Here is a 60,000-nt window from a genome sequence, read left to right on the forward strand (position 1 = left end):
TTAACCTGTGTGTGGTGTTGGGATCTGTGGGACATGTTTTCAATGTTTACCAGAAGAAAAATGATCTATCCAGCATATAAACTACCTAGCTCAACAACAAGTAAATCTCAAGTCTTCACACTCAAGTCCTGATTCAAGTCCTAAGTCAGTACAGGCGAGTCTCAAGTCAAGTCAGTAGTCCTGATCTTTGAGTCCTAAACAAGTCAGTCTGTGTCCTTCAGCTAATTTAAGGCCAAAACACTGAATAAAGGTAACAGTGCTGAAGCCTTTTAATGACCGCACATCAGCAGCGCTTGGCTGGATATTAATACACACCCAAGAATTTTTACCCAACTAAAATACAAAAAATCCACGGTACACAGATAACCACACGCCTAAAAAGGATGGATCAAAGGGTTCTTTGCATCATGAAATGGTTCTTCAGATGAATGGAGAATGTTCTGTAGATGGTTCTATATAGAACCTTTTTGAAAAGGGTTCTATTGAGCACCCAAAAGTAATGTTCTATTGTTATGATATTAAACTTTAACAATAGGGGAACAGGTGCTCTGTAGAACCCTTTTCAAAAATGTTTGCCATCAATCTGAAGAACCATTTTATGATGCAAAGAACCCTTCGATAATGCAAAGGGTTATGAGTGTTCACAGTTCTTTTTAGAACCATTTTCTTTGCTAAAGAACTTGTGAAGAACCATTGAACTTATAAAATTTTGAAGAAATTTGAAGATGAATTTTGGGAACGTTGGGCACATAGGATTAAAACTGTGTAGCGTCTGCAGTCAGACTCCCTCCATGTTTCTTCCACAAATCCGAGTCATTGGTGTTAAAGTCAAAGTCAAGTCGCAGGTCTTTCTCGATTTTCTCAAGTCTAGTCTCGTGTCATTAAATTCATGACTCGAGTCAGACTCGAGTCCAAGTCATATGATTCAAGTCCACACCCCTGCCTAGCTTCCTAAAATGATTCAGAATCACTGATCATTTCTCTCTGTGTCTCTACAGGTAGTGCAGGTACGATCCAGACTTCCTCATGGATCACAGCGATTTTCCTCCTTTTTTTTTTACTTTTTACTTCATTCCACCTCTCTGTGGATCACCACCTTGACGTGGTAGAGAGGCTTGCGCAATCCTAAGAACCCACGAGTTGAACTTTCTGGTAGAGTCACGCATGACTGAAAGGTCGAGGGGAAGGATTCAGACTAAGAGTGATTCAGAAAGAGTTGAAAAGGATGAAACCACTGGACAAAACAGTTTAATGAAGGAAATATCCATCCATCCATTTTCTAAGCCGCTTCTCAGTCAGGGTCGCGGGGGGATGCTGGAGCCTGTGCCAGCAGTCTTCAGGCGAAAGGCAGGATAAATCCATGTATACATGTATATAAATTAGACCATATATGTAGATATAGATGTTTTAAATAATTAGGTAATGCAATGTAAATGCTTGATGTGTGTTTTAACATGATTTTTACAGGAATATAAGGAAATAAAGGAAAAGCCTCCATGTCTGCCCTCATGCTTTCTTTTTTGCTATGCTTTTCAGTCCATCATGGTCTCTGTTCATGTTCACTGCACTGTAGGCAGTTGTGTTCGTGCAGTTTAGACGGACATCCTCTCAAGATGGACACAGATATTGCAGTACAGCATAACTTCACTTTGACCAACCTGCCTGCAGATCCCTGAGAACTTATTCAGTCAAATCAAATCAAATCAACAGCTTTTAGATCCTATTTTTGGTACAACCTCTGTCGAGGTTCCAAGTGAGTGAAGCTGATATCAGAGGGTGAGAATCGTTAAACACACATCCTAAGGTTACCTACCAGGTTAATGTGTCCTCTTGTGTTGCCTTTGAGCAGCTAGAATGGTTTTGTCATCTTAAGTCTTAAACTCGTTTTTATAGCAGTCTTCTTTTGCCTTTATTGTATTGTTCTGCACTGGTGTTCCTGTGTTGGTCCGGGAGGAAATGTTCTTTCGTTTCACTGTGTACTTGTACTGAGCTACAATAACAATAGTAGTGGGTAGTTTTATTTATATTTAGGGTGGTTCTAGTTATTTATATATAAAGGGTAGTTATATTTATCATTTTTCTAGGAGAGACATTACTCAGAGTCCACTAAAAGCTCCACAAACATACTCCTTTATCCAGCTAAATGTCAGTCAGGGATATATTCTGATTTTAATTAGTACTGTAGTCAACTCGCCACTGGCTGTGGGAAGCTCTCACGAGGAGCTGCTGTGCGTCTGAAGTGTATGTGTTTAATGTACTTTGTGCTGTTGGGCTGTAGGGTAGTTACTGTGGGTCTGTCTACACCCCTGAGCAGAGATTATATGGCCAGAAGTGACCTGGCGCTGCTGTCTCAGGCATTTCAACAGAGCCGCCCATTCAATAAAAGAGCTTTAGCCTTTAGAAGTAACTCTTAGGCCCTAAGCCATTTCACCCCTTACCCCTACCACTTAGCCCTCAGCCCTCCATTTGCTCATTCATGTCTAAGGGTAGGGTGTCCTGATTCTTGTTGTGATAGAGGGGTAGGTAGAAGTGTTGGGACTGCAAGATCCTCCAAGAGGTTTTTCAGTGACTCCAAACAGAGTATTATAAGAAAATAAGAAAAACTGGCCAGATGGAGCACAAGAGACCAGAGAAACCCACAAATGTGAGAATTTTCTCTGTTAAATAATAATGATAATCATTGTTTAATCTTAGTTTAATGTCATTTCAGTCTATTTTGGCCTTTTCTTCATAACAAGCATAAAAAACCGCTAGTAGCAGGCTAACGTCTCGGTACTTATCTAGCTATGGTGTCTTCTTGTGAGAATGAGGTGTTATAAAATATTCCAGTATTGGTAACAAAATGGCCCTTGTGTTTCTCTTGATTTTATCTGTGACTTTTAACTTGGCAGTGTGTTATTTAAATTATGCAAACTTTGGTGCACATGAAAATGTTCCCATGAAAACATTCCCAGGCAAATTCTGGAGTTGCCCTGAAACCACAAGTGTCTTAATTTCATCCAGGGCCTCTTAACGTTAGCTGCTCTGTTGAGTAGGAAGTGATGAGGGCAGATTAAACTCTAAAATATGTGCTGTCCACTGTGGGTGGAAATGCCATCTATGATGTATTTCCAGTACACTGTGGGTCGAGAAATGTTAAATTACCATACAGACACATCACAGCCTGCAGTACGTGAGAGTTCTCAGACTTGTTTACTTCATATGAAAGAGGAACTAGTCTGAAAACATTCTGTTCTCAGAAGAGTTACATCACGAGTACAGGGGTGGGACTTTGTCTGTGTTCTGTTTTGTATTTATTTAAAGTTTTAGGGTTTTTTGGTATGTATTTATTGTACAGTATCATCTGTGTTTATTGTATTGTTATACCGGTGTAGCTGTGTTGGTCCTGGAGGAAATGTTCTTTCGTTTCACTGTGTAATTGTACTGAGCTGCAATAATAGTAGTAGGGGGTAGTTCTATTTATATTTAGAGTGGTTCTAGTTATTTATATTTAAAGGGTAGTTATATTTATCATATTTCTAGGAGAGACATTACTCAGAGTCCACTAAAAGCTCCACAAACATACTCCTTTATCCAGCTAAATGAATGTCAGTCATGGATATACACTGCTAATAAAATAAAATAAAATAAAGGGACACTTAAATAACACAATATAACTCCAAGTAAATCAAACATCTGTGAAATCAAACTGTCCACTTAGGAAGCAACACTGACAATCAATTTCACAGCTGTTGTGCAAATGGAACAGACAACAGGTGGAAATCATTGGCAATTAGCAAGACACACTCAGTGAAGGAGTGGTTCTGCAGGTGGGACCACAGACCACTTCTCAGTACCTTTCTGCTTTCTGGCTGATGTTTTGGTCACTTTTGAATGTTGGTGGTCTTTCACACTCGTGGTAGCAGGAGACGGACTCTACAACCCACACAAGTGGCTCAGGTAGTGCAGCTCATCCAGGATGGCACATCAATGCGAGCTGTGGCAAGAAGGTTTGCTGTGTCTGTCAGCGTAGTGTCCAGAGGCTGGAGACGCTACCAGGAGACAGGCCAGTACACCAGGAGCCGTGGAGGAGGCCGTAGGAGGGCAACAACCCAGCAGCAGGACCGCTACCTCCGCCTTTGTGCAAGGAGGAACAGGAGGAGCTGCCAGAGCCCTGCAGAATGACCTCCAGCAGCCCACAAATGTGCATGTGTCTGCACAAACGGTTAGAAACCGACTCCATGAGGATGGTATGAGGGCCCGACGTCCACAGATGGGGGTTGTGCTCACAGCCCAACACCGTGCAGGACGCTTGGCATTTGCCAGAGAACACCAGGATTGGCAAATTCGCCACTGGCGCCCTGTGATCTTCACAGATGAAAGCAGGTTCACACTGAGCACATGTGACAGACGTGACAGAGTCTGGAGACGCCGTGGAGAGCGATCCGCTGCCTGCAACATCCTTCAGCATGACCGGTTTGGCAGTGGGTCAGTAATGGTGTGGGGTGGCATTTCTTTGGAGGGCCGCACAGCCCTCCATGTGCTCACCAGAGGTAGCCTGACTGCCATTAGGTACCGAGATGAGATCCTCAGACCTCTTGTGAGACCATATGCTGGTGCGGTTGGCCCTGGGTTCCTCCTAATGCAGGACAATGCTAGACCTCATGTGGCTGGAGTGTGTCAGCAGTCCCTGCAAGATGAAGGCATTGAAGCTATGGACCGGCCCGCCCGTTCCCCAGACCCAGATTGAGCACATCTGGGACATCATGTCTCGCTCCATCCACCAACGCCACGTTGCACCACAGACTGTCCAGGAGTTGGCGGATGCTTTAGTCCAGGTCTGGGAGGAGATCCCTCAGGAGACCATCCGCCACCTCATGAGGAGCTGCCCAGGCGTTGTAGGGAGGTCATACAGGCACGTGGAGGCCACGTGGAGGTTACTGTGGGTCTGTCTACACCCCTGAGCAGAGATTATATGGCCAGAAGTGACCTGGCGCTGCTGTCTCAGGCATTTCAACAGAGCTGCCCTTTCAATAAAAGAGCTTTAGCCTTTAAAAGCAACTCTTAGGCCCTAAGCCATTTCACCCCTTACCCCTACCACTTAGCCCTCAGCCCTCCATTTGCTCATTCATGTCTAAGGTTAGGGTGTCCTGATTCTTGTTGTGATAGAGGGGTAGGGAGAAGTGTTGGGGCTGTATGACCCTCCAAACTGAGGTTTTTCAGTGACTCCAAACAGAGTGTTATAAGAAAAACTGGCAAGATGGAGCACAAGAGACCAGAGAAACCCACAAATGTGAGCATTTTCTCTGTTAAATAATAATGATAATTTTGGTTCCTTTCTTCATAACAAGCATTAAAAAAATCGCTAATAGCAGACTAATGTCTCGACAGCTAACTAGCTAACTTTCCCGTTCCACCTTAAATAGTCCAGCAGTTCTGAAGCCTGGAGTGGCAAAATGTAACTGCTGCTACATTTAAGGCGGAATGGGAAAATTCAAACAAGAATCTGGAAAAACATTTACATTTACGGCATTTTGCTGACGCTCTTATCCAGAGCGACTTACAATTTGATCATTTTACACAGGCAGGCCAAGGCGGTGTTAGGAGTCTTGCCCAAGGACTCTTATTGGTATAGTGTAGGGTGTTTTGCCCAGGTGGGGATTGAACCCCAGTCTACAGTGTAGAAGGCAGAGGTGTTACCCACTACACTGACCAACCACCTAAAAACATCTAACTTTAGCTTCGTATCACTGAAGAATTAGGGGTGGATTTCAATTTAAAAAAAAAAAAAAAAACTTCCGTAATCTGGAAAAAGTCTGTGAAATGTTTCTTTGGAAGGTCAGACCTTCAGTAATCTGGAAAAAGTCTGTGAAATGTTTCTTTGGAAGGTCAGACCTTCAGTAATCTGGAAAAAGTCTGTGAAATGTTTCTTTGGAAGGTCAGACCTTCAGTAATCTGGAAAAAGTCTGTGAAATGTTTCTTTGGAAGGTCAGACCTTCAGTAATCTGGAAAAAGTCTGTGAAATGTTTCTTTGGAAGGTCAGACCTTCAGTAATCTGGAAAAAGTCTGTGAAATGTTTCCTTGGAGTCAGATGGCCAGATGAAGCCCAGCAGGCTGCATTTCTCCAAAGCTATTTTGAAAATCTACAAACAGGACATTTTTTAAGCTGATAAAAGCATCACTTTCTCTCTGCATTTGATCAGGCTATGTATGCAGTTACGTATGCAGGGAGAATATCCGAGGTCCATCCAGGTCATTGCAACAAACTTGAAATCTAAACTTTTCACAGGAACAGTTTATCTCGGCGAGAGATTTGATCGTAGCATCAAGCCTGTTCTTCCAGGATTAGATCATGTTACTGCCACCTGATCTACACTGTTATTTGCAGCCAAAGGGATATAGAAAGATACAGCTAAGACAGAAGATACAGGGTGAAAAAGTCAAACTAAATTAACTTTTAGAGCTCAGTCAGGAACCAGTGCTGGAGCTCATTGTGTGTAACGGTAATCTTCAGTCCAGTGGGCAATGAAAAAGAGCTACTGTTCACTGATCAGTGAATCAGCAGGCCATATGCTGCCCTGGGTACTGATATCAGGGGCAGACTGTGGTCATTTCCCATGTTGTCAGTAGGATCTTATCTCATTGCTCTTGACCTGTTGGACCCCGATTATAACTTTACTCACTAAATTTACTCAACTTAAATGTATTAATCTGAGTTGCTTTTATTTGCTTTATTTACACCCCCAGTCAAATGATGTTTTCTTGATTGTTTGAGTGTAGTTAACACATCCTCTACTTAAATGACATTTTCTGTAGATTTTAGTGAACAGTTTCTATTTATTGGAGTTTAACATGTTTGAATATATACAATAATGACTGCACAGGCCAGTTTTTTGTTTCATTTTTTCAGTATGTTGAATTCATTGAATAAACACTAACTGTGCATTGACACATTTTCTGTAGAGGGTGTGTTAATATGTTAATGACAGTCTTCTTCTTATATCAAAAATATGGCCCTCTGGACTTTATCTGTGACTTTAAGCTTGGCAGTGTGTTATTTAAATTATGCAAACTTTGGTGCACATAAAAAATGTTCCCATGAAAATTCTGGAGTTCTTCATTTCATCAAGTGCCTGTTAATGTTAGCTGCTGAGTTGGAAGTGATGAGGGCAAATAAAACTCTACATGCGCTTTCCACTGTGGGATGTATTTCCAGTACACTGTGGGTGTACACACAACTTCAGAAGTGGAATGTCCCCTCTGTCTAGCACCCATTACAAAGCTTCATTCAAACTCTGATAATTCACGTCACCTTTCCCTGAGCATGCTGGCCAGTATTCAACCTCACTTACAAGATAACAACTTACAACTTAAACAGGTGTGGGCTTCCCAAGTGGTCCCCTGAGGTAACACCACTTCATAATAAGTTTACATACTGCTGTCCCATGACTTTTGGCATGTAGAATAACATTTAGTCTGAAGAATGGTACTAATGTGTTACATTCAATAAAGGAAAGATGCTAAACAACTTCAAAGGGGTCATTAGTCTGTCGTTTGTATAGCATTTATACCAACTAACTAGTGCAATGACTGATCTGGGTGTATAATTGGTAAGCTTTAAAGAATGTGAAGATTACCTGACATAGCCAAAAGAGTCAATTCTCCAGTCTCTGAGGTGAGAGTCCGAGTAGAGTCGAGTCTCGAGTGTCTGAAGTATGTGTCCGAGTTGAATCTCGAGTCTCTGTGGTATGAGTCGAGTTTCGAATGTCTGAGGCTAGAGTCCGAGTTGAGTCTTGAGTGTCTGAGATGAGAGTCCGAGCCAAGTTACTAGTGTCTAAGATAAGTCCAAGTTGATTCTCAAGTCTCTGATGTATGCGTCCGAGTTGAGTCTTGAATCTCTGTGTTATGAGTCGAGTCTCGAGTGTCTGAGGTTAGAGTCCGAGTTGAGTCTTAAGTCTCTGTGGTATGGAGTTGAGTCTCAAGTGTCTGAGGTGAGAGTCCGAGCCAAGTTACTAGTGTCTAAGGTAAGAGTCCAAGTTGATTCTTGAGTCTCTGAAGTATGCGTCCGAGTTGAGTCTCGAGTGTCTGAGGTGAGAGTCAGAGTCGAGTCATTTTTGATGAAGACAACTGAAATAATTTCTACAACCCACTAAACGTTATAAGATCTTTTAGTTATTTAATAATGGCTGATTCCACAATAACAGGGTGAACAGCAGACGTCTTAAGATGCACTTTCGTAGCTACTCTTGCAAAGCTGGACAAGCTTTCTAGAGCGGAGTTAAAAATCCTATTCAAACTAAAGAGAAACTGTAGCACAGTTTTTGTTTCAATATCTAAATTTAGAGTGTTATTAATGTCAAATTGTAGTCTGACATTAATAAGACTAAATTGTACATGTGTAAGGGTCTCAGTTGTAGGACAGGTCAGGTGTAGGTAATCGAGCTAAATCTAGCATGGTGGCTAAATCTATTGCCATAGCTTTTAATCCAGCTAATATCAATCAGCTACAACTCAACTTTTAGGTAGCAGTCCAATGTGAAATGATGTATTCTGATAAAATCTAATTTCTCAATAGGTTTAAAAGGACTTTTTTCCAGCTGTTTGTAAAGCCTGTCCAACCTACACACCAGCAGCAACGTATTTATAGGCATGAACATCTTAATATGCCATGGAACTTAAATTAAGACCGTCATACTCCCTCATATACACCCCCCCCACACAATCCTACCATCCAAAGTGCTGGATGCATTTGCAACCAACACTGATGTGTCAGCGCAAACAACATAAGCATTCTCCAAAGGTCCTTCAGCTTTTGGCCGGAGTCAGCCAGGATGGTGGTGTTGGGACATTCCAGGACTACATACTTAATTCAGAACAGATGAGCCAATCCATCACTGGTAAACCACTGAGACCTGTTTTCCTCACAACTCACGCAACCATCAGAAGACCTTTACATGATTCATTTCAAAGGAATTCTTAGTTTTCCACCAAGGTAGCAGACAGACACTGAAAGCCAACACCAAAAGCAAAAACGAGTTAAATATTCACACCTTGGTCCCGTCTCAATTTTATCGTTCGTGTAACATTAATAAGCAGAGTTTATGGTCAACGTTCTCCTCCAAAGAGCCATAGTGGTATTGCAACGTTCCTTGGAGAGCAGAATGAAAACGACATGGACGTCACTGCAAGAACTGCACACAGAGCCGTTCCGCCATTCCCAGAGACTCCATTACAATATTCTTTTCCTCGGATTTCGTCTTGCTCTCCTTTTCCTAGCTCACTCTTTAACTGATCTTCACTTCCACAGGTCTTTTGAAGGTTGGTTAGAAGTTGGGTTTGTGTTTCTTGACCTCCACCATGAGGTGATGCAGGTTGATGAGTTCGGAGCGGACAGCCAGGCTGCGGAACGTGGGCTGAGAGAGGACTTTATGGAAACCGTGGTAGTACTGGATTAGCTGGGTCAGCGCCCCCTAGTGGACAAAAGGAAACAGACAGAAAAGGTATTTTTTGTGCGCAAGTGTTCAGAGTAAGTGAAAACCAGCATGTCTTTTGCTCATCACAAAGATTTTACATTATATATAAATATATGAATATATATATATATATATGAATATTACTGTGATAATCCTAAAAATAATGAACCAGAAACATGGCAAGACCTTAAACGGCTTCAATAACTTTTAAAATTAAAAGTAAAGCCCACATTTGAAACACCGTCACTATTCACAGTACTGCTACGGATGATGAAACTGAAGTTGGGAAAATGATTCCTTTTATTCTTTTGGTTGTGTGTTTGGTTCTTTGGTGTGGCAGTTAAGGTTGAACTTTATTTTTGTACAGAGTCCTAAACCAAGCGAACATGGAAGCTAACACTACACGGGAACATTACTTTAAAAATCACCTGCACAGTTCAAAACAGAAATGAGGATGAGCGAGGAGGTAAAGGTTTTAGCACAGAACACTGATGGACAGATCCCGAAAACTGCAAAACTGCAAACAGTTTGACAATCAGTTTGACAAAATGTCCAAGTTACATGAATGAACATGAATGGTAGCAACATCAGCAACACTCATCACCTTAAAGCCCTGCATGTGCAACACTTCATAGTAAAGAAATATACACAGATGAGCCGAAACATTATCTCCACTCAGATCAAGTGATTAACGCTGATTATCTCATAACAGCAACACATATCAAGGTCTGGGAGGTATCAGACGGTAAGCGAACAGTGAGTTCTCACAGTTGACGTATTGGATGTGGGAGATATGGTCCTGAGTAATTTTGGTGAGCCGATCCAGACGACTGGATCAGGGCAGCAAAGCCTGTCCCGTCTGGTCTGAACCAACAAAAGGGCTTTTGTGGCCAGTCACAAACTCTTTTAATGATGGTTATTGGACACAGTGCATTACACCCTGCTGTGTATAGGGCTGCACAAGGGCAGAGTGCTACCATCAAAATGCATCTACAATGGGCATACAAATATCGGAACTGGACCATGGAGTGATGGAAGGTGGCCACCTGGTCCACTGAGTCCTCTTTTGTTTTACATTATGTGGACGGCAGGTACGTCTGCACTGATTAGCTGGTAAGTGATGGCACCGGGATGTACTGTGGGCAGAAGCAGGAGGAGGGAACGTGACATGGGAATGTTCTGCTGGGAAATGCTGGGTCCAGGCTGACCAGGAACACCTCTTTATGCCGATGGTGTTACCTGATGACAGTGGCCTCTTTCAGCAAGATAATGAGCCCTGCCACTCTGCTCATACTGTTAGGAACTGGTTTGAGAGACACGATGAAGAGGTTCAAGGCGCTGGCTTCCATTTCCCTCAGATTTCCAATCCACAGCGGTTCCACCTCACAATTTACAGGACTTAAAGGACCTGCTGCTAATGTCTGAAGGACCTGCTGTTTATGTCCAAATACCACAAGGCACCTTCAGGGGTCCTGTAGAGATGTTTTGGTGGTATGCGTACACCAACATCATGCATTTGGCTCATCTATGTATGTACATATACATGTCTCCTTTTATAGTGATACCAAGCAATCTCAGTTCATTTAACTTAACAGACCTTATAAGAAACAACAATGGTGATTATTGTTGTTACAAGTACCATTATTATTATTATTATTATTATTATTATTATTATTATTATTATACAGTTCTGCTGTCAGAAGTATGGAAATTATCATGATCTAAATTTAAAGTTCATATTGCCAACCTCTACAGTGTCATCAGGTAAATGAGTATCAAAAAATAAGAAAATTATCCTGAAGTGCAATATAATCAGGAGCCACTGCTTTAGAGGCCGAGAGGTCTTTCTGACAGAATGAAATAATATAGAGATACAGTGAGAAAGACAGACAGTACAAAACAAAATGGAAAGAAAATCACAAAGTGAAAGAAAAAGAATGAGCTGGAAATAAAAAGAAAATCATATAAGAGTTAACCTCTTTAACTCCTTAGAACCACCAGTGGTTTCACACTGCACTTCGTCATGTTCTTCATAATAGTCATATATCACAAGCTACATTCAGAAGCTGGGCATCGTATGAGCCTGTAACTCTTCTCTCCAATCAAATGGATGGTGGTCATTTTAAACCCTTATAATAAAAGAAACTGAACTCTGTTTTCTTCTGAAAGTCTACCAGTTTTTCCCCAAATCTGGGCTATAAACTATAAACAGATGGTGTCTCTTCAGTGATCTGCTCTGTAAACATTACTTGTATAAAATAACACAGAGTGTCTGAGATTTTTGGCTTTCAGCAGCAAATTGTAAGCATATAGTGAAACATGTTCTGTTCATTTGGGGGTAACTTTTACAATAAATAAATAAATTTATATTTATTTCATGCAGTTACTGAATAATTTCCTCTCCTTGGATCACCACCTTATCATGGTGGAGGGGTTTGTGTGCTTGAATGATCTTAGGAGCTATGTTGTCTGGAGCAAAAGCTCCTGGTAGGGTCTCCCAAGGCAAACTGGTCCTAGGTGACCGGTCAGACAAACTGTGATCCACAATTACCCTTATGAAAATAAGAAAGCAGGACTTGTGTACCCTGCCCGGATCAGGGTTACCGGGGCCCCACCCAGGTGCCAGGCCTGAGGGAGGGGCTCGCCAGCGAGCGTCTGGTGGCCGGGCATTTTCTCATGGTGCCCGGCCGGGCCCAGCCCGAAGGAGCTACATGAGTCCCCCCTCCCATCGACCCACCACCAATGGGAGGGGCAATAGTAGGGGTTTGGTGCATTGTGGATCGGGCAGTGTCCGAAGGCGTGGGCCTTGGCGTTCTGATCCTCGGTTGCTGAAACTGGCTTTTGGAACTTGGAACGTTACCTCACTGGCGGGGAAGGAGCCTGAGTTGGTGCGCGAGGTTGAGAGATACCGGCTAGATATAGTCGGGCTCACCTCAACACACAGCTTGGGCTCTGGGTCCAATCTCCTTGAGAGGGGCTGGACTTTATTCTTTTCTGGAGTTGCCCATGGTGAGAGGCGGCGGGCAGGTGTGGGCTTTCTCATAGCCCCTCGACTCGGCGCCTGTATGTTGGGGTTTTCCCCGGTGGACGAGAGGGTAGCTTCCCTACGCCTTCGGGTTGGGGAACGGGTCCTGACTGTTTGTGCTTATGCACCGAACAGCAGTTCAGAGTACCCAGCCATCTTAGAGTCCTTGGGAAGGGTGCTTGAAAGTGTTCCTCCTGGTGACTCTAGTGTCCTACTGGGGGCAATGACAGTGAGACCTGGAGGGGTGTGATTGGGAGGAATGGCCTCTCTGATCTGAACCCGAGTGGTGTTCAGTTTTTGGACTTTTGCAATCTCAAAAGTTTCCTCCACAGGGTGTCTGGACTCTCCCTTAGAGATAGGGAGAGAAATTCGGTCATCTGGGAGGGACTCGGAGTAGAGCTGCTGCTTCTCCACGTCGAGAGGAGCCAGCTGAGGTGGTTCGTGCATCTGGTTAGGATGCCTCCTGGACGCCTCCCTTGGGAGCGGTCACAGACCAGTCCACCTGGGAGGAGACCCTGGGGAAGACCCAGGACAAGCTGGCGTGACTATCGGAACCCCCCCCCGGGGAGCTAGTGGAAGTGGCTGGGGAAAGGGAGGTCTGGGCCTCATTGCTTAGGATAATGCCCCCACGACCCAAACCCCAGAGAAGTGGATGGATGGATGGATGGATGGATGGATGGATGGATGGATGGATGGATGGATGGATGATTTGCTTTACGATTTGGTCATGAAAATTCAGATAGACAAACCAAAATCTACCCTGGAGAATAAGAGTTTTCATTATTCATTAAGAGTACCTGTATGATGCTGGTGCCGTTTTTAAAGTTGGTGAAAGAGCGCATGACATCCTGACTCAGAGCTTCCACTGACTGCTTCCAAGTGCTGGAGAATCCCCTCACCAGCTGAGTGATCCGGACTGAGAGAGAGTCATAGAGAGGACAGAGGGAAACATACATACGTATTTTTATATATATATAAATACATATTTTATATTTATATATACATTGTATATATGTGTATATATGTATATATATGTATACATATATATACATTTATATATATATACATACATACACACACACACACACACACACACACACATATACACATTATATATATATATATATATATATATATATATATATATATATATATATATATATACACACACATAAAACAAACCTTTAAAATCTTTATATTTCCTAATAACACCAGAAAATCAATATTTACATCAAACCTGATCCAGGATGACAAATAGAAAAATCCCTTTCTATCTAAAACGTCAATATGTACTGATATCTGAAGGATGGTGGTTGCTGGTGACGTCCAGCTCTTTACTGGGGCTTTTTAATCACACTGCCATAAACATAACTGATGTCAAGCTGTTCAGTATCTCTAACAGACTCACTTCTGTGGTTTCTGACACTGTGTGACACTGTTATCTATAAATATGGACTAAAGTACAGACACAATTCGGGTTTTGAGACTCCTGCTGCCAATTTTTAGCTATTCAATGTGCTTTTAGCCATTTATATAAATAAAAGCTAAACTGGCACTATGAGGTTTTGTGAAACAAAAACTTGGTGTTTTCTTGGAAAATTCGACAGAAAAAAAGCCAAACAAACCTCAGACCTACTAAACAGGAATTTCAGCAAAATTTCTAGATCATTCAGTGGTTGAGATGTAAACAAAGTCACTGGGTTTGTCACAGTGGTTTGGTGTGAAACTGCTCAGATGTCTTTACAGTGGTGGGAACCAGGGGTCACCATGACTACAACACAGATTATTTTAACACATTTTATTTACCATCCAGACCCACCAGAGAACCGAAAAGAGTCTTCTGAGCGTATATGGAATGATAATGATGGGGAAAATAGTCATAAATCTGGAAAAAATACGTTTTCTTCAGGGACTATTTTGTCTCACAGCACCCTGCATGAACCGTGTTTTAACACACTGAAATTATTTTTATTTTAAGGCCAAAATCTTCTCAACACTATCATAAAACAGCATCTCAGTCATCAGGCAGTGAATTCATAACCATTTCATGTAGGAACTTTCTGTGAGGAGCTTTTTGAGGTGGACGTCTGGTTCCTATCACCACCACTGTGAACAGTTCTGAATTTGTAAGTTTCTGTAGAACAGAGCGTTTCACACTGAACCGCTCTGAACGGCTCGGATTACATCTTAACCATTTAATTACGCAGGGATTTTTAAAAACCTATAAAATTCTCCTTTCAGAGAGTAGCAGTAGAACCGTCTCCAGCTTCACCTCTTACCCTCATCGTTCCTAAGTTTGTCCAGCTGCCCCTTCTCCATCAGAGCCTCGCTGTCCTTCACAAACGTGATCATCCCTCCAAATGGGGGCGCCAGGATTTCTTCAATGAACTCCTGATACACACACACAAATTTTTAACACCACAAATTACATGTTAACGGAGAACACATTTAAAATATTGCATTTTTCCTGCTAATTGTAGTGAAGTAGGTCTATTTATGTGCTGAATTTCACATAGTATAAAACATAAAATATGCTTTGCACAGGCCACATTTTATGTTTTATGTTCCTCCAATATGGTAAAGTACGTAAATATACACCGATAGTGTCTTAATTGTGCAAAAGTGTGTTCTTTGAATAGGATGTGTTGACTTATTTATACTAAGAACACCAGCATGAGTCATTTGACCCAGGGACAGGTTTCAGGTGAACCCCAGTGAGTCAAGGGTGCAGGAAAGGGAAAAGCGGAAGGTGGTTTCAGGGCTTGTTTGTGAATTCTAGGTAAAATCTGCTATCATGAAAATTCTCAGCTGATGTCACAATACAGGTGGCTGAAAGCCAAAAAGAAGAAGAAAAAAAAAAATATATATATATATATTTTTTTTTTACACACACACACACACACACACACACACACACACACTCACACACACACACACATATATATATATATATATATATTATATATAAAACGTACATACAAATATATACATATAAATATACACTCCTCAAAAAAATAAAGGGACACTTAAACAACACAATATAAGTCCAAGTAAATCAAACTTCTGTGAAATCAAACTGTCCACTTAGGAAGCAACACTGACAATCAATTTCACAGCTGTTGTGCAAATGGAACAGACAACAGGTGGAAATTACTGGCAATTAGCAAGACACACTCAATAAAGGAGTGGTTCTGCAGGTGGGGACCACAGACCACTTCTCAGTACCTTTCTGCTTTCTGGCTGATGTTCTGGTCACTTTTGAATGTTGGTGGTGCTTTCACACTCGTGGTAGCAGGAGACGGACTCTACAACCCACACAAGTGGCTCAGGTAGTGCAGCTCATCCAGGATGGCACATCAATGCGAGCTGTGGCAAGAAGGTTTGCTGTGTCTGTCAGCGTAGTGTCCAGAGGCTGGAGACGCTACCAGGAGACAGGCCAGTACACCAGGAGCCGTGGAGGAGGCCGTAGGAGGGCAACAACCCAGCAGCAGGACCGCTACCTCCGCCTTTGAGCAAGGAGGAACAGGAGGAGCACTGCCAGAGCCCTGCAGAATGACCTCCAGCAGGCCACAAATGTGCATGTGTCTGCACAAACGGTTAGAAACCGACTCCATGAGGACAGTATGAGGGTCCGACGGCCACAGATGGGGGTTGTGCTCACAGCCCAACACCATGCAGGACGCTTGGCATTTGCCAGAGAACACCAGGATTGGCAAATTCGCCACTGGTGCCCTGTGATCTTCACAGATGAAAGCAGGTTCACACTGAGCAGATGTGACAGACGTGACAGAGTCTGGAGACGCCGTGGAGAGCGATCTGCTGCCTGCAACATCCTTCAGCATGACTGGTTTGGCAGTGGGTCAGTAATGGTGTGGGATGGCATTTCTTTGGAGGGCCGCACAGCCCTCCATGTGCTCGCCAGAGGTAGCCTGACTGCCATTAGGTACCGAGATGAGATCCTCAGACCCCTTGTGAGACCATATGCTGGTGCGGTTGGCCCTGGGTTCCTCCTAATGCAGGACAATGCTAGACCTCATGTGGCTGGAGTGTGTCAGCAGTTCCTGCAAGATGAAGACATTGAAGCTATGGACCGGCCCGCCCGTTCCCCAGACCTGAATCCGATTGAGCACATCTGGGACATCATGTCTCGCTCCATCCACCAACGCCACGTTGCACCACGGACTGTCCAGGAGTTGGCGGATGCTTTAGTCCAGGTCTGGGAGGAGATCCCTCAGGAGACCATCCTCCACCTCATCAGGAGCTGCCCAGGCATTGTAGGGAGGTCATACAGGCACGTGGAGGCCAGACACAATACTGAGCCTCATTTTGACTTGTTTTAAGGCCATCACATCAAAGTTGGATCAGCCTGTCGTGTGTTTTTCCACTTTAATTTTGTGTGTGACTCCAAATCCAGGCCTCCACTGGTTAATAAATTTGATTTCCATTGATGATGTTTGTGTGATTTTGTTGTCAGCACATTCAACTTTGTACAGAACAAAGTATTCAATGAGAATATTTCATTCATTCAGATCTAGGATGTGTTATTGGAGTGTTCCCTTTATTTTTTTGAGCAGTTTATATACAGTGATGCCTGGAATAGTCTTGTTGGCAAAATCTCTAGAACTGAGCCAACAATAAATGTTTGCATAAAATAAACTCACTAAATTATTACCGTATGCAGGCTACAGTGATACATGCCACTAAATCCAATGTCCCCAATAACAGTGAACAGTTGTTATTCTAGTTACTCTTTGCTCTTCATCTGTGGAGCAGTTAAACACGCCACACAGCTGATATATTCACTGTTGATCTGCTGCTGATCAAACTGTTTGAACATGCTGAGTGGTGTAAGAGAGCAAAGCAAAGAAACAGTGGGTTTAAACACTCTCTCATTTTCCTTACTATTTAAATGATTTAGTGTCATATTTTGACATGTTTGTTGTAGATTTATTAAGTCTTCACTCAGCCGGAAAACAAAAGTGAAACTTTTGCAGCAATGTTTTGGTGACTGAAACTTTGGTGCTTTCCTAGTATAGATCATAGGACTTCATTTCCCATAATTCCTGCTTGAATGTTTACCTGTGTTCTGGCCCGAAGGAGCTGCTGAAATCCTTCCACCTCTTTACTGTCGTCAGCTGCTCTCTCCTACAACACAGAATAACATTACGAATCATCCACATTCAGTAAATATGCATGTGCAGAAAATGTCACAACATAAAGAAAAGAAAATGTAGTTTGTTGGTATGGTGCTCTACTCTGCCCTCTATGCTGCAGACTGGCTTTCAATCCTCCGCCTGGTTAAGCCCCCCTACACTATACCAATAAGAGTCCTTCGGCGAGACTCCTAACACCACCTTCACCCACCTGTGTAAAATGATGAAACTGTAAGCCGCTCCGGATAAGAGCATCAGGCAAATGCCGCAAATGTAAATATAAGATGTATAATAAGGCTCTGCCTAAAATGCTTTGTTTCGGTAGTTAAATGAAGAAGTGGGTAAGTATTTCTTATTTTATTTAAAAATTAAACTCACGATAAATCTAAACCTTTTTGTTTCAAAGTTTTAAAAAATCAGCTGAGATATTTTATATATATACACAAACACACACACACACACACACACACACACACACACACACACACACACAGACACACACAGACACACACACACCGGCCACTTAGAATTAGAATTTACAACCATTTGTCACTGTGTTTGCACACTGTGAAATTAGACCTCCGCACCCACACCCACCTACATGCACACTAGTGAACACACACACTAGGGGGCAGTGAGCACACTTGCCTGGAGCAGTGGGCAGCCCTATCCATGGCGCCCGGGGAGCAATTGGGGGTTAGGTGCCTTGCTCAAGGGGATCGAACCGGCAACCGGCAAATGAAGATGAGTGTGTGTGTGTGTGTGTGTGTGTGTGTGTGTGTGTGTGTGTGTGTGTGTGTGTGTGTGTACTCATCTTCATTTATAAAATCACAGATGTGGAATTTGTACAGGGGAAACAATTCTGCACACAGCTGTATGTGCGTTATATAAATTCATATTTGCTGGTGGACAACGATCATCTCACCATCAGCACACCCAGCATCATGTCATAGTTGTTGATGAGGAAGATGAGCTGGTCTTTTCTAGAGGGAAACTCAGCAGCCATCTTCAGCACAAAGTTCTCTACCTCAATCTGAAACACAGACATACAAATACACACAGTCAGAAGCAGCATTTCACCCCCTTATGCCCAACTGCACTGAGTAGGAGGACGACTGATGATATTCGCGTGGTTTTAGATACCAGACCCTCTTATTTCTCACGATTACACAGGTTGTTTACAGCTGTCATAAATAAATGAGCTCTGCTTCACTGGACTGTATCTCTGTGGAAAAGCAGTTCCCTCTAAAATTAGAAGTTGTTTGCTCAGCGGAGCAAAGATGTTACTGGCTCAATCAGGCTTGGAACCAGATCTTCTGTGAAGCTTCTTTGTGACAATGACCATAAATCTTTGAAGTGAACTGAACATCTATTCATTAGTACCAAGAAGCACGATGGCAGCCTCAGGAACAAAAAGCATTTCACGCTTAACTCTGAAAAAGAGTTAACAGTTGTGCTGTTTATAAAGCCGTCCTCAGCTGGCGCGAGAGCACATCCTCCAAGGGGGCATTTGAGGGCTAGAGGTTAGGGAACTGGCTCTGTGACTGGAAGGTCGCCGGTTCGATCCCCAGCGCCAAGAGGTGCCCTTTGAGCAAGACACCTAAGGACGCCGTGGATAGGGCTGCCCACCGCTCCAGGCAAGTGTGCTCACTGCCCCCTAGTGTGTGTGTGTTCACTAGAGTGTATGTGGTGTTTCACTTCACGGATGGGTTAAAATGCAGAGGTGAAGTTTCCCCGTTGTGGGAAACAATGCAGGTTCTCTGGAATCGTTTGAGGAGTTGGAACAGAGAAGCAAATAACTGTTATTCACAGCGGCTCTGTTGACTTTCCAGATCACGTTCACAGTTTAAAACACCGCATAGTTCTCTTAACGTCGAGGTCAAATTCGGTGATCATAGGAGAGCGATTCCAAACGGCTGCAAACAGTTTTCTGTTGGCCTTGAGCTCTCCAAACATTTGCCACCACTCGCAGACGGTTTCAGGAGGTAGTTCTCGGCAAACATACAGGGCAGCTGGACAAAGAATTATTGCTGAAATAGTATGTTTACAAAAAATCGGTTAAATTTAACTGGCCATAGAGAACAAGTCGGCCACAAATGGTCACCACTGCTTAATAATTTGAACGTAACTCACAGAAATGGCACGTCAACGGCGCCACCAATTTGGGGAGGTCAACATCGCTGCTGATTCATCTCAATTACTTCCTTACATAATCAGTAGATTATTGGACTATTAAAATGGTCGTTTCTTGCAGCCCAATGGTACAGTGATGAAATGACCATATGTAGTAATTAATAACCAAACATAGTGATTAGTTGCTGGATGTGGAACACTGATTCAGAATTGAGTGTAATATATAGATTAGTTAACTGAGGTTGGTGCAGGTGTAATTCAGGTTACCTGTAATTGTCCCAGCAATGTGTTGGTTCTCTCGTTGGGGAAGGTTTGGTTTATACTGACTATAGCAGAGGAGAATTCAGCGTAACGCCTTGTGATCTACAGAGACAAAACAGATCATAATTTACTACAGCCACTTAAACTTTCAATACTGGTTTGGGTGGGTTTCTGTCTGAGAGGCTTTACATTACATTGTTTGGAATGCAAGGCTCCTAAACTCTCCTGCTTTCTCATGAAATATACATATTCAATATTCCAGTTTTTTCTTATTTATATTATGGCTTATAAGAAACTGACTTGGGCCAGTTAACCCGTCATCAAGCACTTTTGCCTTCTGGGTGGGTGGGAAGCATTTTTCAAATTACCAAGAAAGAAATTAATTAAAATAATAAATAAACAATATTGAAAAGTTATGTTAGCAATCTTTTCGAATTCTGTATTTTATTATCCGAAATCATCTTTTCCGAAATTCTGTAAAGCTGCTTTGTGACAACATCCGTTGTATAAAGTGCCATACAAATAAATTTGATTTGATTCGATTTGTAATGCAAAAAGGTCAATACGTATCTTACATATGAAATTTACCTATTGTCGCACCCCTAAGTCATACGTAAAAGTTTGGGCACGCTGGTTAATATATATATATATATATATATATATATATATATATATATATATATATATATATATATATATATATATATATACACACATACATACATACACACACAAACAGACATATATACACATACATACACACACACACACACACACATATATATATAAAATGTATATATCTATGTGTATATATGTCTGTGTGTGTAAATATATATATATATATATATATATATATATATATATATATATATATATATATATATATATATATATATATATATATATATATATACACACACACACACACACCACATTTTATATTATTTTCTTGTTTTTCGTTATGTTAGTTTCCATGTGGATAACTGATGACGTATTAACTGGAACTGGAGTGTGGAAAACATTCCTGAGGATTTCTTTGAAAAACAAATTGAACCTCTGTAAAGAACGGAACCTGTAATAAAAGTAAACAGTGGACGCAATAAATACTGGGAAAGCGGTGATACGGTGTTTGGGTATTGAGCCTTCTGTGTTGTTCTGCTTTGTTCCTGCGGCTGAATAACTTGAACCTCATGGGACTTTTGAAGGAAATCAAGTAAATGAAGGGTGGTCTTTGTTGCACAGCACTGTTCTGCATGTTTCATTGTTTAAAAAGAATGAAAGAAAACAAGTCTTGTTTAAACAAGCCTGTCTACATCCGTACGTAATGCGGTCTGGTGTCCAGCACTCCTAGTTTCTGAGGGTCAGTGTTGCGGATGCTCTGGATGTTCATCTCCAGGATGAGCTCAAACCTCGGCCACAGCATCTCCAGCACGGCCTCCCAGTACCTACAAACGCAGAGATCCACATCTGCATATCAGAGCTGTCAGAACAAAACCTCTTACCTCTGAAATGGTAACTTTACAGAAGTTAATGTAATGAGACTGTATTTTACGTCATTTCAGAGCAAAAAGGGATCTGCTGTCTACGATACTGTTACACACTTGTCGAGAGCCGGGATGTTCCTCTTGGCTGTGATGGCTTTGAAGCGAAGGATGATGTGGATACAGAGAAAAATTGCAATACTGTCATAGCAGTCAGACACGTATGTCAACATGTTCTTCTGGAGAGAGAGAGAGAGAGAGAGAGAGAGAGAGAGAGAGAGAGAGAAGACATTACATACAGTATCAAATCTGCTATTCATAATAAAACATTAAACACAGTAATCTTATAAAACCTGCAAACACAGTTGGAAACCTTTAGAAGCTACATTTATTTCTGGTTAAATTGTGCCACCTGCTGGTCAGTTTATACTATAAAATTTTTTACACTCACTGGCCACTTTATTAGAAACACCTACCTTGTGCTTCCACTCACTGGCCACTTTATTGGAAACACCTACCTTGTGCCTCCACTCACTGGCCACTTTATTAGAAACACCTACCTTGTGCTTCCACTCACTGGCCACTTTATTGGAAACACCTACCTTGTGCCTCCACTCACTGGCCACTTTATTAGAAACACCTACCTTGTGCTTCCACTCAGTGGCCACTTTATTAGAAACACCCGCCTTGTGCTTGCACTCACTGGCCACTTTATTAGAAACACCTACCTTGTGCTTCCACTCACTGGCCGCTTTATTAGAAACACCTACCTTGTGCTTCCACTCACTGGCCGCTTTATTAGAAACACTTACCTTGTGCTTCCACTCACTGGCCGCTTTATTAGAAACACTTACCTTGTGCTTCCACAAACTGGCCACTTTATTAAAAACACCTACCTTGTGCTTCCACTCACTGGCCACTTTATTAGAAACACCTACCTTGTTCTTACACTCACTGGCCACTTCAGTAGAAACACCTACGTCGTGCTTCTACTTTATGAACTCCTTATGAGCTCCACCTCTCTTACAGCTCTACTGTGTAGGTGTACAGTTACAGATTGTAGTCCATCTGTTGCTACACAGTTTATCAGCATCCTCTACTGCATTCATCACTGCTCAGTTTCAAACCACAGGGCAGCTGTTGTCCAGATATGGCATAGTTATAAACCTGAACTCAGATCTATTCATACCATGGACAAGTATCTCTGTCCATTTCTCATTATATTACAGTTCAGTGAAATTAGCCGGAGTAGCTCTGCCCATACACTGCAGATTGACCCACTCCAACAAAAAGGGCAACCAAATTCAGCGCAGGTACTCAGGAATAGTACGGTTAGCAGCCGAAACAACTAAATACATGACTACAGATAACCGCACCGCACTGTCTGATGGAAAAACACCACAAGGTTGTGGGTGGAGCTTCTAATAAAGCGAGTGAGGGAGGTTCTACTCTTTGTGTACAGCTGTGTTTAAAATTTCAGGAAACACTGTTTACATTTTTAAAAACATTTGAATGATACTAAAATTAAGTGCTGTACTAAAAAAAAGTAAAAAAGCAAAAAAGTTTCGGAAACAAAACAGAAATACAATAAAAATAGCACTGGAGCAGATCTAAAGACCAGCGTGAGTGAAGCAGAGAAATGAGTGAAACTGGCTCTACATACAGGTGGTGGTGTAGATCTCACTCTTTGCACTGTATAGTTTAGAGTTTCTCTGCTGTTCTCACCTCGTTCAGCTCAAGAAGGGATTAATCAGCCAATAATATCAGACATTTTAACCAAGAAACCACAGTTATGCAGGGCAGGGGTTTCAGGACTGGAGCTGAACTCTGAACTAACTGCACTAGCAAACTTACAGAATCACGTCTGTCAAAGCACGGCGTAGTTTTCTGTCCCACGACATTCAGTCTGACAATTAACGTTTATACTTCTCCATTCTAACATCATTTAAATCTCCAGAAACAGAGAGTAAAGTTATCCCGGCGGTCTGCAGCTCCGTTAGGGGGACGACTGTTTACCCCTCGGATGGTAACATTAGCTAAAGTTATCTATTAATAAGCTGATCAGAGTTTTTTTCTCCTCTTTATACGACACCATGGGATCCTTTACCCACCCTGACATGAAGAGCCGTTAAATGCTGTGAGAGACTCTCCAGAATAGGGAGAGTATCACATAAATATAAATGTCAGGAAAACCATGTTTGGTACCTTTCTGCCACTTTAAGTGGGATCAGCAATTCAGGGGAAACTGTATAAGGATCATAGACTATTTTATCGAGGTCACATTTTTTTCTCTTCCAAGGTAAGGAGAGTAATTATAGCCATCTTTCACCTTTAGTTACGCCGTGTGGAGCAGCAAAGCCAGAAATTCGGCACAAATATGGCAGCCACAACATAAAAAAAAAAAAAAATCACATGACTGAAACCACAGGACATGTGCTGGGTTAGCTTTCGCTTGGTGGTTAGCTTTTTCATGGTGTTTCTCTGCCATGAACACAGCTGGGGACAGCTGGGGAACACAGCTTTGCTGTATGGCAGGACAACGAAAAGAGGGGCCCTGTGATTTGTGAGGATATTACTTACGTACACGCGTTATGTTTACATCAAGATAGGAGAACTTCAGCGTCATTCACAGCACATAGTTTGTAGATGTACATTGTGAGCCCACATGTGCAGGTTAACATAAAGAAACACTGGTTCTCTGAGGCTTTAAATGAACATGCCTGTGAATTAAATGTGAAGTGCTAGGTTTTGATGAGGGTCAGTCACCGTACCAAGAACATGCTGAGCGTTTTGCCCATCACACTGTTGAACAGATCCAGCGCTGAATTCCCGGCCACCATGAAGAAATCCGACAGGAAGAGGTATTCTCGGCAACCGTTATCCAACAGAGCGTAATGCTGACTGCGGAACAGAGTCTCATAGGGATACTGTGAGAGAGAGAGAGAGAGAGAGAGAGAGAGAGAGAGAGAGAGAGAGAGAGATAATTTGAGAGAGAGAGAGAGAGAGAACACATTACATACAGTATCAAATCTGCTATTCATAATAAAACATTAAACACAGTAATCTTATAAAACCTGCAAACACAGTTGGAAACCTTTAGAAGCTACATTTATTTCTGGTTAAATTGTGCCACCTGCTGGTCAGTTTATACTCGCACACAAAAAAAATTTTTTTACACTCGCTGGCCACTTGTACCTTGTACTTCCACTCACTGGCCACTTTATCAGAAACACCTACCTTGTACTTCCACTCACTTGCCAATTTATTAGAAACACCTACCTTGTGCTTCCACTCACTGGCCACTTTATTAGAAACACCTACCTTGTGCTTCCACTCACTTGCCAATTTATTAGAAACACCTACCTTGTGCTTCCACTCACTGGCCAATTTATTAGAAACACCTACCTTGTGCTTCCACTCACTGGCCAATTTATTAGAAACACCTACCTTGTGCTTCCACTCACTGGCCAATTTATTAGAAACACTCTGTTGTTTTCTCTGGTACTCACCCTGCAGTCTCCTCTCTGAGCAGCATGTGGAATAAGGATGGGTGCCTCCAGCTCAGCTGGGCTCAGCACCGCCCCCCGCTGGCCCAGAGTGAAGATAGTGTTCCTGCTCTTCAGAGAGGGCTTAGAGAAGAAACCTGCTCTGAGGTTAAGGATCAGTAAGACTGTTTACACTGCAGGAAAAAGCTGATTTCTTTCTTACTTTTCTGGCTTTTTAGACCGACTATTTCAGCTGTTACAAGAGGCCAGAATCTGATCTGGATGGTCAGACTGCAGTCGGATTTGTTTGTATATTGTTCATTTTCCTTAGATGCACAAGCTGACTAGGCTGGTTCTAAACCTTGCAAATCTAACAAGGAGCTCATGGAATGATCTAGTTTATTAACTGCAGCATGAAGACAGCAGCAAATTAGCGCAGGTCAACCTGGTCAGCAGACTGCTAATAAGCTACAGGCCATAGCAGTGATATTCAGACCTTCAGATCAGATTCTGTAATGAAACAGTCACTATGTTTAAAGTTTAATGGTAACTTTACAGGAGAAGAAAAGACCTACATTACTTTTAACGTAAGTCAATGGAAACAGAGTTATTTCCAGGTCATTTTGGGTCGTTTCTTTTAGTCCATTCAGCATGAAATTTACACACAAAAGACCAGCGGGTATTTTCAAATTATGTCAAAAACTGTCAAAAATGGACATACAAGGTTTTCTTCTGACATCAGTGAAATACATATGTGTAAAATATATATCGTTGTTGTCGGGAGAAAACCTCATATCTCCAAAATGGTAACTTTACAGGAGAAGGAAAAAACCTACTTTACTTTTAATGTACGTCAATGGAACCAGACATATTTCTAAGCAATTTTGGCCCATTCATCATGAAAGTTTGTCACAATATAAAGGATAAATGGAATTTTCAAATTATGTAAAAAAAACTGGAAAACGACAAAAATGGAGACACAAGGTTTTCTTCCGTCCTGCTTTCAATGTGCATCAGCAAGTGTTTGGTGCCTGGATCGTATCTGGATAAACTTTGGCTGGATTTCATTTACACTTTGGAACGCGTCCCTCATGTGATCAGACAAGATCTGATTGTACTTTTCCTGCGTGTTAAGAAATTCAATTTCAATCAGATATAAAACGACTTCCAAATGTGGTACTAATACAGCTGGAAAAAGTCTGATTTCATGTGGCTTTTAACTGTTCGAATGCAGAAAATCTGTCCTACTCAAATCGGACATACTGAAAAAATCTGATTTGAGCTGCCCGTCTGAACAAGGCCCACGACTTCTTAAGCAGTTCAGTGTTTTAAATAACAGTGTATTATCCTATTCTAGTGTGCAGTGTTTTCACTGCTGTTGTCACATTTATAGTCATGTGCACATGTTTGGATGCCTCTGGTCGTATGACGCATGTTATGTTGATTGTCTGTACCTGAAGAACACTGAACATAGACAGCATAATTAGTCCTGTTTAACTGGTTTTAGTGGATGTCAGTATGTGAAGAGTTCAATGAAAATCTTTATAGTTTTCAATAGCAGATTTTAAATGTGGTGCACCAGTTCATAGATTTTACAAGGATTTTTTACAGTGTAAAAAGATGTTTTACTGTGTAAACCACACGGTCATGTTCAGAAAAGTCTATAACCGTCAATAATACACAGAAGCAGTAAAGGATATCTTTCTTGGCTGTGTCTTCGACTCCCATCAGATCATCTTTGTCGGCTACATCTTCATACTGAAAAAGACACAATTAAACATTAATAAAGAGTCCTATTCAAAAGTCTGCACCCCTGGTCAAACTCCATGTGCTGTTGATGTTCTAAGTGATCACGTCCTCTACAGAGACACATTTCTGCAGATTCTAATACACACTGCTTATTTACTTTAACATTTTGAAAAATTAATCGTAAATGTGGCCTGTGCAGAAGTTTCAGATTTATGGAGGTTCCAAGCGAGCCAATACCAAAAGATAAAATGAGATAAAAACACTGCCGACTGCTGATTGGTTGCAGAGAATCGCTGAACACATAGGCTAACGTTAGATACCAGGTTAGAGAAGCCTCTTGCGTCGCCTTTTCGAGCCACCAGAATCGGCTTCTTATCTGAACTCTGATGTAGTTTTTCCCAAAATCTATTTTTTTTTGTCAGCAGTCTTTTGTCTTGCTGCCTCTGCTTCAGCCTCTTCTGAACACAATTTGTCTCCTTCACAACTTGATAGTTTCATTTGTCACTATGGTGACCAACTACACTGATGCGCTATGACTTCAGGGGAAAACGAAGTAGATGGTACCAAAAGAGAGTTGAGTCAAGCCGCACCACACAGTGAAAAGCAGCTTGAAATAGCAGGGCGATGTTATTCTATGAATTATATATCCTGGATATTAATGGCTCGTTTTTGTAAATAATCAAATAATAAACACATATAGTGTCCCCTCACTGCCCGCAAAGTCTCTCACCTGCACTTTGAGCAGTCGGCTGCTGTAGGATTTGAAGTAGCTGTAGTAGATCTTACTCATGGTGTCTACGTACTCGTCCCTGATTTCTTTAGCTACCGTCCGTTCATTGGCCAAGAGGAACTGGTAGAAGAACCTGTAGGTGACGGAGGAATAACAGTGAGCAATTTTGTGTAGGTACAGTTTTCATTCATCAAACAATGTAAATGTTCCCTCAAAGGTTCTACAGTGGGTTTAAAGTCTGATTGTGAAGCTTAATTCAGTTTCTCCAGGTGAAAAGTTGGTATTTGTAACTTTTCATAACCGAATGTTTTAAAACAGAGCAGTAGAGTAAAAGCCTGGAGGCGAGGCGAGGCGGGGCGTGTGGAGTCAGTACAGCTTAGAACAGATCATTTCAGTGGATTATGGTTCAGTTATGTTCCCTGAATAAAGGTACTCAGATGGAACCTTGAGGGAACCACCCCAGAGACAAGAGGGGAACCGCCCCAGAAACAGTTTAGTACCTTTATTTCTAAGAGTGAATGGCCGATATGCACAATTGTTCTACACAGCTTTGTGGAAGATCCTTTAGAAGAAGGTTTGCTGGAGGTTTTATTATAAACTCACTGCAGGCTGAGGGGGTTAACAGAATGATTGGAGGCTGATGTATGTGTTGATACCTGTACTTGAGCAGTGTGTTCTGGGGGATTTGGTAGTTCGTCATGGGCTTCCTGAAGGAATAGATCTTCTGCAGGATAAACTCACGGATCTTACTGACCGCCTGTGGATCAAACGTACAGCAGACACAGATTCTCTCATTTATGATGATGCAAATACAAATTAACAACACTATCATGGATACTGGAGGATCAAAATCACTGTAATGTGATGAATCCAGTGACGCTTTATTTTGATGGCACACAGCAGGTGTCATGAAGGATTTTCCTTCTATATTAAAGGACATTAAACTAAATAAGCCAAATGTTTATTTCTCCTTCATTTATTTACACAGTTTAGAAGTTTATTTAACTTTAAGGACTCATTTCAGGTAAAACTGAATTTCTCATTTTTCAAACTAAGACACACTGTTCACTCCAGTCCATACAGTCCTTACATGGAAACAAAGCCTGTTTTGCATGCATTATTTTTGTGATGTCACAAAATCACATTTACATACATCCACCTTATCAGTCTACAGCAGTTAGGCTCCACCCACCTATAACTGAAGTTATAAGGAGTGTTTAAGCCTGGACTGTTTTTTGAATAAGACGTTCAGAACAGAGGTCATTTACACATATCTTAAAGGTACAGCAACAAAAACAGCCTGTTTAACTGTACAGGATAATGACAGGTTGGAAAACAGCCATGTAGAAATAAATTAGGACTGATTTTGGTAAATAAAACCACACAAATATTATGGAGTGGGCCTCAGCGAATAAAATAAAATGAAAGAAAAATGTAGGGGCCCTTTAATTTCTGAAACAGAAATAATATCTGCTGATATTTGAGTCTGAATTCTGGTCACCTTTATTTTGAGGCGATCCACGATGTCCTGGATATCCGCGCAGGCCAGAGTCTCTCTGAAGCTCAGCTCTTTGGCAAAATTGATCTTATTATTGAGCTCATGCAGCTGCTCCAGAAACTCCTGCTCTGTCACTGGACTGTCCAGAATTACCCTACATACAGACAGAGGGATGAACAGACAGACAGACAGATAAAGAGAGAGATCAGAGCTCTTAATAAGCTTTTTTTTTTCCCCTTCGATCTGTTTACTCTCAACTCAGTCACACTGAAGCACTAACACATGAAGTTCCAATCTCAGCCACTAGAGGCCACTGTACTGTAAAGCTTCGTTGAACATGACTTTCCCAGTAATGAAGCTTATACTGCATCAGAGACATTGTAAAGGAGAACGGTCACTTGTTGGAAAGCTTGTGACGCTCAACATAGTGTCAACATAAGTCCCGTCCTTGAACAAGGTGGTGTTAGGAGTCTTGCCCAAGGACTCTTATTGATATAGTGTAGGGTGCTGGAAAATTCTAAGTTAGAAGCTTCAGTTGACTGTGGCATTAAACTCCAGCAACTGGCATTGTGTTTCAGTTAAAAACAGCAGCAGCATCCACCACAAAGCCTGAATTCTGTCTGTACTTTTGTCAATCTTTCTGTTTTTGTAGATGCAGTAATAGTGTACTCTTTTCCACTGTAGAGCCAATTGATTCCCATGGCAGCACAAAAATCCAATTGGTGAAAAAATCCAATCCATTTTGTGCTGCTATGGACTCCTGAGACCGGTTGCTGTGCTGGTAAATCAGAACCAGCAAAATCCCAAAGAAAAGTCCACACAGGAAATCAGCTCAGCGATGGCTAAAGGCTAATAGCTACAAACACCACTGAATGTGTTGAACATCAACCATCATTCAAACACCAGTTTGACTCAACTGTGTGCTCTCAGATGAAAGTCCTTATCTTCCAAACAGAGGCTATTTAAACCTGCTAACTATACAAGTGTTATATGCAAGAACTATATACAAAACTATATAAGAGCCCAGCAGCTTAAACCACAACAGAACAGGTTCGATTTAATCCACTCTGCACTCTCAGACATGAGCCTTTATCATCCACACTTACTCCCATGGAGCAGCAGTCAGTCCGAATCAAACCTGTACTGCACTGTTTAGATGTAGACAGATGGTTTGACATTTATTGAATGATGTATGAAAAATCATGCACTGCTGAAGTGACGTGATACAGACAAACACAGAACCAATTAGCACTAAGTTACGCCACTCTGTCATTCCACTGAGGTAGCTAACTGTGCTGAGCACGGTTTGTAAGTGATCTGTGTCGAACCACCACTGGAAGGGTTCCTCTCTGTGCTCAGGACTGTTCTGCCCTTCAGAAGAGGCCAGGGTGTCCTACAGTGTGAGAAGCCAAACAAATCTCCACCAGTTTGACTACACTAGAGGTTAACCGTGTGAATGTGAGCTACTACTTTCTCTCAGATCTTACGAGATCATAGTGCTGGGCACCACCAGCTCGTCCACCAGCTGACTGAGCTGGCTGCGCACGGCCTGTCTGTTCTTCAGCCGGACGCTCATACTGACAGACTGCTGCTGCAGAGTCTGGATCTCACTGCTGATGGAGGACAGGTCACTCTGGAAACTGCTCAGCATCTCCTCCATACGCTACAGACGCACGAGCAGAGAGAGAGAAACATTCAGCGCTAATGAAACGGCATCATTTACTGCTCAGTTTAAATACAAACGGAACGTTTTGACGAAGTTTCCGGTTCTGAACTGTGTCAACTCACCTCCAGTATCGAATCACAGGCGGTGATCTGGTTGTGCAGTGACGCAATGTTCTGGCTCTCTTTGATGTCTGTGCAGGTTTTGGTCAAGGATACTGGCAAATCACTGTGTCACATTTTCACTGTATCAGATTTACAGTGTCACTGTATCATATTTATTGTATCACATTCCCACTGCTATATATTATCACTGTCATATTTCCACTGCACCAGATTTACAGTTTCACTGGACTGGATAGTTAGTTTCACTCTACTGCACTGTCACTGTCATTTTTCACTGTACCACAATTTTACTGTATCATATTTTCAGGGGATCATGGGTAGTTCCACTGTAAAAAATTTACATTAAGCCTTCATATTTTCACTGTATCAGTTTCCCTGTGTCATATTTTCACTGTATCACAGTTTCACTGTATCAGTGAAACTGTATTATTTTATTACTGTAACCCCTGTGTCATATGTTCACTATCACCGTTTTACTGTATCACAGCTTCAACTTATTTTTTTATTTTTTCTTATGTCACATTATCATCATATCACTGCTACACAATTTTATGTATCATTTTTAGTGTATCACAGTTTCACTATATTTCACTGTATCAGTTCATTTCACTGGATCCCTCCTCTCTTCAAGCACGGATTGGCTAGATCACAAGGAGGGACAGCGTTCATTGTTTCCCTTTCGGAAACATATTAAAGTGAGAGTTTAGCAAATACTCGTCACCCATATATATATATATATATATATATATATATATATATATATATATATATATATATATATATATATATACACCCAAATATAGTCACCCATTTCTCCACTCTTACTCCAAAAGTATTTGACCAGCAAAGACACGTTTGATGCTTTTTAGTTCTTATCCTGGACCTGCAGGCTAATGTTGCTGAGCAGTGGTAGCTTATACCCCACCAACTAGCAAAGTGCTAACTGCATGACCAACATGCCTGCAGGACACTGTACGCTATGCTGTAATCGACACATAGAAAAGGATACAGTCCTTGATTGATGCCTGTTCAATGCGCTGAAGCTCCGCCTCCACTTGCTTTGAGTACTGTCGCAGATCAACACCCTAAAAATGTGACAGAGATATTCAAACCAGATAATCTACAACCAAAAAGATCCATTAATACACTAAATAATATTAAAATAATCCAAAATCTCACCGTTTTAAGAGCCTCCTTGACCAGCTCATCCTCCAAGTTGGCCTGAATGTGGACTGAAGAGAGACAAAGACAGATTACACACTTTAAATATCAGTCCAAGACTGCTAGTCTGATATTATGAGATGATGTAAACAGCACAGCTCACTGGTCTTGGTATGATTAAGATCTTAGTGGAAGCTTAAAGGTGCGATTAAAGGGCCCAAATATAATAAACTTTTCTCTGAGGTCCACTCAGGACATTTGTGTTATTTCTGTATCAAAAACAGTCATAATTCACTTCTTCACCATCAACAAATGAACAAACGCTTTTTGTTACTGTGCCTTTAAAACTGATATATGTAAATGAGCTCTATTCTGATTGGCTGCCCAGTGTTGTGCATTTCAAAAAGCAGTCCAGACTGAAACACTCTGTAACTTATTCCTGCTTATTCCTAACTTATGTTGCTTTGAGCGACTTATGGACAGAAGTTCAGCGTAAACAGACAACGGGTTAAATGCTAATTACTGTCATCTTTTCACTGCATCAGTTTTACTGTGTGATATTTTTGCTGTATCAGTTTTACTGTGTGATATTTTTGCTGTATCAGTTTTACTGTGCCATATTTTCACTGTATCTGTATCTTTCATGCAGGTTCAAAGAGAAACACCTTTTATTTATTTTATTTGTTATTTTAATCAATTTTCAGTCGCCTTGTTGATCGTATTCCCCCCTTTGTTTTATTTATATTTTAATTTGATTAACTTCTAAATTTTAATTATTCTTTTATATTGTCTGTATTTTCCTTGATGTATTTTCTATTATTACCGTTTCATTTTTTAATACTTATCTGATTAAAACAATTTTTAATAAAAAAGTTTCTGATATGTTCTGATCAATCCCTTTTCCTGTATCAACTCGGCTACACTGTAGGTGAGGGTCACCCTCGATGTTCTCCGAGACTAAATAAGGGTTGATCGACTGATTGATTTAGTCAGAGGATCCGGTTTAAACCCTATACAGACTATTCAGTCGTTTTATTTAGACTGTTTAAACTCTGAGACTCAGACACAGACAGTAAATCGTAAAGCAGTGCCGTTTCACAGCAACGTCTAACGTAGAAATCTGTTTTTACGTCGTAGCACTCCTGATACGTTCATTACGCCGTTAGCGTAAAGCTAGCGGGGTTAGCTCAGTGCTACGTGCGCTTTTCATGTCAGCTCTCGTTTAAAAACAGACATTTTTAGCTCATAACAGGCTCATAAGGAACATTCTTTACTTCGTATGTCTCCGTTTTTAGCCAACTTCTTTTTTTAAAAGCTTCACCTTGAAGTTTGTCTTTTATTATTGCAGCGTTAGCCTGTAAGCCAGTTAGCCAGCTAGCAAACCTATGCATTGCGCTGGAGACAACGTACAGATTTCCGGCACTTTCCGTGTTTCGGTAGTTATTGCGGAAACACCCGAAGTCAAACAGGGTGTAATGATTGGTTGGACTCTGCAAAATCTGCCCAGCAACCAAGATGCATTTTGATTGGTCACATCTGGGACAATACAATAAACAAATAAGAAAACACCGTCACGTGTCATCAGTTTGTACTGTCAGTTACCTCCGCATTACACACACGGTGCTTCATAGCGATAATCCATCGTTTAGTGTTCACTTTAGTGTTAAATATGATGCTTAAACGAGCTAAAATGCATCTTAACTGGCTGTGAAAGTCTGAATGGGGTGGGAAATTCACATCCCTGGGTTGCCCCACTGGTGCCAAGGGGGCGGTGGAGTCGGTCACTATTTACACAGATTTGATGTCCAAACCCAGCTTAGATGGTCTTCCCAACCAATTTGATGAAGAAAAGGATGTATGACGATGTCTCAGATGTATCACTGACAAATGTTAAGAAAGTGGTTTTTACTACACAAACAGGAAAATCTGCACGTGTACGGAAAACCGAAGTGTACGGAATACTGTGCTTCTACGTTATAGTTAGGTACTTGATATCGTGACAATAGAAGAACTCTTTCGGTGCATTTTCCACCCATCTGAAGAACTCATTCACAACACAAAGAACCATGTAATCATGCAAGGGGTTCTATCTAGAAACATTTCATTTACTAAAGAACCCTTGAAGAACCATGTTTTTTTTTAGAGTGTGGTTACTGAAGTGAAACACATAAATATCTGGACACAGACAAACGAGGGCACTTACTGTCCACCTCGTCCAGTATGAACTCGTCGGTGGTTATGTCCAGGTCCCCCAGATTCAGCGCCGGGACGATGTCAGCGTCGGGCTTCTGACAAACAAATGAAGAAAGGATTAATGACGTTAGTGAACAAGACTGACTGCACTTTTACAGAAACCCAATTTGGGTTTTCTTTTAAAACAATCTCACATTTCAGTCAAACACACACAAACTGCTCGGCAACAGTGACGTCACTATACCGACAGTCATACTGTAAACCCACAACCCATCAAACAGACTCACAGGCGTGAACCTGTGAGGCCGATACTCTTCAGTCTCTACAGAGCGGCTCTCGCTCACCGTCTTCAGCCGAACCCACTGTTAATACTCCAGACTAGGCTTCCGTATTCGGCCACTGAGAGTAAAGTGGGCAGAGAGGGGCGAGGCTGATGACGTGGACACACCCACGTTCAAATAATACGATTTTTTCCTGAAGAAACTTTTTGATTTTTGGGGTTTATTTCTCTGGGTTTCGGAACAGCAGGAAACTGAAAATGTCCTCGTGGGAAACTCATAATAATAATAAGAAGAAGAAGGAAAAGATCTTTACATGTGAAAGTATCGACAACTGAACCGAATCTTCACCTTCAAGGACCATATCGAACCGGATGACGTGTATCGTTACAGCCCTAATGTGCCAGGGTTTCGGTTTTTCCCGGTCCACCTTAAATGGTGCAGCAGTTACATCAACAAACTGGCGAATAAGAAGCCATTAACTCTAATTTAACTATAGAGGAAACTCTTGATCAGGACTGGAGAGGAATAAAGCAGAAATCGTCCTCTACTGTACTTCATTTCCATTTCACTAATATTTGGGCTTCACTTTGTTTACTAATCCGAGGACTTTCAACCGTTAGAGTGTTGGTATGGCAACAGAGACGAGATCGTCAGGATGTTGTTATCGTTGTTAAAGTGTTACACAGCCCGGATTTCAGCTCAATTAAAGCTGCAGATCGACACTAATGTAATGCCACACTCAGCCAGGGACATTAGATGCGAGCCCCGAGTTGTAAAAGCTCAGTGAACGGCTACGGTCAGAAATCTTAGTTATTAAATAAAAATAGCCGCTAAAATGTACCTCGTCCTGTAAATAAGCCATAGCGGTGGTCGCAGAGCCCCCAGCTGTGTTTATATCAGCAGCGGCCTCGCCGGGAAGCAGATCCTCCGCCATTACGACGAATAGATACTATAAAACTACATTGACCATCAAACTAAAACATACAAGTCCGTCACGATTTCTGGTCCGGCGAGAAACCAACACCGCAGTTCTCGGTTACAACACATCTGAAGACGTTTTATGTATTTAATGTCAATTTTATTATATATATATATATATATATATATATATATATATATATATATATATATATATATATATATATATATATATATATATATATATATAAACACATGCGTGGCCATGACTTAGTAAGGCGTAAAGTAACGCTTTACTAAGCCGTGGCCACGACTTAATCTCCTCATTCCCACGCGTTAATAAGGCGTGGCCACGCATTACTTTTTTATTTATACAGGGGGCTCCGTACCACACACCCCATATGAGATTTTTTGTGTATAATTTTACATAAACGGAGCTAAAACACTGGAGTTTATCGATCTAGAAACGATTTTTAAAAGTTATTCTGTCTTATATACTGTCTTCCATCAAATATTAACTTGCTAGAGAAACAAACAGCTTGACAAACACAAACGACAGAGAGATAATTCATTGATTATTGCGGTATTAAGAAAATATAAATTAATTATTGCAGTATTAAGAAAATATTAGAGGGGTTACAGACTTTCGTCGTAGTTCGATTTTAAAGTTAATAGAAATTAATTACGGACAACAGGGATATTTTCATATTGATTGCAGCACTTTCATTAACATTTAATACATATTAACAATATTAACACGATTATTGGTGCAGCTGTTATTTATTTTCATGGCGTATTTATCTCGACGACTTTTATTAATAGGCGACGAAATCGCTTCCTGCACAGATCGCGCTGTAGTTCTCGCGAGACCGGCTTCCTTTCCTTTTTCCGCGGATCCAGCGCCGAGATGGTGAGTGTGATAGCGACTCTGACAATAAACACCAAAAATCCTTAAACATCGCCTTCATCGCGCTTCTTACGGCGTCTGTGACTGCGCTTTTGTTGTGAGGGTAGCCTGTAAAAGTAGTATCGACGTTTATTTTGTGTAAACCAGCTCGATATAATGAGATAGAAGGGTAGAAGCCGAGTGCTCGTCGAGTGTTGCTCGCAGTGAGTCGCGGTTTAGCTGAACTGCCGTAACAGCGATAAACGCGGCTTCGCATTTCTGCGCTAAATCTGTGCTCGGTAGCCGCGGTACTTCGCTTTAAAGTCTTTACAACGCACACACATGAGTTTTTAAGACTGCAGCTGAGACAGACGAGGCTAGAGTCAACTGCTTATTCGAATTTTCCGTTCCACCTTAAATTGTGCCACAGATATAATGTGGCGCCACTGGCTTTGGAGTAGTTGCTGCACCATTTAAGGTGGAGCGGGAAAATGAGAACAAGAACTTAAGCTTCGTTAAATCTGCTGAGCTGAAACTGAAGAGTTCATGTTTGTTGGAAGTCTTGGGTCTCCACCGTTAGCCACTGCCTGAAGGAGAAGTCCAGCAAAAATTAGAATTCACAGGTTCCCCCTTTATCAGCTAAGACGTGTTTGCTGGGTGAAGTTTGCCTCTTCACTTGTTCACTGCAGCTGTGAGGCTAATGTAGGCATCTGATGGAGGTCAGTCACCTAAAGTCTACTGCTGTATTAACCTCGTAGAGGAGTGAACAGCGTGGTTATTAACTTCAGACTTCATTATATGAGCTTTAAGTGCTTCAATATTTCAGGTGCTGTAAATCTGACTAAGCCACACCTATGAGCTCCTATTAATAAGGCATGCAGTTCAGTGTTGAGATCTGATCTGTACAGCGTGCTCAGATGAGCGGTGTATGGTCTTAATGTGTTACAGTAAGGACAAAATATGGACACGTTGCTCACTAGAAGTAAAAATGCTGAGATTCAGATGCTGAGCACATCTTGGCTGATTGACTGTATGGAGACACTGTACGATTGATTTCAGTGAGGCATGTCTTTAAGCGCTGATCTTGGGTGATGGAGCTCTAATTTGACCACCTGTACAGATGTTTAACCCCCCACTGTGGATGTTTCCACTTTGTGTGTTTTCAGTCTCTCGTGATCCCAGAGAAGTTCCAGCACATTCTTCGTGTTCTCAACACGAACATCGATGGTAGGAGGAAGATCGCCTTCGCCATCACTGCTATCAAGGTGAGCCTTAGTGAACATTCACCAGACAAAAGCTTGTCCTTCTAAAGCTGGGGTGGCTTCTTCTGGTCTTGGAGGGATGGAGACCTGCTCTGATGCACCTGCCAAAGCTGGTAAACCAACTGCTGGTTTGATCAGGATAAAGCATCAGACTGTGACCCTCCAGGGCCAGAGCTGGACGTCCCTGCTGAAAGACCAGGCCTCTACGCTTGTTTTTGATTTGGAGAAGGAAGGATGTGTGGTTTAGTGAGTGTCTCTGAGCCGCGTTTGTCATTTGACCGCCTGTGTTCTGTTCAGGGTGTTGGAAGACGATATGCCCACGTCGTCCTGAGGAAGGCAGACATCGACCTCAGCAAGAGGGCTGGAGAGCTCACTGAAGATGAGGTACGTCACTGGCAGCTTTATTGGATCAGTGCTGTTTCCATGAAGACTTGACTACTCAAGCTGAACTGCAGTAGTCAATGAGACCGGCCTTAATTTGATGAGCATCACGTTTCAGTAGTTTATACTTGTTCTTACTGTCATATTAACCGTATATAGTTAATGTGTTTAGTGGGGTGTTGATGGAATCGATCTCCTGCCTTCGTTTGGTGTTTTAGGCTTCAAGGATGTAGTTTGACATTCTTTTCGTATTAAGGGTGTCAAACCGAGGAGATGGTCAGTTTGTACGTTTGGGTCGGTAAATCTGTAAATGCTCTGGTAATCTGAGGGACGGTGTGGGGTTCCAGATTGGAGCCAGTGCCTAATTTAACAAATGTTTATTGTAAATGTGATGAAGGCAGATGTTTGCATGCTAGCCAGTAAAAATTGCAGACTTGTCCTGAAACTGAAAGGCTTTTCTGAGCATATTTGTAAGAGATTCGTCTAAAATATTGAACAGGAGGCAGAGTTAATTGATATTAATATGAAACAGCATTGTAAACGTTTGCCAGCTTGCTCTGCCGCACCTCAACCATTTATCTGGAGTTTGATATTGTGCTAAATGCTTTCACCGGTTACACAAGACTCTTGTACATCTCTCCATCTCTCTACAGCTTTTCTAGTGCACTTCATACTGTGTTGAATTGTGATCATAGGAATGTGTTTGGTTGCTTTTGCCTGTCAGCATAATGGACTTGTTTTTAGTATTATGAAAAACATTGTCAAGCAATTTGTGTAAAACTAGTGTTTAATGGCTTCTTTTCCAGGTTGAGAGGGTCGTGACAATTATGCAGAATCCTCGCCAGTACAAAATCCCTGACTGGTTTCTGAACAGGCAGAAGGACATTAAGGATGGCAAATACAGCCAGGTATGACCATCCCGGGGCTTTTCAGGCTAAAGGCTTTTAACTCTGAAATAGAAATAAACCATTCTGGTTGTGTTCTTGGTCCTTTCACACTTCTCATGCAGTCTTGTAGCTTACAGCTTATTTATTGTCGTTATTTATTGATTTTTGGCTTCCAAATTTCCTACTGATATTCCAGCCGCACTGTGTTTTAAAAATATTTGGCCAAGACGTCAAGATGAACTGTTCTTATAAATGTACCAAAAAAGAGCATAAGATGTGATTTAATAGTAATCGTGTGGCTTGAATCAGTGTAATTCCTCTTCCTCAGTCCTTTTTTATTCTAGAGCGGGGTGTCCAATCCACAATCCGGTGTGGCTGCAGGTTTTCTCTCCAAACAAGCTGGAGCTCACCCGATTCCATGTGTTTGGTCGGTCTTCAAACTGCTGATCAGGTGGTGATCTGCTTGTTTGGAGTGAAACCTGCTGCCACACCACCACTTTGTGGATAAGACACCCCTTCCTCTTGAGCTATGGTCACCAACCAGCTCTTCTTCTGGAGAGCTACTTCCTGCAGAGTTTTGTTCCAGACTGCATCTAAAATGCTGCCAACTCCTTACCAAGCACTAATGAACCCGATCGAGCCAGTCAGAGACTTAATTTAATTAGCTGAAGTGTGTCAGAGTGATTGGAACAAGACTCTGCAGGAAGATGATGCTCCAGGACCAAAGTTGGTGACCAGTGGTGGAGCTTAATACCTTCAGCTTCTACAGTGCACCACCTTTTCAGTGGTTAATGGCAGGTTAAGACTGCAACAACGCGTAATGTGGTTCAATGTCGTGGTGGCTTCTGATCTGTTTATTTTTTGTAGGTCCTGGCCAACGGTCTTGATAACAAACTGAGAGAAGACTTGGAGAGGCTGAAGAAGATCAGGGCCCACCGTGGTCTCAGGCACTTCTGGGGGTGAGTAGCTCACTTTGTCAGTCATTCTGGGTCTTTTATTTCAGTGCCGCTTCAGCTCTTGGAAGGTTTTGTGTCGTGATCCGTTGTAGTCGTAACTCCTGAGGAGAAATCCAGCGTCAGATTTGTAAATGTGCTGTCGGTGTCGGTAGTTTGGGTGAGATTCTCAGCATCCGAGTTTGCCCACATAAACTCATGACTTATCTAAAAAGATAGTAGAGACGGACTTCAGAGTGGTGCGACTGTCTAAGCGTTGGCTCCATCAGGAGATTGTGAGGTCGATCCCTGGTGATGCCACAGCCGTCTGTGGCCGGGAGTCCAAGAGAGCACAATTGTTTGCGATGTTAGTCTCTTCAGGCATGTTAGCTGACGTAACAACTGCCAGTTAACGTTCTCCAACTGCGTTCGGCCGTTGCATTAGTGTCAGTTTGAAAAGATGCGGTGGAGCTTCGCAGGTCTCAGAGGAACCCTGTGCTAGCCTTCAACCTCCTAGCGCTGGTGCTATCGTGTGATTGGGGAGTCCGAACTCATGGGTGGAACGGGGGTGGAGGATTCAGGTGATGGCACCGATGTTCCTCAGAAATTTTAAGAACGTATTATAACTGAGGGAAATGGGGACGTTTGAGTGTCCTAATGTAGCTGAGATGCTTCAGATGAGCTAAAACTGTAGCCAGCCAGTAACACTGGATGTTGAGGACTTGAATTCTCCACAGATTTCTCTCTCTCTTCAGTAGATGATGTGCCCGCGTGTTCGCATAAACCAATAAAAGCAGCACTATTGCACACTCGTGTCTTGGAGTAACGTAAAATGACAAACATAATAAAAATCTCACATTTTTATCTTCATTTCAAATCAGTTTTTTTTTTTGCGATGAAGCAATTCAAACACCCAAACAGGGGACTTTAGTTTTCAAACACGGCTCCTCAGACAGGTAGTGCTCAAGTGAAAGACCCTTTGGCTGCTTGTCTGACTATACAGGATATAGAAGGTGATGCATTATTGGCTTCTGCCGCACTGATCGCCCACTGGATGCACTGATTCTCTAACCAATCGGTGTCTTGTACTGTGAGCATCTTGACGAATCGAATTGACGTTATTTCTCTTTCTCTTCTAGTCTGCGTGTGCGTGGTCAGCACACTAAGACCACCGGCCGTCGTGGACGTACCGTCGGTGTGTCCAAGAAGAAGTAATCGCTCTCCCTGCTCCCCTGGTGTCAATAAAATCACACTGTTCATAAAAAAAGCCCCTCTCTGTCCTTGTTTGTGCTCTTTGACTCAAAGCCTCTCCGGGTTATTTACAGGTGTCTTGAACATAAATAATTTCTTTTAATGTTCTCGTAGGTGTGATGTACTGCTAGCTTTACACTGAAATATGCAAGTAAACAGTCTAAAATGTAGACGGTTCATTTTGTCATTTCAAGTGAAGGAACCAAAAAAAAAACCTCCAAAAAAACGAGCTGTGTCAAATGTTCTGTTAGTATAAAGGGGCAGAAATCAGTACTGAATATCTTCTGAGATGAGATCTGAAATACTGATTAATTCAATCAGTTCAGCTTGGTGCCGATTTACTTATCCTTAATTTGAGTGTTGCCTGTTTTACCACACATGCATAGAATTGATGACTACATACACAGATGGGTGGCGAACTCCATGCCTGTTGAACCATCTCCATGAATTCTATCCACAAGTTGTCAATCTCCACATAATTAAGTGGTTAAAATTGTAAACATTGAGTGGTTTGGTGTGAAATGCTGTTCAAGAGTCGGAACTGTTCATGGTGGTGATGGGAACTTGACGTCCACCTCTAAAAGCTCCTCACAAAGTTCCTACATGAAATGGTTATGAATTCACTGCCTGAGGGCCGAGATGCTGTTTTCTGATAGTTTTGAGAAGATTTTGGGGCTAAAACATGCACATATATTCATGATAGAGGGATACATACAGGGGCCTGTGAGGCAAAATAGTCCCCGAAGGAAACCCTGCAGATTTATCACTTTTACCATCAGCAACATTCCATATGAAACTGAAGACTCATGTAGGTTCACTGGAAGTTTTCACCCTGAGCTGCTCCTATCTTGGAGATATAATCCCTGTAGCAGGTTCTGTAACGACCCAGGGGTCTTTTCTCAGTCTACCACACCTGTTAAACCCCCACGGGGAGGCGTACCATGTTGCATCCTGATCAGACACCTGAATCACCTCAGCTAGCTCCTCTCAACATCTTAGGGGCAGTCGTGGGCTGGAGGTTAGGGAACTGGCCCTGTGACCGGAAGGTTGCCGGTTCGATCCGCAGGGCTGACAGTCCATGACTGAGGTGACCTTGAGCAAGACACCTAACCCCCAACTGCTCCCCGGGCGCCGTGGATAGGGCTGACCACCGCTCCGGGCAAGTGTGCTCACTGCCACCTAGTGTGTATGTGGTGTTTCACTTCACGGATGGGTTAAATGCGGAGGTGGAATTTCCCCAGTTGTGGGATCAAAAAAGTATCACTTACTTACTCAATGTGGAGGAGTAGCAGCTCTACTCTGAGCTCCTACCAGATGACCGAGCTCCTTACCCTATCAAGTAGGGACCCCACCACCCTGTGAAGAAAGCTCATTTCTGCTGCTTGTATCTATAATCTCAATCTTTCAGTCCTTACCCTCCAGAGTTCATGACCACAGGTGAGGGTGGGGACGTAGACTGAGCAGTAAACAGAGAGCTTTGCCTTGTGGCTCAGCTCCCTCCTCACCACTACAGTCGGGTACAGCGACCGCATTACTGCTGCCTCCCGTCCCAGCCTGTGGCCGATCTCACCATAACTCGTCGAACAAGACCCCAAGGTACTTAAACTCCACCTCCTCCCCCCTTACCTGGAGTGGGCATACCATCCTTTTATGGGTGGGTGGTTTTCAATAGTAAATAAAATGTCTATATCTGTGTTGTAGTCATGGCAACACCTGGTTCCCATCACCACCACTGTAAAGACATCTGAACCATTTCACACCAAACCCTCTGAATCCCTCTGTTTACATCTCAAATACTGAATTATAGAGAACATTTTCCCGTTATGGCCTGTCAAACAGAAGCTGGGGTAGTAACGGCTTTAGGAATGACCAAATTAACCAGGGACCCTTACTAGACGTTGGTCAGTATGAAAGGTTTTCAGTGTAATTCAGATATTAGATTCCTCAGTGGTCAGGAACCCCATGGACCCTTACAGAGCAGGCACTATTTGGGTGGTACTATTCTCGACGTGCTGCTGTGAGTGGATCAGACACAGAAGTGCTGCTGCAGTTTTTAAACCCTGTGTCCACTCACTGTCCACTCATTAGACACCCCGACCTTGTCAGTCCACCTTGTAGATGTAAAGTCAGAGACGACAGCTCATCTGCTGCTGCACAGTTTGTGTTGCTCATCCTCTAGTCCTTCATCAGTGGTCACAGGACGCTGCCCACAGGACGCTGTTGGCTGGATATTTTTGGTTGGTGGACTGTTCTCAGTCCAGCAGCGACACTGAGGTGTTTAAAAACTCCAGCAGCACTGCTGTGTCTGATCCACTCAGACCAGCACAACACACACTAACACACCACCACCACGTCAGTGTTACTGCAGTGCTCAGAATGACCCACCACCCAAATAGTACCTGCTCTGTGAGGGTCCCTGGGGGTCCTGACCACTGAAGAACAGGGTAACAGAGTATCAGAGAAACAGATGGACTACAGTCTGTAACTGTAGAACTACAGAGTCCAGCTATACAGTAAGAGGAGCTGATAAAGTGGACAGTGAGCGTAGAAACGAGGAGGTGCTCATAACGTTATGCCTGATCGGTGTATACCAGAACCTCACAGTCCAGCTCCTGCTGACCCATAGCTCTGCAGTTTCAGCTCATCTAGTTCATTAACTGAAGCCCTTTACATTTTACTTACTAATCTAACAGAACACACCGCACTGCTGAAGAAGGAAACGTTATTGTGGTAGATCTTTTAATTCAAAACAAAGAAAACTCGATTTCTATTTCCTCAAAACCTTAAACCTTCTTCTTCTTTGCATATACATATATAAATCTCAATCAATCGTCTGCATAAACTGCCAAAGCAATATTATATATAAATATGGTCTTTAAGAATCTTTACTAAATGCTACAAAATTTGTACAATAGCAACAGGACAGAAGTGCTGGCTGGAGTGAACAGAGGAGCACAAACAGGAGGTGTTTACAGTCAGACGACCAGTTTGATCTACGAAGGTGAGGAGATCTAACCTACACACAGTAAGGATGGGACGTTCACTGGTTTTAATGGCAAACTGGTAATAAACCCAGCGTGAGAATCATGAAGAATCATGGTAACCATGTAGGACTACTGTCTTCACCAGGTGATGATGGGGAATTAATAGAACACGGGTGGGTTACAAACCGTGGGCTTTCTAAGTTGCTCGTCAATGCAAACGATGGCGAGAGTGTTGATTTTTTAAAAGTTGACTTCTTATGAATAAAATGTCTATCAATATCACACCTGGGATGAAAGGATTTCGGTGTTGTTTTAGTGTTTTCAATATATTTGAAAAGTAATACCATCATTTTGGTGACGATATGATACGACTCCACATATGAATCATATTCGTTTTTTGATTTTCTTGTGCATCTCGTAAGTAAAGAGTGGTGCCAAACAATCGGTCAAAAGGTATGATTTATAAACAGGATATCGACAAATTTCATATGAAATCTGAAGTGGCTGCAGATGTCCTCGTACGCTGTGGAGATGCGGGATATAAAATTGTCATGTGTGCATTATTTACGCACCTGGGAGGTTTTTCACAGAGCAGGGTTTCTTTACTAAGCTGCAGAATATAAACCCAAAGTAAGGTTTATCGCATAGGAAACACTATTAGATCTGTGCTTATTGGACAGGCTTGAGTTTTGGGTTTAAGTGATCTGACTAACCAGATTGTGCCCAATTTTCCCGCTGATTTTGGGCACACAGATGTACAAACCCATGATCTGTTAAAAGAACTTTCAGTATATATTCTCTCTACATCTGTAAAACTCCTTTAAATGACTGTTTTCTACCATGTGAATCTTTAAAAAGCTGTAAAACGGTTACAAGGTTTTATAAAAAACAGGTGCACACACTGCAGCAACTGTGCATATAAAACCCTGCCTTGTGGAACAACCTCCGACCTTCTGAACTGACTTCCTTTAGGCCTGGCACGTCAAACCGGGGAGCTTCTGGGTCAAAGTGCTGTGTGGATCAGCGTATACCCTCATCTAACGCTCTGAATCAGGTGTGTTTAATGAGACAGTGTGATGAAGTCCGCAGAGCTTTGGCCTGCGAGGACTGGAGCCTGACACAGGTGGGGTCTAGAACCTACAAGCCCAACACAGTCACACAGGAAGCGAACTGAATCTGCAGTGACTGGAGATCTGTCGTCCTTCATGGCTGTGAGGGTCCGGTCGGCGGTGTTTTCTGTGGCTGCTGCTGCTGTTCTTTGGTGGGAGCGTAGTAAAGCTCCAGAGGTTTGCTCACCTTCCAGTACTTCTCATTCACCAGCTCCAGCGTCAGAGAGCCGTTCAATGTCTGTCAGACAGGAGAAGAAGCATAAAGGACAGTCATAAACAGAACTGAGTACCAGTGAAAATACTTGGATACTGACAGCTTGACTTCATTATCAATGATAACAACATCAACAATAACAATAATAGTGATATGTTATATGCCACCTTTAAAAACCCAAGGATACTTGATATAAATTGATTCCTAAACAATAAATATTTTTTTTAATTCCTCAATTATAAGCTCAGCATTTTAGACAGAGGCACATCAGTGTAGTAACGCTGACAGCACTGAGTAATCAAGTATTGAAATCTGGTATTGTTGGTATCAGAGCAATTTATTTGATATCATACAAGTACAGCTTTTTAATAAAAGACAACAATGGCCCAAAACCTGACGTGAGACAGCAACAATGAGTTGGCTGGTGTAGTGGGTAACACCTCTGGCTTCTACACTGTAGACTGGGGTTCAATCCCCCTCCTGGGCAAACACCCTACACTATACCAATAAGAGTCCTTGGGCAAGACTCCTAACACCACCTTTGCCTACCTGGTCAAATTGTAAGTCGCTCTGGATAAGAATGTCAGCCAAATGCCATAAATGTAAATGTTAGTACCAGGGACAACAAAAATATGGCATCATTTTATGGTAAATATTTTATATACAATGTAAAGCAAATGCACTCCAGTATGCAACAAAGAATAATTGAAATAACTGCATGGAAAAATGCCATTAATAACTTTAGCCTTTGAAGGGTTAAAGATGGATGATGGAGTTTTGCCTTAATAATAATTAGGTGGCAACAGCACTCACCTGAGGCCGTATTACCACAGCACATTCAATACAAGAACTGACCCGAACTGCTATTCTTATTATTTTGGGAACTTTATTTAAGTATTTAATTTGGCTAATTGCAATTGCTTGCAGGCTTTAGTTGGCTGGTTTGAAACACTCATACAAATGCCTATGAGTGTAGAATCAAGAGATCAAAGGTGTGAAACATCCACAAAAGCACTCGGTGGAGGCTAGCACAAATGCTAACAGTGTTAGCTTCCTCACTACGCTCTTAAAAAGATGGCTCTTCAAGGGTTCTTTCTCAAAGATGATGTATATACATACATACATACATACATACATACATATACATATATATATATATATATAGCACCAAAAAGCACCAAACAGGGTATCAAGCTTGTAACAACAGCAGAACCCTTTTTGGTGCTATACAGACCCATTTTCAAAAAAGGTTGTATATGGAACCATCTATAGCACATTCTCCCTTATTCTGAAGAGCCCTTTCATGATGCAAAGAACCCTTTAATCATGCAGAGTGCTGATGGTTCCATATAGAAGCATTTACTTTGTTAAAGTACCCTGGAGGAACCACCTCTTTTAAGAGTTTAGCTTACTTTAGCAAACTCTTCTCAAAGAAAGAGCTGGTGACTTTATTTTCATCTGGAAGTGTAAAGAATTGTCTGAGTAGATCTTGTTGGAACCAATATTGACCACATACTAAAAAACAGAAAACTGGAACCTTCAGTGCTGGTCAGATGACCAACGTCAAATTTCAGTTTTCTGGTTCTAAAGGTTCTGGTACTTTGCGCGGTGGGAACACGCTCTAACAGAGCTAGACTGTGTACTTACGGAGAACTGTCCTCCGGCTGTAGTGATGTAGATGGTGTACTGTTTCTCGCTGACGTTCTGCAGGCTGCTCCCTCCTCCCTCCTCCCTCGTTCCCGTCTCTTCCTCTGCAGGCCGCTGTGTATTAGAGTGCGTGTCACTCTGCTGCTCCTCCAGTGCGATCCGCAAGGCCAGGTACTTGGACAGGTGGTCCACTGTTGCGTTGGCTGTGGTCTTCACATACCTGAGGAGCAGGTAGAGTAGAAAAGATTTCTTTCAGTGATTCAGAGAAAATTGTAATTTCACAAGGATTTGACTCAGTTCGGTTCTTTAGGAAATGACTGTGCATCATGAAGTCTCAACATTTCAATTTGAAACAGTTCTTGTGGAAATGATTCAGTAAATCTTGAAATTTTAAATCTCAGTTTTGATTGATTCAGTTATTTAGGACTATTAAGCAAATCGGAAAACCTCAAGTTTTACAATGAGTTGAATCAATTCAGTTCTTTAGGAAATGATTCAATGCATCATGAAATCTCAAATTTCTCAGTATTTAATTTGAAACCGTTTTTGAGGAAATTATTCCATAAATCATGGAATTTAACATTTTACAAAAAAACTGAATCAATTAAATTATTTATGACTATTCATTTAATCAGCAAATCTCAAATTTCATAAATGGAGTCAATGCAGTTCCTGACGAAATGATTCAGTGAATCATGATATCTCAAACTGCACAAAATCTCAGTCAATTCAGTTCTTTAGGAAACAACTTAGTGAATAATGAAATCTTACAATTAACAAAGGGTTAACTGTTCTTTAGGAAACAATGAAGTTAATCACGAAACCTTAGAGCTCAGAAAGATTCAAATCACAGATTTGATGTTATTTTTAATTGGAATTTTTAGGAAATCATTCAGTGCACTATTAAATAAAAAATTCTGATTGATTAAATTATTTCTGTAATTGCTCTATAGAATTCTATCCAAAAACTACAGTTAATAAAAATGTAACAGAACAAACTATTGACACCGCAGTGTAATTCAGACAAGAAAAACAATAAATTCTATATTTTAGATTTTTACACTTCAACACATTTAATGTTGGAAAACAATGTGTATATTATATTATTGTAATTTATGATAATTGATTACATCATTTCAAAATTCTCAAGGCCCTCCATAAATCAGCCTTCTTAGTCTGAGAAATATGTCTTACAAAAGCAAAACCAAAGAAACCACTTTCCTTTTATTGTCTATCAAAAGTGGAGACACTGGCCCACACGTATTATAAACAGCCATTCAGTCGTACCCTGCTCAGTTTGCTCTGACCTGGTCTGACTGTAGTGCTGCGTGTTGGCCAGTAGGGGGTGTGGGTGGAACACTAGCTCTATCTCAGAGGTGGGGCTCTGGCCTGGGGGTCTACGACTCTCCCCTTCAGCCTCCGAGTCATCGGATCCTCGCTGCCTCTTACTGCGGCTGGGGCCGGCCTCAGGGGCATGGCTGGAGGGGGCAGAGTTCATGTGGGAGGGGGCGGAGTCATGTGAGACATGCGAGCGAGAGTCAGCGTTGTCTTCTCCGCCGCTGAAGGTGGTGTTATCGCTCTCCTGCTGAGGTTTCCGCACACGCTGAGGCCTGAAGACCCCAAAAACAGCAACATTAGGGATCTCACAACATATAATGAACTTAAACTGATGCCATGTTTATGGGAACTGGGAAGTTTTCAACTTCCAAGTAGGAAAAATTCAGGTGAAAGTCCTTTGAATCAGTAATTCCTGTTCAAAGTTCCTAATCTGTGATATCATTTCAGTGTTTTAAGCTTTACAAACAGACTTTTGAGTTTCTGTTTGTGTTCAATAAGTAATTTGTGCATAATGTCTTTATTTACATGGAGACATATGGATATTTGTGAAGTTAAGCACTGTTCTGATCAAACTTCACTCATATGTGTCATTTTTTCCCACAATACTGTTGGTGAAATACAGCGCACTTAATCAGGAGTCACAACCCAAATGATAAGAAGAGACATGTTATCCTTTCAACAATAATCAAACTACCTTGGGAGCCACATCATTTTACAGTGGGGGAAAAAAGTATTTAGTCAGTCACCAATTGTTCAAGTTCTCCCACTTAAATAGATGAGAGACGCCTGTAATTGACATCACAGGTAAATCTCAACTATGAGAGACAAAATGAGGAAAAAACTTCAGAAAATCACATCGTCTGATTTTTAAAGAATTTATTTGCAAATAATGGTGGAAAATAAGTATTTGGTCAATAACAAAAGTTCATCTCAATACTTTGTTATATATTCTTTGTTGGGAACAACAGAGGTCAAACATTTCCTGTAAGTCTTTACAAGGTTGGCACACCTTGCAGATCTCCTCTACAGCAGTGATGTTTTGGGGCTGTCGCTGGGCAACACGGACTTTCAACTCCCTCCAAAGGTTTTCTATGGGGTTGAGATCTGGAGACTGGCTAGGCCACTCCAGGACCTTGAAATGCTTCTTACGAAGCCACTCCTTTGTTGCCCTGGCAGTGTGCTTGGGATCATTGTCATGCTGAAAGACCCAGCCACGTTTTATCTTCAATGCCCTTGCTGATGGAAGGAGGTTTGCACTCAAAATCTCACAATTCATGGCCCCATTCATTCTTTCATGTACACGGACCAGTCGTCCTGGTCCCTTTGCAGAGAAACAGCCCCAAAGCCTGATGTTGCCACCCCCAGGCTTCACAGTTGGTCTGGTGTTCTTTGGACTCAGCATTCACTCTCCTCCAAACGCGACGAGTTGTGTTTGTACCAAACAGTTCTACGTTGGTTTCATCCGACCACATGACATTCTCCCAACACTCTTCCAGAACATCCAAATGCTCTCTAGCAAACTTCAGACCTGCCCGGATATCTACTGGCTTAAGCAGGGGGACACGTCTGGCGCTGCAAGATCTGAGTCCCTGGCGGCGTCGTGTGTTACTGACAGTAGCCTTTGTAACGTTGGTCCCAGCTTTCTGCAGGCCATTCACTAGGTTCCCTAGTGTGGTTCTGGGATTTCTGCTCATCATTCTTGTCATCATTTTGACCCCACGGGCTGAGATCTTGCGTGGAGCCCCTGATCGAGGGAGATTAGCAGTGGTCTTGTAGGTCTTCCATTTTCTGATTATTGCTCCCACAGTAGATTTCTTCACACCAAGCTGCTTGCCTATTGCACATTCAGTCTTCCCAGCCTGGTGCAGGTCTACAATCTTGTTTCTGGTGTCCTTCAACAGCTCTTTGGTCTTCACCATAGTGGAGTTTGGAGTCTGACTGTTTGAGGTTGTGGACAGGTGTCTTTTATACAGATAACGAGGTCAAACCGGTGCCATTAATACAGCTAATGAGTGGAGGACAGAAGTAACAGAAGAAGTTACAGGTCTGTGACAGCCAGAAATCTTGCTTGTTTGTAGGTGACCAAATACTTATTTTCCACCATTGTTTGCGAATAAATTCTTTAAAAATCAGACGATGTGATTTTCTGAAATTTTTTTCCTCATTTTGTCTCTCATAGTTGAGCTCTACCTATGATGTCAATTACAGGCCTCTCTCATCTTTTTAAGTGGGAGAACTTGCACAATTGGTGATTGACCAAATACTTTTTTCCCCCACTGTATGTCCATTTTACCATCATGGCTGCAGATATGTCTCAGTGTGTGCTGATGCCTTTGTATAGACTAAAAAATATCACTTAAATGAAAACACAGACTCACTTTGCTCTGCTTTAAACTTTAACTCAGCTATAGGTGCTTTTCTCACATCTCGGGCAGGAAACGTTTCCACAAAAGTAGAACAGTTTTTTGTGAAATGTCTCTCAATGTTCGACTTTTTACAAGGCTGAAGCTTCTCATTCAAATTTTCCTATTCCACCTTAAATGGAAGGTAAAACCTTAAATCCCATTCCACCTTAAATCCAGAATGTAACTGCTGCACCATTGCACTGAATGGGAAAATTCAAACGAGAAGCTGGAAAACAAGAAACTAACTGCATCGTGACTTTTAAGTGTTTGTCAGTTTCTCGTTGCAGATAAAACGTATCAGGAAACCAGCAGGAGTGATTATAAACACAAATAAGTCCATTTGACTCCAAATTATCGATGTGCATCTTAAATCTTACTCCTTGCCGTTTCGTTAGCTACTAGCTGGGTGAGACTGTTGTCTGTGTTGCTATGGTGACCAGCCGTCTGCGCTGATCTTCAGGGTTAAAGGGTGAATCAGCAGTTCTACGTTAACTCCAGCGTTTAAGACCATTTACTGTTAAACTGTGTTGAAGGATCAGCGGAGCTTTATTTTACTGTAGAGGAGGATTATTTTATTATTACCTACTGATCTGATTCAGCTGTGGAGCCACGACAGGGCAGGAAAACAGCTGTATGTAGCTGACTGCTGGACTAAATCAACATTTAAAATAAATAAATAACTAACCAAACGACTCTTTAACTCAAATGTAAGAGCTTTTTACAGGCATACTGCTGTCAAATAAGCACTAGCTTACTATGAACTTCCCAACATCTAACAGCTAAGGTTGCAGGCACGCTTTTAGATGGGAAGCAGGAGATTTCATGTTGGAAAACTGAGCTGTCATAAATGGGGAATAAGTTTCAGATTGACCAATGAAACTACAGGGAACTCATTTTACAACAGCAGTTAAGCACTTCCTCTGTTAGATTTACACACGATCACGGTATCTGGAGCATAGAACATCATAATGGACCTCATTATTATATATCAGCATGTACATTGTTCATTATAGTGCACTAGTGTTGGCGCCGTGGTGAGTGTCTGTACTTGTGTAAAGCCTGCATGCGGAGCCCCTCCTCGATGCTGGAGCTCAGCGCAGTTTTGTTGTGCAGTCGGCTCAGCTGCTCCAGAACGCGGTCCTGATGAGCCTCGTATTCGTCCCGACTCGGATAAATCTTGGAAATCAGAGCATCGAAGTTCGGGTCTCTCCGCAAAGAGCGCTTAGAGACCAGCTTCTTCCTACAGGTGGGGCACTCTTTATTCCTGCAGCACAAAGGAGGAGAGGAAAAAGAAGGAGAGGATATTTTTATTTAAACAATGAAAAGCTGGCAAAACACAGCGAGGAGGGTCTGGGTTCGATTCCCCGGCCGGGTGACCGGGGTCCTCTCTGTGTGGGGTTTGCATGTTCTCCCCGTGTCTGTGTGGGTTTCCTCCAGGTTCTCCGGTTTCCTCCCACAGTCCAAAGACATGCAGTCAGGCCAATTGGACGTGCTAAATTGCCCCTGGGTGTGAGTGACTGTCTGTGTCTGTCTGTCTGCCCTGCAATGGACCGGCGACCTGTCCACGGTGTATCGGGTATCCACCCGATGACTGCTGGGATAGGCTCCAGCACCCCCCCGTGACCCTGACGGAGAAGGGGCTTAGAAAATGGATGGATGGATGGAAGCTGGCAAAAACTGCAGAAAATGTGTGTTTAGGTGGTGATAATTCTTAACGTTTGCTGAATCCAGACCTTGGGACACATTTACTTCAAAACAATGGGATCGAACTGCTCACCATGTTGCCATGAGGGACGGGGATGCAGCCTCACTTCCTGCTCTAAAAAGCAGAGGCGTGGCTAAAATAAAGCTCCACCCACACACCCCTCCACAAACTCTCTGTTTCCATAGAGACATTAAACATGGAAGAGCAAGTTGTTGTTTTTTTTTTTTAATTTAAGAATTAAACTCATAGTAAATCTAATTCTTCCAACTTCACTTTAGGACAAAAACACTAAACAAAAAAAAAAAACAAAGTATTATTTTCAAGTGCAAATTTAGAGGTTAGAGTTTGGGACAGACACTGCACAATAGAAAGAACCCTGTAAATTATGTTTTTGTAAACTATATCTATTATTGATTTAAATAGATAAAAATCCTTATAAATCTGAATTTATTTGATCTGAATACTTTTTAATGGGACCCCAGGTTGAATTAATGTATAATATTTCTAATATAGTATAATGAAGCCATAATAATGTATTTTTAAAATATTAAACGTTATATATTATAATTTATTTATGTGGACTTAATTTTGCATGCCTAGTACTACTTGTTTTTATGTTGCACCTTCATGCCGAAGCAAATTCCTAGTCTGTGAATCCTGTTCATTGACAATGGCAATAAAACTTCTTCTGATTCTGATATTACGTTTAATATTTTAAAAATACGTTATTATGGCTTTATTAGTGAGATTGTTTTCACTGAAGCCAACAAATCCGAGGAATCTTAATATCCTATTGACCAATATAAACACCCAAACACATTAGTCAGACCCTAGTGTCCAGATATAATATCATAAACCATATACAATAAGTTCATGTTAGTCTTCCGCACACAGTGACATTTATTCATTAAAATTCCGTTTTTCCGGGGAGGGCAGATTTCACCACCTTTATTGACGCCTTTAAATACTCTGCATCTGATTCATGAAAATTTCATACCACATAGAAGTGAGCAGAGCTTTGAGCTCAAGCGCCAGTCTAACAGCATTTCAATTATATATCATTTACATAAACCATAACCTAGTACATGCAGATGTTTTGGTAAAAAGACTATAAAATGACAATAATAAACTGGGAGGTCTTTAGTCTGGAGGATGCAGTGTCCATTATTTCTAAAAGGAATTTCAAATTTTGATTCATTCAACCACAGAAAACTTTTCCACTTTGCCTCAGTCCATCTTAAATGAGCCCAGAGAAGGCGGCAGCGTTTCTGGATCGTGATGACATACGGCTTCTTCTTTGCATGATACAGCTTTAACATGTGTTTGTGCATTGCACTGTGAACTGTGTTCACAGGCAATGATTTCTGGAAATGTTCCTGAACCCATGCAGTGATTTCCAGTACAGAATCAGGCCTGTTTTCAATGCCTTGTCCCTTGCATCTGGAGATCTCCGGATTCTCTGAATCTTTTGATGGTATTATGTAGTGTCGATGGTGGGATATCCAAAGTCTTTACTATTTTAGGTTGAGGAAAATTTTTCTGAAATTGTTCCACAATATTTAGAGACAGTTTTTCAGTTTGGTAAACCTCCGCCCATCTTTGCTTCTACAAGACTCTGCCTCTCTAAAATGCTCTTTTTATACTCAGTCATGTGAGTTTGTTCCAAATTGCTCCTCCAGCTATTTTTTATTAGTACCACTTACTTTTCCAGCCTTTTGTTGCTCCGTCCCAACTTTTTGGAGATATGTTGCTGCCATCAAGTTCTAAAAGACTTAATGTTTTTCATGAAATGGTAAAATGTCTCACTTTCAACATCTGAAATGTGTTCTATGTTCTATTCTGAATAAAATGTGGGTTTATGACATTTGAAAATCATTGTGTTATGTTTTTATTTACATTTTACACAACATTCCAACTTTTTTGGAATTGGGGTTGTAAGTACATCCACTTTTATACTGGATGGCCTTGTGCACCAATTATAAGTTTTGTTATATTTTGTTTGTATTCTTATTATTGGTATTACAGATGATGCTAATAATAGGTTTGGTTAGTTAACTGCAAATCAGGCCATTTCTAGGTTGATAGTAAACTGTTGCGCTTAAATTTACATGCTTGGCTATCAGACGTGAGTTTGTGTGCTTATCTTACGCTCAGATTTGACCGTAAACAAATTTGAATAAGGGCCGAAGTGTAAGGCGCCCAAACTTTTGTATACAGCTGTAAGTGAATTTAAGGGTGTGTGAGTTTAACGCTTACCCTGATCTGAGTGCAGTGATGATGCACTCGGAGCAGAAGCGATGGAGGCACTCTTTGGTGGTCATGGTGTTCTTCAGCATGTCCAGGCAAATGGGACACATCAGCTCACTGTGGAGGCTCCTGGGAGACACAGCAATCTCTGTGCTGTCCATAATCGCCTCCTGCAGACCCAGAGAAGAACAACACCAACACGTATTTAATTCATATATGTCCAAATTGATTCAAGATCTTCAAATTAAAGAATCCATTACATTAATACATTCCTTACATTACATTTCTACATTCTTATTAAGGATCTATGCCAAAAAATCTTCTGTTCCATCTTAAATTGAGCAGCAGTTACATTCTAGCGCTTAAATGTGGGTCTACTACATGTACAGCTTGGACGATCCTCATAGAAAAGCACCGACCAGTAGAATGGGAGCCTAAGCGTGGGCTAGAGGGGTTTAAAGCTCCACAGCCCAATGCTGGGGGGCTTTAAACCCCTCTATCCCACGCTTAGGCTCCCATTCTAATGGTCGGTACTTTCTGTGTTCTCTGGAGTGATGGAGCTCCAAATACCTTTGGGATGAGTTGGAGTGATCCAGACATGACCATCCAACATCAGTACCTGACCTCACTAATGCTCAATCAGATCCTTACAGCAATGTTCCACATATAGTGTAAAGCCTTCCTAGTACAGTAGAGGCTGTCACTGCAGCCTCCCTATCAATACCTATTAAAATATTGTCATCACAGATTGTTCTCGTATGATGAAAAATATGCTTTATTATTTTATAGAATTTTTTTATTTCATATCGTTTTTTTTAACCAAATATTTCTTGTTAAATCATTTACACTTTGTCTGGTTCCTATCACCACCACTGTGAACAGTTCGGACTCTATGTTTCTCTAGTACAGAGCGTTTTACACCAGATCACTCTGAATGACTCTATTTGATTATGTTGGATTTTTTGAAAATTTGGTGGAATTCCCATCTCTGGGGCAGGACAAGACAAACTGAGCTGAGACTTGAGGGACATTTTGAGGCTTTATTAATTACATAGTTGTTGTTGCACTTAAACCTCATGCATTCATTTAGTAATTTTTCACTCATTTAAACTCTAATCAAATTGAATGACGAATGGATCAGTAGATATGGTTCAGAATTATTAGGCAAACAAACCCTGTTACCTTTTCAGAGAAAGGAAGTTTTGTTGTGACACTGTGTATATAATGAAATTGTGAAATTGCTATGATGTGTGTAAGTGGGGTTTATATGCGTAAGAAGAATTTATATGTGTATAAGAGAAGTTTGCATTTCGCTGCTGTCGGAAGAGAACCTTGAAAATGGTAACTTTACAGAACTTTACGTTACTCTTAATGCAAGTCAATAGAATTTATATGTGTATGAGGGGGTCTGGATGTGCATAAGAGGGGTTTATATCTATATAAGGGGGGGGGGGGGTGTATGGGTACTAAGGGGGTTAGCTGTGGTACCTGCGGTGTTCGGTGCAGCTCATACAGACTAAGTTCCCACGATTTACTGGGTATCTGTAAACTGAGCGGATTCGCCATCACAGCCTGAAACAACACAGAGTAGAGTCTGTTTAGAATCAGTTTAGAGCTCTTACAGTTTAACACAGTAACATCTGGTATTATTAATCAATTTAAAATGACAGAAAACCCAGCAGGCATCTTTTACACATGAAAATCAATAATCCAGCCCAAAATAATGTCAGTAATGAAGACAATCAGAGGCAATAATTCAATCAGCCAGGCTTAATGACACCAACAACACTGTCAACAAATCAATCAGCCAGGCTTAATGACACCAACAACACTGTCAACAAATCAATCAGCCAGGCTTAATGACACCAACAACACTGTCAATAAATCAATCAGCCAGGCTTAATGACACCAACAACACTGTCAACAAATCAATCAGCCAGGCTTAATGACACCAACAACACTGTCAATAAATCAATCAGCCAGGCTTAATGACACCAACAACACTGTCAATAAATCAATCAGCCAGGCTTAATGACACCAACAACACCGTCAATAAATCAATCAGCCAGGCTTAATGACACCAACAACACCACCAACAAATCAATCAGCCAGGCTTAATGACACCAACAACACCGTCAATAAATCAATCAGCCAGGCTTAATGACACCAACAACACCACCAACAAATCAATCAGCCAGGCTTAATGACACCAACAACACCGTCAATAAATCAATCAGCCAGGCTTAATGACACCAACAACACCATCAACAAATCAATCAGCCAGGCTTAATGACACCAACAACACCGTCAATAAATCAATCAGCCAGGCTTAATGACACCAACAACACCACCAACAAATCAATCAGCCAGGCTTAATGACACCAACAACACTGTCAACAAATCAATCAGCCAGGCTTAATGACACCAACAACACTGTCAACAAATCAATCAGCCAGGCTTAATGACACCAACAACACTGTCAACAAATCAATCAGCCAGGCTTAATGACACCAACAACACTGTCAACAAATCAATCAGCCAGGCTTAATGACACCAACAACACTGTCAACAAATCAATCAGCCAGGCTTAATGACACCAACAACACCGTCAATAAATCAATCAGCCAGGCTTAATGACACCAACAACACCGTCAATAAATCAATCAGCCAGGCTTAATGACACCAACAACACCACCAACAAATCAATCAGCCAGGCTTAATGACACCAACAACACCGTCAACAAATCAATCAGCCAGGCTTAATGACACCAACAACACTGTCAACAAATCAATCAGCCAGGCTTAATGACACCAACAACACCGTCAATAAATCAATCAGCCAGGCTTAATGACACCAACAACACCGTCAATAAATCAATCAGCCAGGCTTAATGACACCTACAACACCGTCAACAAATCAATCAGCCAGGCTTAATGACACCAACAACACCACCAACAAATCAATCAGCCAGGCTTAATGACACCAACAACACCGTCAATAAATCAATCAGCCAGGCTTAATGACACCAACAACACCGTCAATAAATCAATCAGCCAGGCTTAATGACACCTACAACACCATCAATAAATCAATCAGCCAGGCTTAATGACACCAACAACACCATCAACAAATCAATCAGCCAGGCTTAATGACACCAACAACACTGTCAACAAATCAATCAGCCAGGCTTAATGACACCAACAACACCACCAACAAATCAATCAGCCAGGCTTAATGACACCAACAACACCGTCAACAAATCAATCAGCCAGGCTTAATGACACCAACAACACCGTCAATAAATCAATCAGCCAGGCTTAATGACACCAACAACACCACCAACAAATCAATCAGCCAGGCTTAATGACACCAACAACACCACCAACAAATCAATCAGCCAGGCTTAATGACACCAACAACACCGTCAATAAATCAATCAGCCAGGCTTAATGACACCAACAACACCGTCAACAAATCAATCAGCCAGGCTTAATGACACCAACAACACCGTCAACAAATCAATCAGCCAGGCTTAATGACACCAACAACACCACCAACAAATCAATCAGCCAGGCTTAATGACACCTACAACACCATCAATAAATCAATCAGCCAGGCTTAATGACACCAACAACACCGTCAACAAATCAATCAGCCAGGCTTAATGACACCAACAACACCGTCAATAAATCAATCAGCCAGGCTTAATGACACCAACAACACCGTCAACAAATCAATCAGCCAGGCTTAATGACACCAACAACACCGTCAACAAATCAATCAGCCAGGCTTAATGACACCAACAACACCACCAACAAATCAATCAGCCAGGCTTAATGACACCAACAACACCGTCAACAAATCAATCAGCCAGGCTTAATGACACCAACAACACCGTCAACAAATCAATCAGCCAGGCTTAATGACACCAACAACACCACCAATAAATCAATCAGCCAGGCTTAATGACACCAACAACACCATCAATAAATCAATCAGCCAGGCTTAATGACACCAACAACACCACCAATAAATCAATCAGCCAGGCTTAATGACACCAACAACACTGTCAATAAATCAATCAGCCAGGCTTAATGACACCAACAACACCGTCAACAAATCAATCAGCCAGGCTTAATGACACCAACAACACCGTCAACAAATCAATCAGCCAGGCTTAATGACACCAACAACACCACCAATAAATCAATCAGCCAGGCTTAATGACACCAACAACACCATCAATAAATCAATCAGCCAGGCTTAATGACACCAACAACACCACCAATAAATCAATCAGCCAGGCTTAATGACACCAACAACACTGTCAATAAATCAATCAGCCAGGCTTAATGACACCAACAACACTGTCAACAAATCAATCAGCCAGGCTTAATGACACCAACAACACCGTCAATAAATCAATCAGCCAGGCTTAATGACACCAACAACACCACCAACAAATCAATCAGCCAGGCTTAATGACACCAACAACACCATCAATAAATCAATCAGCCAGGCTTAATGACACCAACAACACCATCAATAAATCAATCAGCCAGGCTTAATGACACCAACAACACCGTCAATAAATCAATCAGCCAGGCTTAATGACACCAACAACACTGTCAACAAATCAATCAGCCAGGCTTAATGACACCAACAACACCATCAATAAATCAATCAGCCAGGCTTAATGACACCAACAACACTGTCAACAAATCAATCAGCCAGGCTTAATGACACCAACAACACCATCAATAATAAAGACAATCAGACAGAATAAATCGATCAGACAGAATAAATCAATCAGACAGAATAAATCAATCAGACACAGTAACAGCAGCAGCAGGACAGGGTAGATCAGGTCCAGCTGTAGTCCAGTTCTGCTGGTGTCCTGCTGTACTGACTGCTGTGCTCCTGTGTTGCTGTGGTGGGTTTTGGTCCGATTACAGTCTGACTCCGTGTGTAAATCTGCTGATCACCGTGTTTTCAGGCGTTGGAGGTGCTGAAGTTCCCAGTTCAGGTCTGATTGTGTTTGAGGTCTGAGATCTTCTCCTTTCTCTTCTTCTTCTGTGAAACGCAGCAGCTTCACTGCACCTTCACCTCCTCACGGAGCTTCATCTCCAGCCTCTTGCCGCGCCTCTGGCTCCGTGTTTGCGGTGAATTTGCATCCAGCACATTAAAATCGTCCAAATCTGATTATTGTTGATATTTTTGTTCTAACTTGCCCCGTTTCCCCGGATGTTACCTCCTCCAGCCTTTCACAGACTTCCTGTAGCGCTGGGCTGAGTTCTGCACATTAGCGCCTACCTGCGGCCAGTGGCGGTACTGCAGGCGGCGCTATTGCGCAATCACTCTACCATGTAATAAACCGAAAACACATTCACAAGTAATTTCAGGTAAATAGCTTAGAGTAACACATACAGTTCATGAGAAATAA

General features: G+C 41.7%; 3 protein-coding genes across 5 annotated transcripts; 1 reads left to right on the plus strand and 2 right to left on the minus strand.

Moving 5' to 3' along the window:
• Positions 1 to 8,129: 8,129 nt before the first annotated feature.
• Positions 8,130 to 35,352, minus strand: vps52 (VPS52 subunit of GARP complex). Of its 2 annotated transcripts, none has more exons than XM_037542876.1 (20): positions 35,232 to 35,352; positions 34,120 to 34,204; positions 31,935 to 31,987; positions 31,765 to 31,840; positions 30,756 to 30,823; positions 30,455 to 30,630; positions 28,971 to 29,121; positions 28,126 to 28,226; positions 27,470 to 27,602; positions 26,691 to 26,748; positions 25,015 to 25,148; positions 24,277 to 24,432; positions 21,626 to 21,741; positions 21,346 to 21,469; positions 20,031 to 20,126; positions 18,556 to 18,663; positions 17,557 to 17,622; positions 14,757 to 14,868; positions 13,275 to 13,393; positions 8,130 to 9,449 (listed from the first exon to the last, which is right to left on the minus strand). In XM_037542876.1, the coding sequence occupies exons 1-20, from the start codon at positions 35,322 to 35,324 to the stop codon at positions 9,303 to 9,305; spliced, it is 2,172 nt and encodes a 723-aa protein (XP_037398773.1). In that variant the 5' UTR covers positions 35,325 to 35,352; the 3' UTR covers positions 8,130 to 9,302. The 2 variants fall into 2 exon arrangements, with proteins under 2 accessions (XP_037398773.1, XP_017581233.1); XM_017725744.2 differs by having other exon boundaries at positions 21,626 to 21,744.
• A 62-nt stretch (positions 35,353 to 35,414) lies between these two features.
• rps18 (ribosomal protein S18) lies at positions 35,415 to 40,926 on the plus strand. Its single transcript, XM_017725756.1, has 7 exons — positions 35,415 to 35,452; positions 36,131 to 36,218; positions 37,361 to 37,459; positions 37,754 to 37,840; positions 38,644 to 38,745; positions 39,592 to 39,683; positions 40,796 to 40,926. Coding segments are annotated over exons 1-7 (546 nt in total). The 5' UTR covers positions 35,415 to 35,450; the 3' UTR covers positions 40,872 to 40,926.
• A 2,689-nt stretch (positions 40,927 to 43,615) lies between these two features.
• On the minus strand, positions 43,616 to 59,834 carry LOC108444533 (E3 ubiquitin-protein ligase RING2-A). 2 transcript variants are annotated; one of them, XM_037542920.1, is made up of 7 exons: positions 59,543 to 59,834; positions 56,045 to 56,128; positions 54,566 to 54,726; positions 51,653 to 51,868; positions 48,169 to 48,471; positions 46,862 to 47,081; positions 43,616 to 45,238 (listed from the first exon to the last, which is right to left on the minus strand). In XM_037542920.1, exons 2-7 carry the CDS (start codon positions 56,120 to 56,122, stop codon positions 45,095 to 45,097), a joined length of 1,122 nt encoding a protein of 373 aa, XP_037398817.1. In that variant the 5' UTR covers positions 56,123 to 56,128; positions 59,543 to 59,834; the 3' UTR covers positions 43,616 to 45,094. The 2 variants fall into 2 exon arrangements, with proteins under 2 accessions (XP_037398817.1, XP_017581241.1); XM_017725752.2 differs by lacking the exon at positions 59,543 to 59,834 and having other exon boundaries at positions 56,045 to 56,744.
• Positions 59,835 to 60,000: the final 166 nt, after the last annotated feature.

Source organism: Pygocentrus nattereri, chromosome 11 (genome assembly GCF_015220715.1).
Source record: "Pygocentrus nattereri isolate fPygNat1 chromosome 11, fPygNat1.pri, whole genome shotgun sequence".
NCBI classification, from domain to species: domain Eukaryota; kingdom Metazoa; phylum Chordata; class Actinopteri; order Characiformes; family Serrasalmidae; genus Pygocentrus; species Pygocentrus nattereri.

Coding starts and splice junctions, on each gene's coding strand:
- LOC108444533 (XM_037542920.1), bottom strand. CDS start 56,122: ATGGCGAATCCGCTCAGTTTACAGATACCCAGTAAATCGTGGGAACTT. Junction 54,727..56,044: donor AGCTGCACCGAACACCGCAG/GTACCACAGCTA, acceptor CTGGGTCTGCAG/GAGGCGATTATGGACAGCAC. Junction 45,239..46,861: donor CAGCCGGAGGACAGTTCTCC/GTAAGTACACAG, acceptor CCTGTCTGACAG/ACATTGAACGGCTCTCTGAC.
- vps52 (XM_017725744.2), bottom strand. CDS start 35,324: ATGGCGGAGGATCTGCTTCCCGGCGAGGCCGCTGCTGATATAAACACA. Junction 21,470..21,625: donor AACATCCCGGCTCTCGACAA/GTGTGTAACAGT, acceptor CTGCGTTTGTAG/GTACTGGGAGGCCGTGCTGG. Junction 17,623..18,555: donor TGATGCTGGGTGTGCTGATG/GTGAGATGATCG, acceptor TCTGTGTTGTAG/GAGAGAGCAGCTGACGACAG.
- rps18 (XM_017725756.1), top strand. Junction 36,219..37,360: donor GCGGATCCAGCGCCGAGATG/GTGAGTGTGATA, acceptor GTGTGTTTTCAG/TCTCTCGTGATCCCAGAGAA. Junction 37,460..37,753: donor TCGCCATCACTGCTATCAAG/GTGAGCCTTAGT, acceptor TGTTCTGTTCAG/GGTGTTGGAAGACGATATGC.